General features: G+C 39.2%; 2 protein-coding genes across 3 annotated transcripts in view; one reads left to right on the forward strand and one right to left on the reverse strand.

Moving 5' to 3' along the window:
- The first annotated feature begins 30864 nt into the window (after nt 1-30864).
- Nucleotides 30865-58196, forward strand: cnga3.S (cyclic nucleotide gated channel alpha 3 S homeolog). 2 transcript variants are annotated; one of them, XM_041584228.1, is made up of 9 exons: nt 30865-31188; nt 38246-38379; nt 45099-45215; nt 48085-48264; nt 49775-49825; nt 51072-51203; nt 54341-54448; nt 54535-54641; nt 56315-58196. In XM_041584228.1, the coding sequence occupies exons 2-9, from the start codon at nt 38276-38278 to the stop codon at nt 57736-57738; spliced, it is 2223 nt and encodes a 740-aa protein (XP_041440162.1). In that variant the 5' UTR covers nt 30865-31188; nt 38246-38275; the 3' UTR covers nt 57739-58196. The 2 variants fall into 2 exon arrangements, with proteins under 2 accessions (XP_041440162.1, XP_041440163.1); XM_041584229.1 differs by lacking the exons at nt 49775-49825; nt 51072-51203.
- A 12095-nt stretch (nt 58197-70291) lies between these two features.
- The window catches only part of ube3a.S (ubiquitin protein ligase E3A (human papilloma virus E6-associated protein, Angelman syndrome) S homeolog), a 35434-nt gene continuing 33636 nt past the window's right edge, over nt 70292-72089 (reverse strand). The window contains exon 11 of the mRNA XM_041582989.1: nt 70292-72089. This exon is cut by the window's right edge and continues 934 nt beyond it. The gene's annotated coding sequence lies outside the window, so the exon portion shown is untranslated.

Consider the following 72089-nt stretch of genomic DNA (forward strand, 5'->3'; position numbering starts at 1 on the left):
GTAACGTCACTTTATAAAACCTAAATGTGGGGCCAATGTCCACTATCCAGTCAATAGACTGAAGACCCCAAAGGCCCTCTTAGGTAAAACAGTGGGTAGGAATTTACAGGTTATAATTTATATTGCGTGATGCTTGATGAAATATAGTGACCAGGTAATGGCAAGAAGTACCGTCACTCTATTGCTAAGACAAATCTAAAAAAAAAAAGGAGCAGGAGTGAACATTTAACTGTTTTTAGAAGTCATTTACAAAAGACTCGGGGAAGGAGTGCAGAGCACTAAGAGACACAAGTGTGTGACCCATGGAGGTATATAAATTAAAGGTCCGATTTTAGTGGTTTAAGAGGTTTTTGAAAGCACGACTAAACTCTAAAACCATGATTGTCACTGAAATTATTAAAAGTTCTGATTATGAAAAGTACAAAGGAAAAAAGTGCTGAACTGTCCGAAAAAAAAAAATCAGAATACCTCTAAAAATGTGAGTTTTTCAGACAATCCAGGCTGAAAAAAATCAGAAAAGCTTTAATATTCTGATTGGATGAAAAATGCTCTAATAGGATCTGCATGGCTCCCATTGACTTATATAGCACCTCAACAACTTTTTTTGCCTTAGAGGTTTTGGAGGTTTTTACCCTTAATAAATCACACATATTTAGAGCTTTTTAGAAAGGAAGACCATGAATGTAATAAAATGAAATTGTTAGTAAATGGGTCCTGTAGTAGTGCTCATTCAGCAATCACTACTTTCACTGATCTAACTGCGATCTGCACATTGTGCTGGATAAAAAAGTTTGGTGCATGGTAGAGACTGCAGTGTTGTAGGGAAAAGACTTCCACAAAATGGTACGTGTGTGCTTGTGATGGTCGTGGATTCCAAAAGGAAAAACCTACAAAGCATGGATTACAAGCATCTTAAAACTACACTGGTGGTGCAGACACTCAGTTGATTCTTTACTCCCACATTGGGCTTGGGGGGATGTCCAGTTTTATGTACCTCTCAGATATTTCAAATTTGAATTACAAAAGGGATGCCAGTGCTGTTACAGATCTATATTTTCCAGTGTTCTTGACTAAGGTTCTGGAGATGATCATGGGTAGGATATATAAGTGGTATATGAATTGTTTACCTAATTTTATATCACAATTGAATGTGTCTATAGATTGTGTGCTACATACTGTATAATCATGAAGAAAAATAAACATTATTTTAAAAATTGTATCTGCCTTTTTTTAAATTAATTGCTTTATGATGCTGTATATTTGATAACCGCTAGGCATTTGACGGGTTCCATTTTTATGACAGTATTGCCTGCTTTTTATTTCTCAGTTTTCTCTGTATTCTTCTCTGTGCCATTTCACCTCACTTTGGCTCCCACCTGTCCCTCATTTGTTAGCTTGCAAGGGACATGGTTAAAGTGATGATTTTGTTCATTAGCTACTAACCCATCATTACTGGAGTTACAAATATATTACAAATATATGTACTGAACGCAAGCTTTTTATGGAAATTTAATAAAAATACTTTTTGTTAAAATCAATAATTATTTTTTTCCCATTACTTTTTAAATGCCTGTTTTTATCATTCATAGTAGTCACTAGCTAAATGGCAAACATAAAAGTAAATCATAGAGGCTCTTCATGGATTATAAAATCCAGAATTTGCTCCTTCAGGGTTTTCATGTCTTATGGTAATAATGATGTTGTTAAAATCATAGAAAATTCAATTGGTAAAAACAATTGATATAAAATGGAAGCGTGGTGGCCTGTTTAATGGATTAATTAATTGGTCATACAAATGTTGTACAATAAAGAGATTTGGCTATGAGGGTCACCATGTCCCACCCGGTTCCTTCACTGAGATTAATATCACACAACCTAAATACTGTACCATGGTGCACTGTGCCTCACACAAAGTGCTTATTTTCAGAACAAAGTTTTTTCCTTTTGTAGTTATGTAGTTCCCATGAAAAACTGTTTGTTAAAATCATAAATGCATTTGTGCAATATATTATGATTTCCTAAAGTGATGTATGATTTAAGTAATGTAACTGAATATAGCAGATATTTTGGCTTGCATCAGTCAGCTAATTCAAAGCTCTTCATTAAATGCTTTTTCAGAAGAGGGTAGTGATTTCCAGGAGTTATCCCATGTGACTTTGAGATAATGACTAAACTGACAGTGGATACTGAATTACTGTAGCATGAAGAATAATGATTGCTCATTGCAGTGTGTAGATGCTAATTTCATGCCTATGATATGATGTGGTGTGATGTTGTGGTGCATTTCAATGTAAATCATTTTAGATGTAATTTCAACTGAGTAATCTGTTTGTTTATCTTGCATTATTTTAATTGGCTAAAATGTATTCAATCCAATATTTGTGTCATTTGCCAGGTGCCTAAATCTAGCTGTTTGGAGAGCATTATCACAGGAGAAAGGGGACAAGTAAGTTATTTAAAAATATATACAGTATAGATATATTTTTTTATGTGCTTGCGACCTGCCATTTTCTGGATAAGTGGTTGAGGCTATAAAAAATCTGCATCCGTCAAAGGAGAAGGAAAGGTATGGTATCTGATTTAGGGCTAACACTGACCCATACTCTACTCACAATCAGGGCCGCCATCAGGGGGGGGAGAGTTGCGCCGCACTTACTTGATTAGCCGGGCCCCCTACTTTCTGAGAGCTGCCGATATTGGAAGGGAGGGCGGGAGCACAGGGGGAGGTATCTTAAGTCCATTCCTTTCCCTTATTGGTCACAGAGTTTAAGTCCCAGTTGAGCTGCTCAGGGATTGGATAGCTGAGGTTTGAACTTCCCCTCCAGCTCATCCAATCGCCATGCAGCTTTACTAGGATTTACATTTCTGTGACCAATAAGGCACATTTCTTTTTATGGGGAGCCCTGACCACAAATTTTTTTCGGGGGCCCTGACCACAAATGTTTCTTTTATGGGGGCCCTGACCACAATTTTGTTTTATGGGGGGCCCTGACCACAGTTGTTTTTTATGGGGGGCCCTGACCACAAATTTTTTTTTATGGGAGGCCCTGACTACAAATTTTTTCACATTTTTAACTTTCACTTACTTCTTTAAACATGTCTACACTTTTTTTTCTTTAAGCTTTTATAAACTGATGATAATAAAATGTTATATTTATCGTATATATCTGTATTTCAAGGTCATTCCTGAACATATTGCAATTCAAAGATAAATGATTCCCACCTAGAGTTCACTAAAACGTCCTACCTTTGCAAATATATAGACTATACTGCTTACATTGACAAATGTATTTTGTTTCACAGAGATAAAGATTAGTTTTATAAAAATATCAGGTAAAAACCTCAGACAGAACAGATTTTGTAAGGTCCTTCTAAATGAACAGCCTAATTTATTACAGTGTTTTTAAAAAATCCGCATCATCTACTGTACATTCTCTTCTTTTCATAAAATGCCTTTTCTTTTGTTGCCATTATTACAGATTAGTAACTATCAATGTATGTTAATGTCATATTAATGGCGAAGTTGTATTCTAATAATGATCGGTGATTTCAATTTACAGAGTAATGAGGAGGAAAAGAAGCAGATGCCCAAAAAGATAACAAAAAAACCATTGGACTCACTGAGAGGTCAAAAAGTCATTGCAAGATTGGACATTGATGGATTTTATTATCAAGTTACCAAAGTCTTGTTTGAAGTTTTATTTTGGAACATTTACATAAATACCTACTACCATAATTACTAAAGTAACACTTGCATTTACGTGAATGCACTAGATGTTCAAGTCAGCAGGTTCTCATATATATATATATAATCGGTTTGAAAAAAGACCAAAGTCCATCAAGTTCAAACCCAGCATCCACACACACACACTGACCCCTCCATACACTCACATATATATACCGGTACCCATATCTATACAAAGTATAGATTTTAGTATCACAACAGCCTTGGATATTATGTCTCTCAAAGAAATAATCCAAGCCATTCTTAAAGGAGAAGGAAAGCTATGGAGGCTTTTTTTATTGCCAATAGATTAGCTGCAATAATGCAAGCTAGAATGCTATATTTATTCTGTAGAATGTTTTACCATACCTGAGTAAACAGCTCTAGAAGCTCTCAGTTTATTTAGGATAGCAGCGCCATATTCGCTTGGTGTGACATCACTTCCTGCCTGAGTCTCTCCTTTCTCACTCATAGCTCTGGGCTCAGATTACATCAGGGAGGGCAGAAAGGAGGGGGAGAGGAGCAAACTGAGCATGCTCAAGCCCTAGCCCTGGAGGTTTATGCTGAAAACAGGAAATTCGATACAGAAGCCCATGTGCACATAATAGAAGGAAAGAAATGCAGTGTTTCTTTTGACATGGGACTCAGAGCTGCACTTCTTTGAGGATTTACTGGTGGACATTTCTGATAACGCTTACTTAGTTTTAACCTTTCATTCTCCTTTAAAAGCATTGACAGAATCAGCACTCACAACATCACCCGGCAGTGCATTCCACAACCTCACTGTCCTCACTGTGAAGAACCACCTACATTGCTTCAAATGAAAGTTCTTTTCTTCTAGTCTGAAGGGATGGCCTCCGGTACGGTGATCCTCTTTATGGGTAAAAAGTTCCCCTGCTATTTGTTTATAATGTCCTCTAATGGACTTGTAAAGTGTAATCATGTCCCCTCGCAAGCGCCTTTTTTCCATAGAAAACAACCCCAACCTTGACAGTCTACCCTCATAATTTATGTCTTCCAACCCTCTAACCAGTTTAGTTGCACGTCCCCTCATTTATATCCCTCTTATAGGGGTTGTTCACCTTCCAAACACTTTTTTTCAGTCCAGTTGTTTTGAGATTGTACACCATAAACAAAGACTATTTTTCAATTGCTTTCCATCTTCCATTTTTTTTACGTTTAAAGTTCAATGTTCCTGTCTATAGTGTCTCTGTCTGGCAGCTCAGTTATCCAGGAGCATTCTGAACTGTTACAATTTGCTAAATTTATTTGATACCATAGGCTAATACAATTAGTTGAAACATTTCTCAGCAGTATCTGTGGAATATTGGTAACTATTGTATTAATTCCAACAGGTGCCTGTAATGAAACTCAGGGATTCTGCTCAGCAGGGCTTATGATAACAAATGTATCAACTATATTTATCAATTTAGAACAGTTAAAGAGTCAGCCAGAGCTGCTTTAGAACATGACAAATTAATATTTATACTTCAATATAAGACAAACTGTCACAAATAGAAGTCTATTTTTCTGGTAAATGGAAAAACTGACACCAACTTAACTGAAAAAGTGTTTGAAGGTGAACAACCCCTTTAAGGACTGGAGTCCAAAACTGAACTGCATACTTCAGGTGAGGCCTTACCAGGGACCTATAAAGAGGCATAATTATGTTTTCATCCCTTGAGTTAATGCCCTTTTATATGGCAGAACTTTATTTGCTTTAGTAGCCACAGAATGTCACTGCCCAGAAGGAAACTCTTAACACATTGCCTTGCATTTGCATTTATATTATTTTTTCCAGGGAGCAGGGACTATGTAGAGTAGTGGTTAGGGTTTTTTTTTTGTATTGGGGGGTTTAGTTCTCCTTTAAGGAAATATTAACTCACTAATATCCAGTGTGCTGCAATAAGACTTTTCAAAGATCTTTTCAATCGTCAACACCTTTCCCGTCCACCTAAGGGCGTCTTTCGTCACCCGTAGTCTGGGCACTGCCTGCTTGAAGTGGTGATGAAAGGCACTTTAAGGAGGACTGAGAAAGGGTGACTACTTGCATCTGAAAGATCTTCGAACAGGCTTATTGGGGTGCATTGGATATTTGTTAGTTGATATCTCCCTAACCATTTATATTTGGTAATGCATGTATATTGATGAAATTCTTATTTAACTGAAAGTGAAATACAGTACACATTTATTATGAAGGTGAACCACCCCATTAAAGAGTGAAAATAGAGCTTGCCACAGTTCACCAGAGGGAATTTTGCAATGCCCTTTTTACTTGTTGATGATTGTTATGAGCATAATTATCAAATTCTGGGATCAGTTTTCACTTTTTGATAAATATTCCTCTAAAAATCCTATACAAGCGAATAACGGTCAAGGGACATCCCTTCAGGTGACCTGTGATGAACTCCATTTCCTTTAATAATAATATGCTCCTATTACTCTGATGTACATTTAATGCTAACTTAATCTTTTGTATAGATTGCTGAATGTCTTGGGCTGACTGTGAAGATGTTTAAGCCTATGGAACTTAACATTTATGCCCCAGCTAGGGATAAGCCCTTTAATGCTAATTTATGAATAAAACACACTGAAACAGAATAGTGGGTGAAAGTCGGCCACAGCTTTATTTATACTGTATATATTTATTTAATTCCCGATCCTTGCCATTTCAAAACGTATCTCGTTAACTGTCAAGTATATGACCTTATATATCTTACCCCGAATGCCGGCCACTGTATGCAGTGGGCATGTGGTGTCGCCTTTTATACTAGGCCGAATACAGGCAAAGGATCAATAACCGCCACGCTGTGACAAGAACACTGAAATCCAACAGATATACATTAAAATGAACAACATCAGACCTCGACCCCTTTTTTTTTATTATCATTCTTTTTTTTTGTAAAACATAACAACACAACAATGGAATCATTTATCACTGGGTGGGTGGGCGGGAAGTTGTACCTGTAGCTGCTATGGGCGCCAAGAGGAAGCTCAGTGGGAGGCGCTGCCTTATAAGGCCGTTCCTGTGTACAAGCGCGAATGCGCGCTGCGCGATGACGTCACCCAAGTTCTTGCGCCTGCGCAAAGACGCCAGGCGCAAAGACGCCAGGCGCGAACACCCGGACGAATTTACGCCACTGTTTACTAAGGGAAACTCCCACTCCCAGTCAGTAGCGCTTTCGCTACTTGCTTCAGCGCTGCTCAGACTGTGAAGATGTTTAAGCCTATGGAACTTAACATTTATGCCCCAGCTAGGGATAAGCCCTTTAATGCTAATTTATGAATAAAACACACTGAAACAGAATAGTGGGTGAAAGTCGGCCACAGCTTTATTTATACTGTATATATTTATTTAATTCCCGATCCTTGCCATTTCAAAACGTATCTCGTTAACTGTCAAGTATATGACCTTATATATCTTACCCCGAATGCCGGCCACTGTGTGCAGTGGGCATGTGGTGTCGCCTTTTATACTAGGCCGAATACAGGCAAAGGATCAATAACCGCCACTAGGAGTTCGTGTAATCCTACACCGAACTCCGACCTCCACCCAGAAGAGAAATGGCTCTCCCTACGCCATCGCGCAAGCCCGACAAAAATATATCTAAACCGGCCTCATTAAGGTGAACCCCGTCAGCTAACAAGGGGGTATCCGTTACCAATTGCCGGTGCCGAACCACCACCCAGCCCTGGCTACGCACAAAACGCGAGATTCTTTGATTAAGCAGGGTGCGGGATCTATCAACTGCAGCAACATTGCGGGCACCCCTCCACGCCAACCTGGGCACCAACTCTGACCAAACTATAACCAAATCCATAAAAAATGGGGGGAAACGAACAATATCGGATTTCATGAGAGAAATAAGCTCAGCTACCCGAACTTGGCACAAATCATTACCCCCAGCGTGAATTACCAGTACCAGCGGGCCATCATAAGCTCGGCTAAAGCGAACCACCTCAGGGAGTACTTGCAGCCACCGCATGCCACTGATGCCTCGCCAAATCACACGTGTGCCGGAAAAACCAAGGTTTTTTCCCCCTGGACGAATCTCCGCACGCTGTGCCGCTTGACAGATGTATGAGTGCCCCACCAGAAGCACCACAGGAGATGATCCGTCTGTAAAGAAAATTCAGTTAGTAAGAAGCTGCGGTCGAATGTAACCAGCATAACATTTCGATTTCCATCTGCCTATGCACTTCAATTGATCCTCACTCATGCCCTGAACACTAGCCTCCGTGGCTGCCCCTATTCGAAAGGAATGAGTCCCAAACTCCTTGGAGTTGAGCCCCAACGCAGTCAAGCATTTCTTAAAAATAGTATCAAACTGATATCTAGTCAGAGGTGAACCATCCTCATGAGACAAAAAACACACACCCTGCTTCCGAACCGCCGCAAATGCGGTCGCAAGTCTTGCCGGGCAAGCTACGTCATCAATTGCTGAAAGAGTCACCCAAGTCCCCTGCCCATAGATGTCCGTTTTAGATTTACGGATTCGGAAGCGGATGAAGGAGTTACCAAGAATAACGTCTTCCGCCTGGAGGCCACCTGGTTTGACCTTACTCATGGGGACCAGCTCGCTGATGCGAAGAGCACCAAAAAATGCCAAGCTAAAAGCAGTTTGAAACAGGGAAATCTCATAAGGGGAACTAACTGCCTGCTGCAGACCCAAAATTAACTGTCGTAGCAGCGCAAAAGAGACGGGCCGGCGGCTCTCCCTTTTAACTACTTCCTTCTTCCACCCTTTAAGCGCCTGCGAAATTACAAAATGTTTCGTCACGTCATGCCAACCCGCCAACTTAAAATAAAAAGCAAGCCCCGACAGACGTCTCTGAGCCACTGTGGCAGAATAGCCATCTGCCCTCACTTGTAACAAATAATCTATTGTGAGTTGCAGCCTGTCAGCGTCACTGGCTAAGGACCTGCCATGCCCCATCTGTACCCACTCAGTCCAAGCATTACCGTAACCCTTCCATGTCGCTGCCGTAACCGATGCCTGTATCAAACTCATAAATTCGTCTCCACCAGGGGCCACAGGGAAGCTGGGCATTCCGTACCCTCCTCGTCCGCCTCGGGAGCCAGCAGTCTAAACGTTGACCACTGAAAACGAGAAAGAGCATCAGCAATGGAGTTGACCTTCCCTGGTACGTGCCTAGCACGAAACCAAATGTTATGGGCTAAGCACAAATACACCAAATGTCTCAGCAAAGCCAAAACAGGAAGGGAGGAGGAAGATAACCCGTTAATGCAATGCACCACACTCATATTGTCCGTCCAAAAACAAATCTTGCGATTGGCCAGGCCGGGAGCCCAGAGCTCAAGGGCAACTACGATGGGGAATAGTTCCAATAAAGTTAGGTTCCTGCAAAGACCAAGCTCGAGCCAGGTGGCTGGCCAAGGACCCGCACACCAGGAATTCCCAAGTACGGCTCCAAAACCAGTCAAACCAGCCGCATCAGTGTATAAGGACACCTCACTGTTTTGGACCTCCTCACCCAATAAGCAAGTATGGCCGTTGTAGATGCCTAGGAAAGAGTGCCAGACACTTAAGTCCTCTCGCAACTGTTTAGTAATGCGAATGTGGTGATAGGGTTTTTCAACACCACGAGTGGCCAGAGACAGCCTTCGGCAAAACACTCTGCCCATAGGCATAATGCGGCAGGCAAAAACCAATAGCCCTAATAATGATTGCATTTGTTGAAGTGTCACCTTTTTGCAGAGTCGAGCCACCGTGATGGCGTCCTTCAATTTTTGCAATTTGTCTTGTGGCAACCTAAAAACCATCAAATTGGAGTCTATTTCTATGCCCAAAAAAGAAAGAACTCTAGTGGGGCCTTCAGTTTTATCCAGTGCCACTGGTACCCCAAATTTCTGCATGAAAAAATGGAATGCGTTCAACAACGAACCACACACCTTGGAAGATCGGGGCCCCACAAAAAGGAAATCGTCAAGGTAGTGCAGCGCGGAATTGAACCCCGTTTCAGTACGTACTACCCATTCCAAAAATGAGCTGAAAACCTCAAAGTACCTGCAGGAGATTGCGCATCCCATAGGTAGGCACATATCATAGTAAATAGCATTGTTGAAATGACACCCCAGCAAATGAAAGCAATCATTGTGGACCGGGAGGAGCCGGAAAGCTGATTCTATGTCTGACTTAGCAAGGAGCGCCCCTGAGCCGGCTGCCCTAACCAAGGAGACAGCCCTATCAAAGGAAATATACGACACTGCTGCCGCCGCTTTGCTAATCCCATCATTCACAGATGTACCCTTTGGGTAAGACAGGTGGTGTATCAACCGGAATTTTCCGGGTTCCTTCTTGGGTACCACGCCCAAAGGAGACATCCGCAAATTGGGAAAAGGCAAATAGTCAAAAGGGCCGGCTACCCTGACAAGCTGGACTTCTTTAGCTAGTTTCAGCGCAACTACCCCCGGGTTGTCAACGGCACTTTTCAAGTTTTCAGCAAATGTAGGAAAGGGCGAGTACTGAAAAGGGATGAAAAACCCATAGGTAAAGCCAACTCTAAGTAGGGCGGCTTCCTGCTTCTTGGGATAACTGTCTAACCACGGGGACATCCTTCGTACGCTCACTGGGGTCCTCTGGCTTACCGGTGCCAATACGGGTAGTAGGTTTGAATTTCTTAAAGCATCGGAGTGCCGAATGGGCTCCTCCGCAAGTGGAACACTCGTGTTTGAACTTACAAAGGCTGTAGAACCTGCAGTGTCCCTCATTAAACAACCAGCAGGAACCGGGGCGTCTAGTGGCCGCTGCACTGGGTGCCCCAAGGGTATGTTGTGCAGCGGGATATTGAAAGGGTTGTGACCTCTGTGAGGTCATCAACCGAAGCCAAACATCAGTCGCCTTGCTATCCCAACCCAGATCCGGTTTAAGCGCTAACCGCCTCCTGAACTCCTCGTCATATCTCCACCACGCAGCGCCCCCATGTGTCCTGTAGGCCCCATAGATTAAATCCAAGTACACGAAAAGCTCAGAACATTTATTGGGAAATTTCTGGCCCACTACACAGGCCAGCACCGAAAAGGCTTGTAGCCAATTTCCAAAAGTCTTTGCTACTTTTACTTTTCTGTCGTCAGGCTTTTCAAAACGCCTCTCCCGGTCACCTGTGGGCTGATCTGGTGAAATTAAAGACCATATGTCAATATATTCATTGCGCCAAATTTTTTCCCTGATATCAGTGAAGATATGGCACCCTAATGGTGTAACACCACAAAAATAGGAGTCTTTCAAAGGACAAGTTAAAGAGGGTTGGGATGCTGCCGAAGCAGTTCCTAGTAAATTACCCATAATAGACCGTAAAGCATTAAGGACTTCTGAATTACCTCTCAGCTGATCCCAAGCACCCAAACAAGCATGCTCACCTGTATGCTGTTGTACGCTGCTTGGCAAAATGCCATCACTTCCAGCCTGAAACAATGGGTTGGGAACTGGTAGAGTAGCCATTGCTGTCTGTGGTGCAGGAACTGTAGTAGCTGCCTTCCTTTTAAGGCGAACAGAGTCTCTCTCTGAGGAGGAGGTGTCTCGTGCGCGGGAGGCGGATGAGCTGTGGTCACTGTACCCCGGACCGTAGCGCCTATGCCTGGAGGCTCCCCTATTGTCCAAAAACCTATCTGGGGACCTATCAGCGCTACAATGACGTTTACACCCGCCAGAACCTTGTGATGCAAGATCCCTAACCGCTACTGACCCTCCCATCCCATGTGATCCCCGCCTGTCTAGCCTGTACTGTCTTGAAACCCTATGTGCAGGGAGTGAGGCCGGAAGCCGGGAGCCGGGATGGTATAAGGGAGGAGGGTTGAATAGGGGCGGAGGAGATTGATGAATCACAGGTGTGAGTACAGGCTGAGGCCTAATGGCCTGTGATGGTGCCGTATCAAAATTGGGCAGCTCTCTTTCCTCAGAGCTGTATGCCATGGAATCATGAAGCTCCTCAACTAAATTAGCCCCTGGGCCCCCCATCACTGTGCGAACCCCAGTTGGTATGCCACCACATGGCCGGGGGGAGGGGGGGATCATGGAAGGCGATGGGGAACGACTTTGCATATGCCCCTGACCACAACTAACATGACCTGGGGAGTGTAAACGTGACTGCAACCCAGCTACGGTTGGTTCTGCAGATGCATGAACTTGTGCAGTCACCTGTAACTGTGGGGCTGTTACTGCCGGTGTAGAAGTTACCACCGGTACTATGGCTGGCTGAGCTCTCTTACGAGCTGTAGGGGGACTGGGGCTTAATCTAGTGGGTGGGCGAGAACGGCGAACAGGGCGAGCCCTGGTGCCTCTTACCCCTTCTCTCCCAGATCTGCCTGCTGCCTTATCTTTTTCAGTGTAGAGGAGGTTCTGCAACCACTCTGTACCCTCTTGTGCCATCCTAGCCTGGATCTGCTGCAGGAGTGCGTCCTCCATTTCAGAAGTTGTACCTGTAGCTGCTATGGGCGCCAAGAGGAAGCTCAGTGGGAGGCGCTGCCTTATAAGGCCGTTCCTGTGTACAAGCGCGCTGCGCGATGACGTCACCCCCGTTCTTGCGCCTGCGCAAAGACGCCAGGCGCAAAGACGCCAGGCGCGAACACGCTGGCGAATTTACGCCACTGTTTACTAAGGGAAACTCCCACTCCCAGTCAGTAGCGTTTTCGCTACTTGCTTCAGCGCTGCTCACTCTCTTCCAGTACATAGTCTTCTGTGTAATAAACGAATGTTTATAAAATACCTTTCCTCTCTATCATAAAAGAGTAGATAGGGGCAGATTTATAAAGCTTTACCCCTCCAGAAAAACTGCAATTAGTTTCTGGCCAGTCATTCACCAACGGAAGTTTGACGGAAATTGCCTAATACAAGACTCCAAACTTAGTTCAGTAAAAGAAATTGCAGCAACTGAAATATAAAGAATATACAAAAAAAATTGCAGCAGAAAATTGCTCCACTGAAACATGCCATGCAACTGTCTGCCTCATTAAATTTCAGCATGCAGTTGGTATATGTATTCTAGGATATCTATAGTTCTTAGGTATCTAACAGTCATAATTAAGACGTATATTTCAAAACATAAAGGAAACTAAAAAAATTTAAATTGTCTTCCACCCCCAATAATAGCAGCAAATATGCCTCCCCAAACATCCGTTTAGCTGCAGTTTTTGTATTTGTCAGTGGCTTGGCAAAAAAAGCCCACAAAATACATGGCAGAACCATACCCAAAAGAACACTTGAAAAAAATAATTCTGTTTCATTATGATTCTCCATAAGAGCTGGACACAAACTATAATATAAGAAACTGTTTATATAGTTTATATAAGATAGACGGGTCTTTATACACATTTGTATCAAATGTTGATGTTCAGAGTTGTCTTGGATACAGTATAAGCATATTTAAGAAATATTTTCTCTGTAATAGCATGTGAAGCTGATATACTTTCACAGCTTGTGGTTCAGTAAATGGAAGGGTCCTGGAAATTGCTGCATTCAAAATACAGAAAAACCTGATTTGATTATCATATTTTTACTGGACACAAACAGGCAATTTCTAGAGGATTAGTTCATCTGTCTCTATGTGTTATATTTTTTGTATATTTGTCTGCAGGTTGGAGATTTTGTGTTTACCTACCTGTGGTGGTCATAGCAACTCCAAGGACTAAAGCAATAGATAAACTGTACACTGTTCTGAAATACAACAATAGGAAAGTTAGTGGGACTTTCATCAAGCACTTGTGTCTATTATTCACTCTGAGCACAAAACATGCTGTAGCCTCTAGTACTTCATATGACAATACCTTATGCTGCTAACATATTCTCTTGCTGTAGTACAGGCTCTGCTGTCAGTGAAGGAGTTAAGGCACAGATTAGTGAGCCATTGCCTTGATGATTCATCAAGGCAATGGCTCACTAATCTGTGCCTTAACTCCTTCACTGACAGCAGAGCCTGTACTACAGCAAGAGAATATGTTAATTCCTTTAAAAGCAATCCTCTGTGCCATAGATAATTACTTTACACCTTAATGATAAATGTTCAGTTTTAGAGTTATGTGCAAATGTAATGGATATAGAAAGCAATATCTGTCTGGCTGTTTATATTCTCTGCACTTCTAGTTCTGACTCCTGAAACATTGTAGCTGACTTCTGCTGCATTGTTAAAAAATCCAGAAACCAAAAAGAGATAAATACTGCTTCTACCAGCACGTGCATCTACCAATAAATGTAAAAGCATGGACATTTATATTTATATATTGTTGGAATCTTTTCCTCCATTATGCAAAAAAATAATTTTTGGGTGGCTATTACATTTAAAAAAGGAAAAATGTTACGCATTTATAAAATATTGTTTTTTAGATATATCCTTTACAGATATTGAGGTTATTTGCTTTCACAACATTCTTGTCACTGTATTTGCAGTTTTTTTATGCATGTTTGCTTATCTCTGTTACTGTCTATGGAAAATATTGAGTTGATGTTAGCAATATCAGCAATACTTTACACATGACATTCTTGTCACTATATTTGCATTGTTATTACACATTTGTCAGACTTCTGTTAAGTAAATACTCAGTTGATGCTACCAATATCAGTATTCCTACACGCATATAACTATATTTATTTGCTGGCATGAATGAAAACGGCATTGTCTTTGGACAAGGCTCAGTTGGTGCTATCAATATGATATCAATATTTGGCAAGCATCATCAACTGTATTTTTTTTTGTTTAGGAGCATTGTTTTAGAAGTGAACTAATTAAAACCAGTCAGCCTCTGTTTACCTTTGCCTGTCGGTATATTAGAGAAGCACAAATGTAAGTATCCATGGAAGTAATTCATTTCTTGTTCACTGTGAAATAATTTATAATACTGAAATCTGTTTTATTAAAATATTGCATGCAAAGCACTTATGATAAAGATTCTTCCTATGAGATAAATTAAAACTAAACGAAAATGGTCTTTCATGCAGTTTTGTGGTGTGCATATGCCAGCAGCTTTATCATTACAGTATTATACAGAGCGAGGTATAAAATAGCTTAATTTTGTTCTCTGAGTTTTATTCATTATTGAAAGTATTTTGATATGTTCAAATACAGAAATGACTGTTTACCCCCTAAATGTGTTGCCAGTCACCGTATTGTTCCTGTTGGTATTAAAAGGCCCCATATAGGGATATACAATGACATCATTTTGCGGGTTAGTGTCAGGTGAGAGTTAAAGTGATGCTAACACTAAAAAATTTCTTTTCAAAATATTAATCTACATTAAAAGTTACCTATAGGTCATACTGATCGTTTTTCGTTGATAGTTCTGCTTTTGTAAGTAATTGTTATTTGACGTTCCTAAACCTGACTGTTTTCCCAACCTGACTGTCCCTTCTTAACCTGTCAGTGAGAGTTTCTAATGCGAACGGACTCCTGCTGCACAAATATGGCAGCCCCTCTCCTAGAGGAACAGGGTAGTTAGAAAGGTAATGTAAAAGCATCAGGAAAATACTTTTATGGCAAAATTATAAATAGCATTCAAATATAATGTCATGATAGGTAATAAAAAAGGTTATTTTCTGATGTCAGTATCTCTAAGGTTTTGCAAGTTAAGTTCAGGTGCAGGTAGGGTTGCCACCTTTAATGAAAAAAATAACAGGCCGGTGGGGGGCGGGTACAAAAAGGAGGCGGGCCATGACACAAAAAGGGGCGTGGCTAAGCAGCGTGACACAAAAGGGGCGGAGCAACATTACGGCGATGCGAAGAAGACTACAAAAAAAAGGTAAGTTCTGTAAGTTCAGGGGGCAGGCCGAGGGCTTTTTTTAAAGGATATTACAAATTACCGGCAACTGCATTTGTAATACCGGCCCCGGCCTTGGCAGGTGTTTTACCGGCCGGGTGGCAACCCTAGGTGCAGGTTGAGTTGAGTACTAGTTCTTACATTATGTACTTCGTATTACAACTTGCTTAGTTATTATAATATTGTTATTTTTATTTATGGAATAAATGAACAGATTTCTCCTTATTTCTCCATATTAATATTTTAGTAACTCTTCTTTTATGGACCCATGGTCAGTTTGGATATAATTAACCATTAAGTGGTTACTTATATTGCTGTTTGTGCCCAAAAAAAAACTCCTTAGGGGGAATAAAATTAAAATAGCAGCGTTGTTTTAAAAGGTGTAAAATATGCGAATGTTTAGTGCTGCTCTTACTGTTAAATCATTTGCTAATATTACTTTGCATATTATAGCTAAGCAGAGGTAAGAGCTAACACCTGCTCTGGAGTTTCATTAAAATATTTTGTTGCATGCGATAGTGACATTTTATTTCATAGACTGCACATGTTTGCAAAGGCCATTTGTTTGCAAACTTTGTGAGGAAGTTGCTGAGGTCTGAAATTGGTCAAATAGGAAGCAAACAATTAAAATCTTGGTTGCTAATGTTGCAATGGTCTTTTTGTGCTAACGAAACAGTGTCCATTTCCTCATTTGTCTTTTTATAAATAATTTAAACCTATTCATGGAATTTTTGTAATGAGCTTTCTCTATTTTATATCTATATTTGTTGAAATGCCTATCCCTCTCTGCTTCTGGGGTATAGCATCCTCTGTTATTTTGCCTTTCCTTCCAGCCTGCCTGGCCAAAATTACTTTGCTTCTCTTCAAAGCATTACAGGAGTTTATCTTTTTTAGCAGCACCAGGCAAAAGTGCAAAGAATTCTCTTTTCATATTGATGTGACACAGGTAACACTGTAATGTATTATCCAAGGATTAGATATTGGACACTGCCCACACACACACACATTGTGAAAATGGCAATATTATGTAATACTATGAATGTAAATACATTTATGTATTATTACAGTATAATTTCTCTATATATATATATATATATATATATATATATATATATATATATATATATATATGTAGAACAAATCAGTTCTACTGGTGGTACAGTGGGTTAGCATTGCTGTCTTGCAGCACTGGGGTTTCCAGCCAGAGAACTATTTATTAGCACTGTGCCTGTGCAGGTTTTCTTTTAGGTACTCCAAATCTAAAAACATACAGGCATGCTGATTGGCTCCACTGGTGCATGGACTGATGTGTATTTTTAAAAATGTCTGTAAGCTGCTGTGACGATTCAGTTGCAATTTGCTGAATTCCCATGTATGTAAACAGATGAGGACACTACACATTGGCACACATTCATATGTTTGATATGCTGTGTATTTGCAGTGCCTATTACTGCATTGCAATGCAAGAGTTAACTGATCCAGGCCAGTGTTATTAGCTACCCCAGGAGGTAGACAAACGCAGATAAATGCAGATACATTTTGACTGGTAGCATTCATGTTTGCTCCCATGTAGAAAAAATGCCCATGTGTAAGAGCCATAGGAGTAAACCTCTTTACTACCGCAGATCAGACTTGCCAGTTATGTAAGCTCCATTGCCTCCACCACACCCCAAGGCATGAATCTTGCAGGAACTCAGAAGCTGGGAGAAGCTACACATCAGTATATGTAGATTAAAAGGAGGCACAAAATGTGAAAATTAAAATGATGGTTCTCTGGCATCAATAAATATGTTTGGGGGAATTTATAAGTCTGCACTGATAGAGGCCTATGTATCATGCTGTGCAAAAACACAGTGACCAAATACACCCGCATCTCCATCTGATCAGCAGACATTACCATGTATAAACAGTGTATTTATCAAGCTGTGTATACATTTTCCTAAAGTTGTTAGCATAAGATTCTGGTGTATAACGTAGCAGCTGTTTAAAAATGCTGTGTAATACATAGTGACCCTCCAGGTAGAAAAAATAGCTTTTTTAAAATTGCTTTTTTTTACTGTATGCATTTAATTGCTGCTTACATTTTCCCCCACTAACTTGAATGGGTTACACTGTAAATAGTGGTGTAAAATAAATATGTAAAATCTGGCATTCAGGTGCAATAAAAAAAAAAATAGACAAATCTGCTGTTTATTTTACACAGTTTTTCCTCTGTAAATAGTTTTATACAGCATGATAATTAGGCCCATATAGCCTGTTACTGAAAAATACTTGGTGCTTTCTGCAGCCACTTAAAAACAAACATGAGCATAAACTGATTTCTTATGAACTCTTGTTGAACTGTGCTGAAAATCAGACTGACAAAATGGCAAGAGTTGCTGAGGTCCTGTATGATATCATTATGAAAATGTGCCTGACAGTTTTTGCACCCTCAGCTCCTCTAACATATTGTGCATCTGCCTGACTGCTTGTTTGAACCTGCTCCACTGAAATGTGTTAAAAGTGACATGCATTTATTGTTTAATGGATGAGTCAGCACAGGCATTTTATAAGCAATTTTGTGTTCATTACATATTCTTTTTAACATACCCAGTTTAGTGTTTGGTTTTTTACTCATTCTTGACAGAACACTCTGATTTCACATGTTTGCTGAGCATTCAGGTTATGGCTCTGTAAGCAGCATGGAGCATGCCAAGGGCAGCATCTCTTAGCAGCATTGCAATTTGCTGTGGAGGATTATTTATTAAAGGTCGGATTGTCATTGGATTTATGATAAGATCCAAATAAAAAAGTGCAATCGAGAAAAAGCAGTAAACGATGGGGTAAAAAAAATGAACACCTTGAAAATGTGAATTTTTCAGACAATCTGTAGCAGAAAAAAATCTGACAGTTTTGATTTAAAGCTGTCCAATAAGATCAGCGCAGCTCCCGTTGAATTCTATAGCACCTCCACAACTTTTACTTGGCACAGTTTGGTATTAAAGGGTTTCACTTAATAAATTTCAAATTTTTAAAGCTTTTGAGAAATCTAGGAAAACAAACTTTTTTTTCGAGATTTGTGCAGTTAAATTCATAGTAAATAGGCCCCACTGAGCTGTTTTAATACTTTCTATTTAGACAACTATGCTTCAAAGAAACCAAGCTAAATTTATCTGAGGTCCCTAACCACACAGTTTTTACATGACATAGGCAATTGCTGATGCTGTTAATCTGGGATTCACACCATGAGTAGGTTTTTTGCTGCAGAAACAAATGTTCCATCTCATGGATCACAAAAACCATTAAACAAAATTGCTTTGTGCCAATGCAGTGTAACACCCATGTTAGTAACTCATTCTTTTAAACCAGATGCTAAATTATCGTAGCCTCCTGTGAATTTTCTATATTAATAAAGTTATATTTTCTCACAAATACAGACGTAGACGGCTCAGATGCTTAATAAAGCTGCCTTTAGCTTTGGAAACACTGCCTCTTAACTGATAAAATACTATAATTGCTTTCCAACCATGTCTATGCACTGATAGTGTCTATTAATGAAAAGTGCTGCAGGCTTTCTGTAGCTACTTAAGAAATCACAGTAATTGATCACATTAGTTTTTATCCAGTGTACCTCAACCCCACGCTTCTTGCACGGTGCTGAAAATCAGACTGGCAGGACGAAAAAGCACCAAGATTACAAATCTGGTTTTAGATCCAGACAATGAAGCAATAAGCTCTGTGGCATTTTATTATGAAGATGTATTTACCAGCTATTGCTTCTTCAAACCTTTTTGTATATCTCTATTAATTGTGAGTTTAGTATGTCCCACTCAGGGCCGGAACTAGGGGAAGGCAGAAGAGGCAATGATTAGGGGGCATTGGGCAGGTTCCTCTTGAAGAGCATTCCACCTACCCCTAGTTCCTGGGCTGGACTCAGAAAATAGTTCCTCGACTGGAACTCAAAATAGGCCCTGACATTTCAAGTACACAGAGGCCCAACCAGTCTCCCACCAGTCTACTCCACAGTGACTGTCTATGACATCTTACAGAAGCCCCTCTGGCATTTGCCAGAACTCAAAGATTGCCAGTCCAGGCCTGCCTAGTTCGGACTTTTTGTCTCTGCCGGTTCTCTGCACTGCTCTGCCGCGTGCTGCCTGTGATGTCACTATGCACACACTTTCACACACACTCAAAGCTGGGGGTGAAGTGGCTGGCTAGGTCACCTAGGGAGCCCAGTTGGCTTGGCCCGCCTCTGGTCCCACTGTAAACTGGTGCAAATTACATTATATATGGAAGGGACCAGACGTGGCATTTAGAATGTGGTTCACTTTCAAAATTATTAAATTATTTCTCCACATACTAACTTTAATGTTGCTAGAATGCTACTGCAATATACATGTACTTTCAAAGGATGCAGTGTGAATTCTGCCATGTTTAGGGTATGGCTTAGTTGGTGGCATAGAGGATTAAAAATTGGCAGTATCTGACAGTGGCATCTTTTAAAATGTATAGGTGTTAATGGACAGGCAGTCAATGAATACAAATTCATCTTAAGAACAAAAATACAGACCCTATCTTATATGTAACCCGGGGACTGCCTGTATATACATTAGGGATGCATTAGTCATTTCTTAATTTGTCCCAATCAAATCGTCCAAATCAAATACAAACCTTTAAAGTTACGTATCTTTATGTCACACAGCTAAGGAGATTTCAAAATCTTTCTTCAACTAATAGGTGAGTATTTCTTTTTTAATTAAAAATGTGTATCATACAAGCTGTATCACCGTTCACAGCTAACAACTAGGTACTTACATGGCACTACATGCCATTTGAAGATATTAGCACTCATTTACATCGGCAAGTGTAGTAGACAACTTGCACTATCCCCCTCAGTGTGTTATGCCTAAAACCACTTTTATTAAAGAGACTTCATCAAAATGTGATCCTTTGACATCTATAAAGTCCCACTTTATGATGCTCTGTCCTTCCTGGTTTCTGTTTCAATTAGGCTCTGCTGTGGCAATTGGCGCATGGGAACCCTGAAGCTATCTCCGGACTAGGTGGTAGCTCCATGCTCCTTGCGTCAACAGGCACGGCACACTTGCGCCTAAAGAATCAGGCACAGGCATCACTCATACAGCGAACACCAAAAATAATGACACCAAGGCAGACTTTGAAAATATTCAGTGAAATTCTGCCTGATTTATGCTGATGCACGTGTCCATTCTGGCAAATCAGATGCAATAGTGGTAGACGCAGCAGAACTGCATCTGCAATGATGCTGGAATTCTGGGAATAAAGGCCGCATTGAGAGGTAAAAAAACATGGCTATTGTGCTCGAAATTGCATTTTGCTCACTGTATCTAGGTTAGTGAATGTACCTTAGAAAATAATACTTTCCTCCAAATAAGAATGCATTAGGCATATCATACTGGAAAAAAAGTTTGCCATACATTAAATGAATCTAATTTAGCATTTTTCCACATTGAATGTTAGATGTGGGGGTATATTTATCAGAGTGAAGTTAGAGATCTCCACAGTCCGCAGAGTGAAATACCGCTTCTTTCCATTCATTTCTATGGGTTAAACCCCTCTTAAAGCCAACAAACCCAAGAATGAAGAAAATGAGACGAAAGTAAGAAAAGCTAGAGGAATCAGATCTAAAGGAAAACCTGTGAAAGAGGAAAATGACAAAAACCTTGTCACTAAAGCTTATTCAGGTCTGTGATGTCCCAGTACCCCATCAGCGATTCATCTAGTGACAGTGCATGTAAAGTTCAATTTTATTTTAGGAAAACCTGCTCTAAATGAAATTAGTTTACAAAAAGAGGAAGAGTAAGAAAGTTTGCTCCTTCTTATGTTTTTTTTTTTTTTTTGCTTTAACTGGATGGATGATTCCACTGCACAAGGGATATATGTAGCACAAGAGGTGTACATGATGCCAGTGCCAGTCTTCTTCTCACTGTTATAGTTTCATTAAAGATCTCTTCCACCCAAAAACTGTTTTTGCACTGTGAAAGAAAATGTTATTTTAAGCAACTCCAATATACTTTACTTTGAAAATGTATTTACTATTGAAGGGCATGTAAAGGCAAAAAAATAAAATCCCATTCTTACTTTCTTTAATGAAAAAGAAACTTATCTCCAATATATTTTAATTAAAAAATGTGTACAGTTTTTATAAGAAATCTGACTGTATGCAGTGAAATTCTTCCTTCATTTACTGCTGTGGATAGGAATTGTCAGATGGTCCCTAACTGCTGAGCAGGGAAACAATCATACTTATGAACAGCAGGGGGAGCCCCCGCCTTACTTCCCAGCCATGCAGAACTCAAGCAGCATTGTTTATTACGATCCTTAAGCAGCCCAGACCACACTGAGCATGTGCAATTAGTCTTAGTCTTGCAAAGATGTTTAACAAAGTTACAAGATAGTGACCCTCTGTAGCCAACTTTGAAAGCATAAATTATTTGTTTGATTAGGCTTGTGGTGCAGTAAGTTCATGTTTATATTTAGTATACAAAATAAAGCATTTCTAGCCTTATTCTATTTTAGACTTTACATGCCCTTAAAAAGCAGTATATGTCTGACTACATCTTACTTAGTCCTACATTTTAGATGCATTCAACCTCTTCTTACAAAATAGCTTACTTAATTAGGGTATTGTTTGCCTTTAAATTGCATAGAATTTATTGTTTTAGAATGCAGACAAAAGCAGAGAGTTGGATACCTCCAAGTTATATGTGGCAAGTGGCTTGGACTTTCTAAAGAGATTTGCCTTGATAAAGCTATGGCCAAATGGTATAATTTAAAAAAGATTTTATTAAGCTACTGCAGGCATCTTATGCAGCCATGGTGATGTTAAATTGAATGTAAGTTGTCCACTTGCCACACCTAAATTGCAAGGGAAGGGACAGGATTTGGGTTATTTTATGGGCAAAATGGTAAAACTTAAGAGAACACAGTTGAATGATGGGCCTTCTTACTGTGCTACTATAGTTAAAAATCCCTTGTTGAATTATTGCACTTAAATTGTGGCTTTCTCTCTATTTGATTTCTGTTTCTATGTCTGACTGTTGTAAACTAAAACTAAACTGAATGCATAACTTTTAAATTAGTCTGCATAAAACTGTAAGTCATGTATCATATTTGTAGTAGTAGTGCCAAGTACATAAATTAGCACAATCTTTCATGCATTAAAGTGTCATTCATAAATGATTTGTGCCTATGTATTCTTGTGTCTAGTATCAATCCAAACATTGTTCCTACTACTTCATTTTAGGTGCAAGGGAACACTTTACTGTACATCTTTGAACAGGTGTTAAATACTGTACCAATGTATGCCCCTTCTTTATAAATGGAGGCCACATGTAACTAAAGTACATGTAAGAAAATGCTCATGTTCCTCATATGAATGCTGTTACCAAACTGGCGCAGTTTTGATTCTGGGTTTTAGCATTGCTTACCCCTAGGAGCTTATGCTAAATGTTGAGCATAATAAAAAAGAAATATTTGCACCAGGATGGGCCCACTCCAGCCAGCAGGTATCATTTACTGCTTGATAGCACAGCGTCTCTCCCTTCGATAGCAGCTCTCGCAGGATCCTCCGCACTTTGTTCAGGAGGTAACTATAGTACACAGATTTACCCCGTTATACGGCGCTGATCGAAGGAATCACAAGAGACGATTGTTGCTCAATATTCTTGCGGCTTTATTTGGCAAAAAGCCAACCTACGCGTTTCGTGCCTACTCTCTGAGACCCTGACGAAGTGCCAGGAGAGTAGGCACGAAACGAGTAGGTTTCCTCACCAATGCCGTATAACGGGGTAAATCTGTGTACTAGCATTTACTGGTCACCTGTTTCATACCAACAATCTGATCCTTTGCTAGACCTGGGCCAAACTGTTTTATTTTAGTGTAAATGAGAAGAAACTGATTTACCAGATTAGTTGAGAAGATTGCAGTGGCCACACCAATCATATATAATGCTCTATTTGGCTGATGACTCATAATTTATATAGATAACAAGTGCTGTGATTTCAGGAAAAAATCTTGGTCAACACATAGCATAGATTAATTAAGAAAAATTGTGTACATATTAAAAAGATAAATGTACTCTTTGAGTTCAGTATGGTGGTCATCCGCAAACATAGCATGTTTTTATTTAAAGAGCATATTTTATGCTTGGGTAATATTTATATAAGGTAACTGAGTTTTATTCTGCCAGCTCAGGTCTCTCATTTTCCTCATATATTTCATTCTTGCTCTGCCTTATGCATAAATCATTTCATTTGGATTGAATAAATCGTTGTAGGAATTATCATCATCACATACCGGCCATATGAAAGCACTCATTAAAGTCTCAGATGGTCTTCCTTCTCTCATTGCCACAGATAAATTATATCTTTTAGATTGGAAATAACAATTCTTTATTCCCATAAATATCTATTATTATAAGAAGACTTGGTCAGAGTAAAAATGCTAAGAATTCTGAAAGAAGATGTACTTGGAAAGTAATTTTATTTTCATGGAGCTTTTTCTGTAATCAGTATGGCAATATCACAATATTCTGTATTTGTTATCATCTTTTGTGTGGCTTAAATTTATAAAGAATGTATCCATAGGCATGTTAATTCTAAAAAGCAAGAACCAAGGGGTCAGTGTATTTGCAAAAACATTCAAAGGTTTTGCTTGTGAAAAAAATGTGTGTGTTTTTTGTTTTGTTTAAATCTGGATGAGCCAGCAACTAATGGGGAACTTAGATTATTATTGACCCTGGTACAGCATGTGATGTGTTGGGTATAAACTCTGATAAGCCCAATAACCTCAGCTGCTTGCAAAACCCCTCAACTACCATTTTCCAGTTCAGTTGCTACGGTATGGTTTTTACTGAAGGTGGTCACATTTTAGACACTATACGATAGGACACTATAAGATTGTGTGTTTACACAGTTTTTAATATCTTTTGCATATAATGTTTTTGACTCTGCCACATTAGGAACCCAAAAAGACTCATGTTCACCTCTAAATATAGTCCCTTCAATTCTTCATTCATCTTGGAAGGCAACACCCAGATCTTCATTCCATCTCAAGATTCTTCAGAGAGGTCTCAAAGCATGAATATTAACAAAAAAATAGAAAATCCGATCTTACAAATCACTCAGTTTCAGCAAAAACAGTGAAAAAAGCAGCAGGTAATATGATGGTATATTTGCATACTGTAGGCCATGGCATTATTGTGACGGTTTGGTGTATGTCAAGCTTTATATAGAAATATAAAATATATGTATAGATAGATGATATATAACCCCTTTGAATGCTCATATGCCATTTCTCCGATATGGCTTTTGAGGAAGCATGCACAATCTGGACATAGGTTCAATCTCAAGTTTACAAAACCCTTCATCCTTTTCATGAATATGTGGTTGTGTACCCTTTGGAGTTAATAGGTCACTACAGAACACCACTAACGAATTGCTTTCTTCATACAAATCAGTTACAAGTTTTGCTGCAATTAAAAACATCAAATTCAGAAAGATAGAGTTAAACTGACAGAATTTAACTATGACAAAATATGACTAAAAACATTTTGGGGCAAATTCACTAAGCCGCGAAGCGCCGAACGCTAGCGTTAATTCACTAGCGTTTGGCATTTTCGCTACTGCGCAAATTCACTAACGAACGCTGGCGTAGTTTCGCTAGTGTTACTTCGCAACCTTACGCCAGGCGAATTTTCGCTAGCGACGAAACTACGCAAATTCACTAACTTGCGCAGTGTACTGAACGCTACCTTTTACGCTAGACTTCCTTCGCCACCTCAGACCTGGCGAAGCGCAATAGAGTAGATAGGGATTGTTTAAAAAAAAGTCAATTTTTATTTTCTAAGTCCCAAAAAACGCTGGCGTGTTTTCTACATGATGGCTGATAGGCTGAAAAAGATCGAAAATTTTTTGGGGCTCCCCTTCCTCCCCCCTACATTTCCTGACTCATGGCAACTTACCTAGACAGTGGGCACATGTGTAGGGCAAAATAAAATTTTTATTGGCTGATTTGAAGGTTTTCTAGGCATTTGTAGTGCAGATACGTGTTCCTCCATTGAAATTTGAATTTCGCGCCGTATGCAAATTAGCCTTCGCTAGCGTAACTTCGCTTTATATAGCGAATCAACGCTAGCGCAACTTTGCAACCTTACGCTACCCCTGTGCGCAACTTCGGATTTTAGTGAATTTGCGGAGCCCTGGCGAAACTACGCCTGGTCGAAGTGCGGCGAAGTGCGGCGAAGTTGCGCCTGGCGCAACTTCGCATCTTAGTGAATTTGCCCCTTTATGTTGAAGGGAGTTTATGGGAGTTTTTATAAACTCCCATAAACTCTAAATTCAACCCTTGATTAATCTTCCCCTATGTGTCAGGAGTGCTCTTTTGCAGCAGCGTCACATTGAATTGGCACGAAGATTCTAAATAAAGGACACCAGAGACAGTGGCGATCCTAGAGGGGGGCGGGCCCTGGTGCGTGACGCGCAGCCGCATATGCCGGCATTCTCAGTGGCGAACGGACTGCCGGGGGGCCCTGAGGGGGTGCGGGCCCTGGCCTGCTCGCACCCCCTGCTCCCCCGGTAGTTCCGCCACTGACCGGAGACCTGGGTTCAATGCCTGAATATAGATTCTACTGCTGAAAGTTTCTGTGTGCACTATATTTATCATTTGACAGATTTTTTGTTCCTTATGGTTCTGCTTTGACTCCTGACTAGGCTGATTGCAGGCTGTCCCTGATTATTATTATATATAGTAAAATAGATAAACTTTACTCATGAGCAGCTTATAATTTTCCTTTATATCTTACCCCATAAAAGGAATATACTTTTCTTTTTTGTTATTTACAATAGATTATGTATATATCTATGATTTATTTTATAACAAGCACAAACTAGAACATTTTGTCCCTATTAAACTTTGCAGTCACTTATCTCTGAAATCTCTTTTCCTGATGGCCGCTGGATCACAGTTTCTCATTTAGCCTTGCCAAGACACCAGGAGATTAGTTGTTGCCCATTGTAATCCCTATCATGGTACAGAAAAGCAAATACTGTATGTCTAGAAGCAGCAAACCTGAAAACAAAAATAATCTGTATGTCTTGCAGGCCCAAAGAGGGCATGTCTTAAGTCAGTCATGTGATTACGATCATGATCATTGCATAATACCATCAAAATACGGAGCTCTTTACAAACCAATCAAACAAATGTAATACAAATAAATGCAGAATAAAAATTCAAGATTAGAGGGTCTGTTCCCAAGCACTTAAATATTAGATTTCCTACAATGCAAATTAATAACAATAGTTTCTCTGTAACTGTTGGTTTCCCTGTCATTGCTGAACTACAATACAAGCCCCAGACTCCTCCAGCGATCAATCCTGAAGCACAACAGCTGGAATGGCACACACTGTAGCTCAATTACATTGCTGAAACCTGTGGATCAACAACCTCTGAAGTATGATGATTCTCTGGGATGTAACAAGAATAATATGCAAACTAATGGTAAGCAGGTCTTAAATCCCTGATTAACAGATTGCCTAATGGATTTTGCTGGATTTTCCAAGGCTGTCTGTTGCTTCTGAAAGTGACTGTCTTTCTTGCAAAGATGAGACATCAGAAAGCTTTGATAAAGGGATGTGACCCCGAAATGTTGCACTCCGCATCAACACCCTCCTCCTCCTCATCATCAGAAAGGAATACATACCCATTCCTGCCTGATCATCAAAAAGATCCTGGGTGTCTGGGCCCAAGTCCACCTCAGGATCAAACAATAAGAGGGATGTGGTGTACCCCAGCACTGAGCTGGCAGGTGATGCCACCTCCTGCCACTCACTGGTGCCTGCTGCAGATGAGGTAGCCTGGGTAAGCCAGTCTACCACCGCCTCTGCGATGGTAGGCATGGCACATGGGCTGGACTGTTTTGGGGTAGCATGGCCAGCACCACTACCTCTTCCTCTCCCACCCCTCCCTATCCCACCCTTCCTCCCACCGCCACATAGACCTCCCATCCCACCCCTCCTCCCTCTCCCACGGCCCATCATACTTGCCGCACCTAAACTAAAAAAATAAATAAAAAAATAAGGGGGGTTTGGATATTTGGGTGAAGGAAGAAGAAAAAAATAAAACCCTAAACTAAAACCCCTCAGCAGAACACACACCCACAAGGGATACACACCAAGAAACAGACAAACAACTGTAGCCCTGACATGGGTTATTGGGTGGTAAACAGGCAAGCAGAAGAGGGAAAACAGTAAACTGAAATCCACAATTTACACTTACACTGACTCAGACAGCTAGCTCCACAAACTCCTACTCAAACTAAATAACACAGAAAACGCTCATATCTCTAATCTATCCACTACCAAAAATGCACACCGTTTAGAATCTAACTACACCTAGATTTCAGACTTTTCCTGACCATGACTGTTTTACCCATATATCTGAAGAGAAACACAGTCTGCGACATATTAATGCACCTGCCCTCCTGCAGGGAAAAGCAGTGTAGGGAAGGGGAGGAGGGTGGACGGAAGCATCAGTACAGATAGCTATTAGACAACTCTGATGAATTGCTGCTTTTTTGTACAGAAATATGTTAGTAGTTTGGATGTCTATTTTTAGTGGTAATAGCTCATGATGACTTGTCAGAGCATTATTGATTTCAGTGAGGTAAGTCACACAAGCCGTAAATCTGGTAAGCTCACAACTGAAGGTGGAAAATGTTTAAGAAGTCACTATTGTATTTCACTATTAAGAATTACCATTTAAACCCTGCACATTCGATTTTGGTATGCAAAGAAAACTGTCTTGGATTGGCAAGTTCAAAGCGGAGTATTCACAGAGTGCACAATTTTCCTTGTGAGAAGCATATTCACACAGAGGGAACGAACATTATTGGGCTACAATACAAACCAGAGGGCAGGATCTGGTGAGAGCTATCCATTGCTTTGGGGCACGTGTGCTAAAAAGAGGGTGGTGGGGGACGCCCTATATATACAATTTTGCCCTTTAAATATCTACATATGTCCTTTGTGCATAATTATATATAAACTCTGCTTGATAGGAATATAATTTTCATTTTATTCCAATGAAATTTAACTTTGGAGACGTTTTTGTTGGAGATCTATAACACACACCAAAACCTTGGTAGGCTAAATTCCAGTTTGGAAAATAGGAGTTTCATATAGAGAGGAATATACTTAGGGAACAGTGATTGGTTTTTATCTAGTAATTCATTTTTTTTTTACAATTAATTATGTATATGAATTTGTATTGATTGATTGGGGTCCTGGCCGGCCAGATTTTAAAGTGATTCTTATCAACTTGGTCTTAATTACACCTTTAAATTATTTATTTATTCTATTTACTGGTTTCCTCAAAGGGACCTTGGGGATTAAAGGTGTATTAGAGACAGGTTGGAGAGAGAGTACTTTCCCTTTAATGCCACATTACCTTATATGTTTTTCTTGCAAAGAAAACTGTGCCATCTATTGGAGATGGTGCCTAAATAGTTATTTAACCCTCCAGCAGACAGCTGTGACAGAAACTCGGAGCCTGGGAGCTGAAAGCCTGTTATTAGCAGCCGAATAATATTTCCACGTCATATAAAATCAGAAAAATAATGTACAATGCAAAAGTCCTAAGATGAGTACTCTGACCAGTTTTACATCAAAAGCAACTATAACATTCAGGGCCGCCATCAGAGGGGCACAGGAGGTACTATTGTACCGGACCTGGGTCTAAAAGGGGGTCCGGCTGTGCTCCACTTTTTGCAATAGCCGGGCCCCCCTTGATAGCGGCGAAGTCGATCCGAACCACTGAAGTGACGAATAACTGAAGTCCAGAATAGCCAAAGTCCCAAAGAACCATAGTCCCGAAAAGCCAAAGTCCCGAAGTGATGAAGACCCGAAGCTGCAAACGGCACCAAAGCTGCGAAAAGACCTGAAGTTGAAGTCCTAAAGCCCCAAAAAGACCGAAGCCATGAAAGGAGCCAAAATTGAAGTTCTGAAGCCATGGAAAGACCAGAAGCTGCGAAAAAGATCCGAAGCCATGAAAGGAGCCGAAGTTGAAGTCCTGAAGCCATGAAAAGACCCAAAGCTGCGAAAAGACCCAAAACCACTTAAAGGAGCCACAGTTGAAGTCCTGAAGCCATGAAGTTGAGAAAAGACCTGAAGCCACGAAAGGAGCCGCAGTTGAAGTCCCAAAGCTGCGAAAAAATCTGAAGCCACAAAAGGAGCCACAGTTGACGTCCTGAAGCCATGTAAAAACTGCAGCTGCGGAAAGACACAAAGCCACGAAAGGAGCCAAAGCCATGAGTTCTGTTCTACTGAACACCAATGTGTTTTTTTTATTTTATTAAACACCTATAGGCCCCTGCCACCAATGCTTTTTAAAAAAAATATTCTCTGGGGCCCCAATGTTTCTTTTTAACTTGTAAGGGGGGGCCATGGCCACCAATGTTTTTTTAAAAACCTGTTTGCGGGGCCCTGACCATTAGTTGCTTTTTATAACTTGTGTATGGGGGGGTTTACCTTTTTAACGCTGATGTCTGTGAAACCTTTTTACTGTGGTGTGGGCAGATCTGGGGTGGGGCTTGGGGTGGAGGGGGCCCAGGAAATATTATTGTATGGTGCCCCATGATTTCTAATGGTGGCCCTTATCACATCAGCCTAGCCATCTGGTTGGGAGAAACAATAGTATTTCTTCAAGAAAGTCCCTCTCTCAAGTACTGGGAGGAAGCTCCAGGTATAGGTGGCTATGTTAAGGCACATACATGCCCATAAATTCAAGAAAATCCCTCTCGCAAATACTGAGAGGAAGCTCCAGGTATAGATGGCTATGTTGAGGCACATACATGCCCAAAAATTAGTGTCATAGCTCGCTTACTATGAGCATACGTGAGCATGCTCAGGCAGCACAGTGCTGTCATATTTAAGTAGAGAATTGATTTCTGGGGACCACTGTGCTACTAGTGCCTCTTAATGAAGAAAATATACATTTGGGGGTGTCAGAGACCCCTGGTTTCAACACCTTTGGCTCAGTGAGGACCTTTCTGGTCCTTTTACTACCTGTGACTATGCGGCCATCAATTAAAATATGTGTGCAATCTGATTATTTATTATGAAGGGTATGTGTTTGGAATAATAATTATAATAATAGCCCCCATACCAGTCAGCCACACTCTATTATCTCCCACGATGCTGAACGTATGGATTTTCCTGGCACTGAGCTGTCCACACATACACGGTGCTGAAATCCCAACACAAGCCTTAGCTGCACTGCTCGCTCCCACCCCCTGAATAAAATGTATCCATTCACATTCCCAGTTACTGGAAGAAATAATTCCTTGGGCGGCCGAGGAGGGAGCTATGTGTCTCCTTTTCGAAGGAGAGGGGATGAGAGGGCTGCCTAATGATCGTTTCTGGAACACAGACTGAAAGCAGTAGATGAGAAGAAAAGGATGAACAACAAAAGACCAAGAGCTGATCACAGAAGAAAGGGATATAGGAAAGAACCATCTGCTGCTGTCATACTCTCATTATAAGGGCTGTTTTTACATGAAAATGCTGCTTGATTTGTTCTACAATGTCCCAAGGAGTTGACTCGCACAGTTGATCTCCTATACCTGTGGAAATAGCAAACTTCCCTTTTTCTGGAGCATGTGGCTAACAAGCTCATTAACCAGGTAACTATATGTTCTGTAAGTTTGTTTTATCCTAAAATGTCACACAGTCCTTTTACATATGTTCAAATGTAAATAATCCTTGTTTTCATAGTGATGGTAATTACCAAAGCACTTAACAAGATAGCAATCAGATATACTCAGAATGTAGGATGGGCTGAGCTGTCACATAAGTCTAAGTGCATGTCCCTTAGTTGATTAATACTAATAGAAACTGTATTCAAGTTTCCAGCAAAAAAAAAAAAGATTTATACAAATGAAAATGAGCATTTATAATCTGTGAGGAAGCTACAGGGAGAAAGATAATGTGGGAGAAATAAATAAATATCCTTATGGCTGGCAGTAAGCGTTTTATATTTAACAACATCAACTTTTTATACAACATGGCCTGTTCCCTTTTATGAAGAAAAAAAAGAACCATTATTGTAGACCTTTTTACTTTATGCAGCCATGCTTTACGATGTTACTGCTCTCCAGTTGCTAGGATCCCACCATGCCTAGATCTCAGGCAGTGTGTTGAATAACAGACTTGAACATAAATAGTAGAGAGCCTAAATAGAAAAATAAAGAATACAAAAACGTAGCCTCAAAGACATTGAATGGGAAGATCAGTTGAAGTTTTTTTCAGACAATCAGTCTACAGCATTGTAAAAGCAAATTCTAAGATGAGCTTCCATTATAAGGGTGTCTGTGAGAATTGTATCAGCCACATATAGTAGATTTGTTGAGGAGGGTGCCATAGTTAGCCCACTATTGTTTGTTGTATGTGATGTTTTCACTGTAAAGCCAGAGCTTTGCTGTGAATTGGCAGTCTCTGCTGAACTCTGTCCCTTCTAACAACAGGTTTGCTGAACTGAAAAAAACACCTCTCTAATTTAAATGTCCCTAGACAGGTGGATTGAGAAAGTCACAGCATTTAGATATGACATGACATTTTGTTTTGGTTGCACAAACAAGCAAAAAATTGCCTGAATGTGATCTGAATGTTCATTTAGCAGTTACTTTATATTCATCTTTGACCTCCATGTAAGTAAAAGCAAACAGGCAGGCCGACTGGCAGGGCACCATCTCCCTTGCTCAATAAATACGCAAGACAGTTCTTAACCTCAATTGTAATGTTTAGGGTTTGTTTGCAGTATTATTCCTGTAAGCAGTTTAGCTGGATGACTGTATCTCATTAGATGTCAATCAATGGCTTCATATTAGTGACAACCATCTGGAGATTCCTACTTTCTCATTTTCTAGATTTGTGTTTGAAACTACCTGATATGAGCTTCATGGCAACTTAAATAGAAGTTCTTTATATATAAATCATGTCAGGCTAAATGCCTTACTTCAGAAGCCAGCAACCTGTAACCACTGGTGACTTGCATAAGGCTGTCAGATTAGAACACAACACGTGCTTCTTAAAAGATCACAAATGCTGCCCTAGAATCTCAGCAGGAAATTGATTCCCTCTGCTGCATAGATCATAATTCATATTATCGTGGCTGTAATAACTTAATAGTTCAAGGGGAGTATTTTGGCATAGATAGACTTGTTTGTTTGTATTCTTTGATATTTCAAGTTGTATACACCTTGTAGTTTCTACCCTTTTTATTGATACTTTTCACTGATCCTGGTTGTTTCTGCTTTGGAACTCATAAGGGGTCAATGTTCCTCTGCAATAGAGGACTCTATTAGTCCTGCATCTTAAATTCTAACCTAAACCTCTTTGCTAAATATTAAACAGCGGCTAAGGCATTCCATGCCATAAGAACCAGTTCAATGAAGAATAATGTTCATGTCCACCACTGAATTGAAGATCCCACAGATTCAGGGATCTGATAGGCCCAATTCCACAATCAAAGTGGAATTGAAATCATAGCTCTACCTGGAATAGACACAAGAGACTTGTGTAAGCTCTTGGTGTTTAAAAAATATTTTTTGTCCACTGTATTGTTTGTATTACTGAAAGTAATATGCATCTAAACCCATTAGTTGCTGGTCTCTCTCCCATCTTGTGCATTGTATAAGTTGCTGGTCTGTCTATGATTAGCATGCACATGGCCCATCTCTTGAATTTACTGTTGGTTTGTGCTGTGTGCGTGCGCAAAGCCCTTCATTTTATATAGTTTTATTTTGTTTATTATTTTTTATTTTACCATTTTATGAGGTTGTAGGAATACAGCTCAGTTTTTGCTCTGGATTGTTCCATACACAGTATTTACTGTGTTTTTGGGTCACTTGGGAGGTAGTAGGAACATAGCAAATCTATTTTTCAGTATTATTGATAAATCTGGGATTTGCTATCCGCATACACTCTTACACTGCATTTTGATTTTGCTTCATATTGCACGTGTATCTGGGGCCATATGTACACAATACATTCTCAGGAGTAAAACACAAGCAGTCAGTCCTTGTGTGCTGTATCAGTTTCTTGATAGAGCAATGTTGATTCCTTCAGATGTTACTGTTTGTTATTAAAAGGATAATAAAGGTAAATCATGTCGAATCAACTATAAATTATTTAAATTATTAGGGATTTTGGAAGAGGATTCCCTGCCGTAATTTCAAAGAGCAAGAAAGGATCCAATTTGAGCTGTATCAAAATATTACATGGATATAAATCCACCCGGCCCCCTGTAGATATAATTACAAGCCATATCTTAAGATAAGCTGAAAACACTATTCTACCAAGTCAGATCAGGATCAGAAAGTATGGATTATATAGGTCAATCATATCTTATGAAATACTGACATTAATATATTAATAAAAGTGGTAGCTAGGGATCTTCACATCTTATTTTACCAAATGAAATCAATGAATAAATAAAATAATTTCCATGGATCTGGTCCTATGATTCCTGGATATATTCTGCACAAGCCTTATCTCAACCACATCCGGAGACCCTTGATCAGCCATCTTTGTGGAAAGAGAAGAGTAGCAGAGGGTCTTTTATACAAGCTAGGTAAAGCTACTATGAGCAACGAGTTTGGATAACGGCAGTTTTATAACCAGAACTTGAAGAAATTTCACTGCCAAAAATTAATTCCTGTGCTTTTGGTAAATTGGCAAATATTCACTGGATAAATTGCACCTGAAATTGCACGTAAATATGTAAATGTTCACCAATGCAAAGTCGACTTGCTGAAACTTGTCTCTTCTGGCAATTAAGGTTAAGATACACTACTTCATGCTAAACCTTGAATGCTTGGTATGCAGTCTTATCTATGTTTCAGTATAAACATTTTTTTAAGGCTAAAAGAGAGAGGTTAACATCGGTGGATGGTAATTTTTTTGTTTGGGGATGCTAAAAAGTGTCAAGTATACGACTGCAATGACCGTTAGCATCCTAGACTTACCAAAACATTTTTTTGTCACACACATGTTGATAAGTCTATTATGTTAAAGCAAAGATTCTGTTAGTAGCAGTAGGGTAACATAAATACCCAATTTTTTAAGTGATGTTTTTATACTACACTCCTTCTCCTCCTCTCTACACGAGTTTCCCTGCTCAGTGATTCCTCCATGTAGTCCCTCCCCTTGCAGGGTGGTTCTAAACCTACACTGGGAAGGAAGTAACCAACGAGAATTAAAAAAAAGATTATTTGCATAATTCACCATATAATAGGGCTCATCTACCTCTTCACTCCCAGTATAACACCAAAAAATTAATGTAACACCAAAAAATAAAAATGAAAGTGTAATGAAAATATGTACCAAAAAATGAAAGTAGCACCAAAAAATTAAAATGTAATGAATATATCATGTACTGCTGCCCTGCAATGGTACAACTAGTGTGTTTGCTTCAGAAACACTACTATAGTTCATATTAACAAGCTGCTGTGTAGCAATGGTAAAAAAAAAAGGCTATATGGCACAGGTTCAATAGTGGATAACCGATAATACCATTAAGTCCTACAGAGCTTATCTGCTGTCTGCTGTGTAACCTGTGCTGTTTCTCCTTTGCTTGGCTGCCCCCATTGCTACACAGCAGCTTATATATATATATATATATATATATATATATATATATATATATATATATATATATATATATATAAACAATAGTAGTGTTTCTGAAGCAAACACAGCAGTTTTACCAGTGCAGGGCAACACTGCATTATATTTGTATTACTTTAAAACACTTTAATTTTTTGATATTGCTGTTCTTTTAAATAATGGTTGAAAGACAGCTAAAAGTATATGCTATAAATATAAATGTGCCCTGCAGTGCACATAACGTTTCTCCTTGTCTTATATTTTTGAAAAGACTAAGAATAAACTCGATAAACTTGGCTTAGCGAAGGCCAACTTGCAACCTCTGAATTATACATCATAGGGCTGAATAACACCCAGAATTTTGTGTGCAAACTTCAATATTATGATACAATTTGTTATTTTTTTACCCACAATGCAGCATTTCAACTGCAGAATGTGTGTGATAATACCTGAGAGGCCTCCTCTCCCATGCAGCCTCTTCTTCTGACGTGCAACAGGTTTGACGTGCGCTGCATTTGATGTCATTGCACATGGCACAAATTTCAAATATTTAAAGGCAGCACATGTGTTGTGCCTGTACTGTGACACCTCTCCAAAGAGCCCGGGAAACGTCAGAACCTAAACAGGTCTGGGAGTCTAGGTCTCCCTTGGAGGGGGGGGGGGTAATGCGATTATACCTGGGAAATAGCAGGGACTGCCGCAGCCTTCCCCGGCACCCCACCTCACATCTGTTTCCATTGTGGTTGGCATGAATTTCAAATATTTAAAGGCACCACGTCCCCATTCACAATGCCCAACGAAGGTCTATTTTATGAGTTCCTGGGTGTGATTCAAATCTAATTATCTGTTCCTAACCATTCTTTTAGATCCTGATTTTATACTGCTTTCCTGTTGGTCTTGACTCCAACCTGTGACCTTGACTACATCCCTCTTGCAACCTTTGTGAATAGCTTGGTTGTGCAACCCAATAACAAGTAATAGCTGCTGGTTACATCCATGTTCTAGAAAAATAAGGAAAAATAAGGAACGCAAGATACCACTGGATGCACTTTGCAATGGCTTTTTGTGTTAAAAATTCTAATTGGATTTTTTTGTAAATCCTGCTCACACTAAACGTATTAAAACATCAGAATAATCTGATTTCAAATACATGTATTTTGGCTTGGAATAAAATCTGCTAAAATCTGCAATTTCTTTCACTTAAAAAGTAAGAATTAAAACTGCTTGCTATTTTTGCTTATACAGGACGCTTTTACTTTTTTGTCTTGTTTGACTATTTCATGAGACTTCTTTGGTGGGATTACCATAGGAAAGGTCAGCCCTTGCCATGCCACATTATCCCTTTTAAGCACTAATTTTATTATCCACTGAATTCAGACAGCTGAACAGCTTGGCTTGCTTAGCAGATGGTCCGTACAATTAGCCTAGTGTGTATCGTGTTTACTTTTGCAGAGCATCACACTTTTCTTTTTTTAGCAGCTTCAAAATGGTAATGCAGTGAGTAAACTTCAAGTGTTAATATCAACACAATTTCCCAATATTTGTTGCCCGAATCACTTTTTTTCAGCTGAAAAACAAAAGAAATTTATGTAGTCAGATGTCTTTTCATGATTCATATGAAGTGCACCGGAAAGCTTTACAGAGAAGCTGTGACTCTTTGACTCTTCTGACTGAGGAGGCATTTACAGAGCTGTACATTTGCCATAAGACTTACATAGTCAGCATATAAAACATGTCAGTCCTGTTGCTGGTCCCAAGTGGTATCAGTTATTACACTGCTGTAGATGGACACATTTCAAACACATTACTAGCCAATACTACCCCTTGAATTGAGATCTTACTATTTACCTTTGATTTGATTTTATTGTCACCTCCCTGTTTTGGTTGCATTAGCTAATGGTATCTCCCTGACCACTGCATTGATTACTTTTTTATGGTAATAGTTACTATTATATAAGTGAACTGGTTAACATAAATAATTCAATAATGTATTAATTTAAAAAGGACACTGCGACTGCTACTTTCAGATAAAAGTTTGTCCCTATAGAATAAATCTACCAAAATTTAAAAATGCAACGGAAGAGGCAACTCAAGTATGCAGTAGTCATGCTTGCCTGACTTTTGAGTGCATCTTCAACTTTATGCCATTACCTTTAAAATGAATAAAGGGCGGTTATTAGTGTTGGCTTCCACCTGCTTAGCATAAAGTACCTTTATCCCCTGATCCTTTTGGTGGGTTTTAAGTGGCATTAAAGGAACAGTTACACCAAAAATAAAAGTGCTATAAAGGAATGACAATATGTCCTGCTGCTATGCACTGATAAAAATTGGTGTGTTGGCTTCAGAAACACAACTATTTGTGGCAGCCATTCAAGCACAGTATACACAGTATAAATTCTAAATAATCCCATTGTATACTACAGAGTTTATCTGTTGTGTATCCTGTACCTTTTATCTTTTTTAAGATTTGAATCGCTGCCCCATGGCCACACAGCACCTTGTTTATATAAACTATAGTAGAGTTTCTGAAGCAAATACACCAGTTGTAATAGTGCAGGACAATAGTACATTAAGTTTTCATTACTTTAAAACACTTTCCTTTTTTGGTGTAACTTTAAAAAGGCATATTACAAGGCTGTGAAATCAACTGCTGCCTGTGGGCTTTCTATGACTTTTATTTTATAAATAGTACTTTATATCAATATGGCAGGTATGGCACATTTTATTAACTAAACATAACAAACTCCCATCACTTCTTACAGAATAAATACTCAACTAGACCTCTGACCTTCCAAGAACTCTGGGAAAAGTTTCCAATATAGCACATTCATGTTGGACCTAGACTTACTAAAACATACTAAACATCTGTATGGGATGTTAATGATATTCACATTGCAGTTTGTTAATACTGCTTGTGGCTGTTTGATTCATTCAATTTTGAATGTGGTTACCATTGTATTATTCTTATTTTTTAACATTTTACAGGTTACAGGAGACCCATTTTGCATTTATGATTCAGAACACTTTTTTAAACTGCACAATTTATATAAGTAATAACTGTACTTTTCGGAACAGGTAACCTTTGAACCGTGAAACTGAGTCAAGATGGCGAGCCTTGTCTGCAGCCAAAGTTCCTATCCACTGCCGCACAGGCTGTCTGTCAGGACCATTGATGAAGAAATAGAGAGAATAGGAAACGGTACAAGCCGGTAAGTCACTACATGATGGTCAGCACTAAAAGCTCAATATAAAGAAAACAGAATATTCGATTTTCTGCCTACAGAAAATACTTCTTACAGGAATATACAGTACAGAGATAATACTTAAAGATAACTGTAAGTTAATTTCACCCTCAATGATGTACAGGGTTAAACTAACAGAAGGGCAGGGAAATTATCTATCTTATATGTCTGTGGCAGGTAAGGGAATGTAGTTCTAATAATACCTTTATATACTTAGAGTGGATGAGAAGCTGGGGATGATAGAGGTCTACCAATAGGCATATGTACACATGCATTGTCCAGTGCAGAGCATTCATGTGTCTGAAGCTGTGAGGAATGTGCAGGGAGAACATGCTTAGGTATAAAAAATATTGTTATCTCCGTCCAACTTGTATTAATTCACTCTGAGACAATGTGTTTTGTAGGTATTGCTGTGTGTAAACCTAGAAAATCTATACATGTTTGGTGAGAATTGTTAATGGGACTTTTGCAATAAATCACCACATAACAAACTTCATGAATATATTTTGCAAAAATAAAAATACATATATATGTTTTGAACAGGTAGAGTATTTGTGGGAGCAGCATAGGCTTGATAGATGATAGCTAGTGAGGCCTAGCCACGAGATGTAGTATTGTATCCTTTCATTGGTGAGAAGCTAGAATTGACTTATATTTCAAAGTATAATTAATTAATGATGATTTGGGTTCATCATTTAGTGACGTAACTACTAAGCTATAGAAGTACTATATATATATATATATATATATGCCAGGTGTGCAAAAGATTGTATTAGTGTAAGTGTAATCTTCAGCCTATAAACCCCAATATATAATTAAAGGCTAGATTGGCCATGTGCAATAATCCAATTGTACAAGCCAGATGGCAATTTTCTATATAGCATTATCCAATGGCACATACCACTAGAAAAGTATATATTTATGAAAATGGTTTATTTAGATGAAGTATTTTACGTATGAGCATTTTATGCAATATATATCACATCATGAATCGATGAAGGGTTTTGGACTATTTAGTATGAGTGCTGTCTGTTTGGTGTATAATTTTAAGTTTGCATTTAGGAGCAGCAAGGGTGTGTAGGGTCTTTCTCTGTAACTGCTAATGTTTGCTCTCAGTCTTTATATAAAGTGGTTTGATTGCAGCTTTTTTTCAAGTGACATAACTCTTCATTATTTTTCAAGGATCTAATGGCTTTTAGTATGCCTTCCTCTATGAAGTGCTTGTAGTTGTTCTGGTAGCTAATGAGATCTTCATCTTACCTAGAAAAACATTATTTCACTGTTAGCAGGTGGCGCTATGGATGAGTCAGTTGGCAAGCATGGCTGCTACCCTTATTATTATGGTAGCAATTCTACTTTTTTTCCATTTAAAGGGGACCTGTCACCTGAAAAAATGATTTCAAATTCTATTTGATCATGTTAGTCAAGCAAAATAAACTTTAATTACACTATATAGATTAGTTGAAACTTGTTTCCTTCGGTCTGGGAATCCATAATTATAGCAAGAAGGCAGGAGCCATTTTGTGGACAGTTATTAATTCAAGCCTTGCATCATCTCATAATTTTGTTTCTGCACCAGAATGGGGAACCTGATATCCATTCCTATGCCCTGATTACACAATTAAATGGTAAAGAGAGAGGGATGCGGGGAGTGTAGTGACGTCTAGTAAGTGCTGAATGGAAAGTGAAAGCAATTGCCTAGCTTTTTAGTTTGTATGAAAGTAATGTTACACCCTGTAAAATGTGGTTGAGTGAGTAAGTACTGATTTCACAAAGGTTTCTATTAGCAGTTTATCTCTGTAGATCTTTGTGAAAGCAAAGCCTAGATTGTCTTGTTGTTGTTGACCAACATATAATACATTTTCAGTTTCATGGTGGGATTTATTCTCTGTATTCCTTTGTTATAGTTGTTCTAGTTTATATGTTCAGTATATTTTTTATCCACATACTCCATATAGTTGACAGCAAAAATGAGCTACAATAAGATTAAAACTAGTCTTCAGCAAGGAACAAGACCATTCATACACTTCGTTACTGAGACTCCTCCTCTTATTAAAAGCATTACTCAAAGCATTAAAAAGCCAATAAACGTCTCTATATTTGAGAGATGGCAAAGGGAGGTAAATCCTGTTAGCAAAGGTTAATAAGTAAGGAGTTAAGTTGACAAAGTAGATACAGTATGTGTTTATCTACAGTTCGAGTTGTGGTTCATTTATTGTTCATTGTATTTCCCATTGAGTTAGTGTCAGGTTTGTACAGCTATTGGATCCGTTATTTGAAAACCCTTTAACCAGAATGCTCGAATTATGGAAATGCCATCTCCCATAGACTCAATTTTATCCAAATATTTAAAAATTATTTCCTTTTTCTCTTTTTTAATAAAACAGTACCTTGTATGTTATCCAAACTAAGATATAATTAATCCTTATCAGGCACAGATTTGTGGCAAGGCCTATGTTTTAACCTGCAGAGGTTTCATTCGACCTGGGGTTTTATGCAATAGTCATGTACTCTTTGACCCAGCTATTACCTTCCTATCGCTCCCTGTATCCCAGTGAGTGCTGATATTGGGTTGTCCACAGAAAATCAGATCATTTTATCATATTTACTGTGATTTTCCCAACCTCAATAACTCATCAGCAGGATTATATGCTGAAAGCTTGCCATCAATACACTGGAAACGGTGAGGGCATGGCCTTTTAAAGTTTTCTTCTGTTGAGAGCATATAGGGCAGAAGTAACTTAGTGAATGTTGATATGGAGTTGTTCAGGAAAGGAAAGTATGTACAAAGTTTTCATTTATTACACCACACAAGAGTAAATAGAATGTAATATATCTGTGAATGTACTGTATATAGACCACCTTACTGGATTTTGATTCAGCCATGTTGGCAGTTGTTGATGCCTTATTCTTTCCAAGTCATATAGCGAACAAAGGCCATCAATTAAGACTTCATTGTGCTCCATGCTAATTTATATCAATTCCTTTCTTCTAGTCCCTTTGATCTTCTATCTGACACCTAAGAAAAGGCAAATTAATATTCCACGCAATCTGCCAGATACATGAAATCCAGAATAAAGTAAGGTGGAGATGAAGGCAAAACCTCACTTCTAAATACCATATAATATATTATCATTCACTGGCTGGACTGGGTGTTAGACCTGTGTGGGCGTCAAGTGAAGGCTTCTTCATCCAGACAGCTAATGCTGCGCAGTTTGCCCTTACAAACATACAACTGATTATTTTACTCTATTTGTCACAGGGAAATCCGATCATATTAGGCAATATATTAATTGTAATACCAATGCTATTGTATATTTAATTACGTGCATTAAATGTGACATACAATGCGTGGGTCATATTTCATGCAGTTTAAAGACGGTTTCAACAACCTACTATATTTCTGATATTTGGATAAAGAAGGAGACCAAAGTTTCCAGACATTTTCTGTCATGTATTTTGGGTGATCTAATAGTGATTCATAATGATTGAAAAGACTGAAGGATAATTACTCATAAGATCACCTACACATATGAACTCTTTGATGTATGCTGTTCATATTATCAATCCACGATTCTACAGCCATTGTATACTTGTTGCTTTAATCACAGCCCTATCAATTGTATAGCAGTTACCTTCCATGTTTGACTCATTAATCATTCATGAATTTGTGCAAAAAATTGTATTCCTATGGATATGTGAATGGTTGGCCATACAGTATTACTTTTTATTGTATCATTTGTACTGTACTATGCATTTTTATCATTTAAATATGGCTTTTTTAACTTTAAATTTACTTTGGGGCCGATTCACTAAGCTCGAGTGAAGGATTCGAATGAAAAAAATTCGAATTTCGAAGTATTTTTTGGGTACTTCGACCATCGAATTGGTTAAATTCGTTCGAATACGAACGAAATCTAACGAATCTAACGAAAAATCGTTCGACTATTCGACCATTCGATAGTCGAAGTACTTTCCCTTTAAAAAAAACTTCGACCCCCTACTTCGGCAGATGAAACCTACCGAAGTCAATGTTAGCCTATGGGGAAGGTCCCCATAGGTTTGCTAACCTTTTTTTGATCGAAGGATTTTCCTTCGATCGTTGGATTAAAATCCTTCGAATCGTTCGATTCGAAGGATTTAATCGTTCGATCGAACGAAAAATCCTTCGATCGATCGAACGAACGTTTAGCGCTAAATCCTTCGACTTCGATATTCGAAGTCGAAGGATTTCAATTCGAGGGTCGAATTTCGAAGTATTTTTAACTTCGAAATTCGACCCTTAATGAATCTGCCCCTTTATGTATATATTGGGTACATGGTTCCTTTAAAATTTTGCATATTGATTTTCCCTTTTTCTTTTTTCTGTTGTTGTTGTTATTCTTTTCTATTGGTGTTTTTCCTTTAAATTCTTGCATCGTGTTGTACACATTCAAGCCTAAGTGCTAATTGAATACCATGGGGCACATTTATCAAGGGTCGAATTTCGAGGGTTAATAAACCCTCAACTTCGACCCTCGAAGTTAAATCCTTCTAATTCGAATATTGAATTCGAAGGATTTAGCGCAAATGCTTTGATGGAACGATCAAAGTAAAAATCGAACGGTAAAATCCTTAGAATCGAACGATTCGAACGATTCGAATGATTTTAAGCAACCGATCAAAGGACTTTGATTCGATCAAAAAAATTTTAGAAAAGTGCTGGGGAAGGTCCCCATAGGCTAACATTACACCTCGGTAGGTTTAAAGTGGCGAGGTATGAAGTCAAAATATTTTTAAAATTTTTTTTTTACGTCAAATAGTTCGAATCGTCCGAATTTGATCTAATTTGACCTTTTCGATGGTCGAAGTATCCAAAAAAATACTTCGAAATTCGAATTTTAAAACATTCGAATTCTTCACTCGAGCTTAGTAAATCTGCCCCCAAATGCATAAAACTTTAGAGATGATGGTATATATAAAGATTTTTCTTTTTTTTAACTACTTTTTGCTGGCCTATCTGTGGACCCTTTGATTATATCGCTGCTGGTTTACACCCTAAATTAGATTGTTATTAGTTAATATAAGGAAGAATTATTACACAGTGTAGTTCTATGTAATCTGCATCTTTCACAAAGTACATTTTTGTTCCAAGGTACCTTGCAGAGGTTGGGAAAGAACAGCAAATTAACTCTTTGTGCTGCCCTAAAATATTCCAGGGTGCATGTGATATTTCTTGTAAGAGCCCCATAGCATTCATGGCACTGATCAGAAATTACATAAATGAAACATTCTTGGGTTGCTGGCATGCTCTAACCGTAAATACAGAAGATTTATTAATGAACCATGCTTGTCTTTGTTTTGGCTGTTTATGACAGAGTTAATGAATTTTCTAATGTACGCTGTTTAAAACCAGTACTGCTATGTTTGTTTTAGCAATTTATTTTCTAACCAAATGCAACAGAAGTGAATGCAAGTTCATTAGATATTGCCTGGCAGTATACTGGCATTGACACGCACACTCATCTGCCCAGGGAAAGAGGCTGCTTCATCAGGAAGGATTGTCTACTCTGATTCTCTCATTCCTCACACAGTTGAGGAGCAGGAAGCTTCTCATAGAGGGAAGAGGCGGAGCTAAATGGGACTGCTGATCTGAGCAATAGAATAGGCATTGGGATGGTCCATTATTTAAAGGGGTGCTGATCACAAGATGTAAGCTTTTAATAAGCTTCTTGCATGTTCTTAATGGTCATTTAAAGAAATATATCCATATTAAAAAAGAATAAAACACTATATACTACATATGGCAAGAGAATATCCTTTATTATGAAGTAAAAGTCCACTGAGGGGCATTTGCCCCCTCCCTTTGCCCCTATCTACAGACACCCATGCTTAGCAGGTGGAGGATAAAATAGGACTTTTGCATTGTATTGTATGTTTTGTCTGATAATAACAATAATAATATGAATTCAATATAAAATATACACAGTCATCAGAGAATGTGACTTCATATGTGCCAAAATGGAAGCTACAACTGGTATGATATCTAGTAAAGGGGTGGTCCACCTTTGATTTAACTTTTAGTATGTTATAGAATGGCCAATTCTAAGCACCCTTTCAACTGGTCTTCATTATTTATTTTATATAGTTTTTTTTAATTATTTGCCTTCTTCTTCTGACTCTTCTGACAAAAACAAATGCTCTGTAAAGCAACAAATGTATTGTTAGTGCTTTTTTTTATTACTCATCTTTCAATTCAGCAATTTCCTGCTCATATTCCAGTCTCTTATTTGAATCAGCGCGTGGTTGCTAGGGGTAATTTGGGCCATAGCAACCAGATTTCTGAAAAGGCAAACTGGAGATCTGCTGAATAAAAAGCTAAATAACTGAAAAAACAAAAAAAAAACAATTAATAAAAAATAAAAACCCATTGCAAATTGTCTCAAAATATAACTCTCTACATCATACTAAAAGTTAACCCAAAGGTGAACAACCCTTTAATGATTGTAACCCACAACATATTTATTTGCTTTACTGCTTACTTTGCTGCACACTGCGACTCCCTATTTATTATTCAGACAAATCAAAAAAAGAAATAGACAATAGATTTGTTTTACACCAACCCCCTATTTGCATACAGTATATTAGATAATTGCTTGTTTGCCAGGAGGAGACTTGCTGATAAATGTGATTGTGTTATGTTGCAGGAACCATTCTTTATGTGAAGACACTTCATCAGAGCTCCAGAGTGTGATTGCCTTGGACCCTAGGGGTCTGGCGGAGTCCGGCAGGAGCTCTTTCATTGGAAGGGGAGGCATGGCTAGGTAATGTTTGCTTTACATTTAATATAAACAGTCAAGTTCAATCATATTCCTTAGAGCAGCCTGAGGTTACATACCTATCCTTAATGCAAACTGCAAAATTGTGTTATTCTTCATAATAGACTAGAAGCCACAGTTTGTGGCTCATTTACTTACACTGGTCATGTTTCCACTGGTGAGGTCACCAATAGTACCCAATCAGATATTTGCTTCCATTGTTTTACCTTAATAATAGATAATTGCTGATTGGTTGCTACCCTGGTGCAAAAGGACTCAGTATCAGTAAATGAGCCCTATTAACTGTTATATACAAAGTTATGTTCCAAATAACCTTGGACAATAAATATTATTCAGAAGCAATGAGGACAAAAGCACAAAAATGTGCAACATGTTTTTCAACTATACATTCAAGTCCATAAGAGTTTTTTCACTGTGAAATGCAGTGAAATATTTTACTCATCCCTAAGTATGACATAAGCTTCATAAGGCCCCTGTGTGTTGAATTTACTTACACTCCACAGTCAGCCATCTGCAAACAATGTCAGTCTACTAATGTGATCCTCAGCAGTGGAACCTTTTACCTCCTGAGGCTCTAGCTTGGCAGGGAACAAGATGGACTCGTTCTCTACAGATCTCTCTTCTACATCTACACAACAAGAAAAAGCAATCCTGGATAGTCTCACACACACATAGGTTCTGGCTGGATGCTGCAGAAATGGAGCTTTTATAACCTGTGCCAGTCCATCCTGTGCATTTTGCTTCAAACCCAGGCTCTTCCTGGATCCTCCTCTTTTTCCCAGACGTCTTCTGGGGCTTCCAGACAATCGGTCACTTCTCTGCCTATAACTGGGCTTGATGATATCACAGGCAGAACAGGTGGAAGGGTTGTCTGATCCCCTTCATGTAAATACCAAGAAAGCCTTTCATGCCAAACTTCACCAAGTAAAAGTTGTCGAGGTTCTGTAGAAGTCAACGGGAGGTGTTCTGATTCTATTGGACCATTTTCAAACCAGATCAGAATTTTAGAGATTTTTGGATTTTTTTTTGCTACGAATGGTCCAAAAATCACGGATATTAAAACGTTTTCGGGGTATTCACATTTTTTTCGGTTCGTTCAATGTACTTTTTATTTTCAGCTCTTTTAATAAATTAAATGACAATTGTGGTTTAAGAGTTCATGAGTTTAGTCGTGATTTCAAAAACCTCTAAACCCTGACCTTTAATAGGTAAGCTTACACTTGTGCTAATGCCCCTCTACCTTGGAGGCTGTAGCTGAACCCAGATGGACTGCAAATGTGCCATGTGTATATCACTGGTTAAAAGTGACAATACACATACTACAGTTCACAATATCCCCTTCACACTCTTTGACCACCACTTAATCTCATTCTCAATTTCTCATGACATGGCTCCTACTTCTACCACTAAAAGAGTATTGTGGAGAAGGCTGCACCCAACATATTGCTATCCTTTGCATCCACACCCAGTCTTTAACTCTCCTCTCACACCTTCTCCCCTGACCTTGACTATCTTGTCTAAAAATACACCACCACACTGGCTTTCTCCCTGGATCTTAATGCATCCTTGCTACTGTAATTATCTGAATGACTTTAGAGAAGATCCCATGCACTTACTTTCTTCACTACAAGTTTCTTGTCTCTTACTCACTGCTCAATTTCAGGCTAAACAATCCAAGTAGCTGTATTCAACTGGTATATTCCCATTCACCTTCAAGCATACCCATTTCACACCAGTACCCAAGAGGCTTTCCTCTGATCTAACTTCCCATGATATAAAGTATAAGCCTAGCTCGCTCCTGTTCTTCCCCTCCAAGCTCCTACAACTGATTGTCTAAACCATCTTCCTTTCAGTCAAATTTTCACAAAGATCACTCTATTAAAACAGCTTTAATAGTGTTGGCATATATATTCATAGATTTAGGCTTAGATACTTCTTGATCTGCATCATTTGATACAGTTGACCATTCTCTCCTTTTAAAATAACTAAAAATGTTTGGTATCAGTGGTTCTGCATTATCGTGCTTGTCATCATTTCTCTCTATGCACACTCTCGGCATAACAGTTTCTATCAGGACCTTTTAACCTATTAATCTCTCTATTGGTGTGCACCAAAGATATGCCTTAGGGCCTCTTCTCTTTTTACATTATCTCTTTTGGCAACCTCAGTCCTCATCACATCCTTCAGTCCCTTTTATCACTGCTATAGCTCTACAATTCTGGGAAAAATCACACAATGCCTTACTGCTGTAGCATCTTGGATGGCTGCTTGCCACCTGAAACTCAACATGTCCAAGGTTGAAATGCTGCTATTCCCATCTAAATTTGGCACCCTCCTCTATTTAACATTATGGTTGACAATTTCACCCTATATCCAGTCTACCAAGGAAGGTTCATCACCAGAACATGCTTTATATTTCCAAGTAACATCACAAAGGTCATCCATCTACTAAAATTCAGGTCCAGGGGTCAACTCTCAATACACCTCCCTCTAATGTGCTGTTCTCAACTCAGGACAATCTCATGACCATTTTCCAACAAAACAACTCATAAAACCTTTTTACTGATTGCACCTGCCTCTAGAAAGCTCTACTACCCACTGTGTACTGAAATGCTGAGCATTTAGCGGAGATTTCATTTTTTTCACGTATAATATTATAACTATACCCCTGTTTGTGTTTACTCCTTGTAAAGCACTTGTTACAATTGTGGTGCTATATAAATAAATACATACATACATATATACAAATCATGGTAGTAAATGATGAAGAAAGGGTAATACCATATTATTAAGAAAAGCACCCACTTATGATATTCGATTTATTAGACATAGTAACTTGTATTATGGTCTTCAGGTTATCGAGACTTCTAATTACTCTGAGAAATTGGGCCATGAGGCACCTTACAAAGGAAGACCAACGCCCCGATTCGTTTCTGGAACGTTTTCGGGGGCCTGATCTCAAAGAAGTGTCCAGCAGAGAAAGCAACCTCCAGTCACTCCAGGGAAACCAAGAGAGGTTGGAAAGAGCAAATAGGTAGGTAAATTGTTTATTAGCAAAGCTTATTATCTCATTTGGCCAGTAGCATTTGACACAGTTTTTCATAGTTTGTTTCATTTATCTAATCTACTTTGAGGAGAACTCTGGTAGGTTAAAGTTACTATGGCCCTAATAGTTTCCTAGTTCTATTAGCTACTTAATTCATATACCAAATTTAATGCCATAGTCACTAAACCCTGCAACTGTCATTGGGGTGAGCAATGGTAGATATTAAGATATCATTTACTGAACTGTGTTTGACATATTGGTCCTGGTAATATGAATGAACGTTTCTGATTTCATACCTGCAGTACACACAAAATATATATTTATATATAAATAACTTCCTTAAATGTACTTATAACAATGATAAGAAATAACATGGAATAATACATGGAAATGCAGAATTATTCTAAAACGGGAATGTAAGGGCAAAAAAAATAAAATCCCATTTTCACTTTCTTTAATGAAAAAGAAACCTATCTCCGATATACTTTAATTAAAAAATGTGTACCGTTTTTATAAGAAACCTGACTGTATGCCGTGAAATTCACCCTTCGTTTTACTTGCTCTGACAGCTGCAGTTAGGAAACTTCAGACGGTCCCTAACTGCTGTGCAGGGAAAGATCATACTTTCAAACGACAGGGGGGAGCCCCCCCACATTACTTCCCAGAACTCAAGCAGCTATGTATGTTTCCCTGTAACAACTGTGTAGATTTGTATCCACAGACCCAATGCAGTCTGTATATTCTGATTATTTATCAGTCTTGCTGTATTGGCTTCTGGCAGATATTATTTGACCTGTGCTGTTTTGATCATTTATGACGATCCCTAAGCTTAACCTCCCAACTGAAGCCCAGACCACACTGAGCATGTGCGAGTCTTGATATTGCAGAAATGTCTAACAAAGTTACAAGATGACAGTCCCTTGCGCCAACTTTAAAAGCATAAATTATTTGTTCTGCTGCAGTAAGTTCATGTTTATATTTAGTATACAAAATACAGCATTTCTAACATTATACTATTTTAGACTTTAGTTGCTCTTTAAACTACTTTCTCCTAAAATTCAGGGATGAAATGAATTAAAAAATATAATGTTGTGCAGGAGTTAAAGCAGCTCAATGCATACTAAGTGTTTATGGTTTGAAGGAGAGCAGTTATACCTTAAAAAATACCTCCTGACGTGTTTCACGCTATTAGGCTATGTTGGCCTTTATTTAATTGACAAAAGAGTTTATATCAAAAGATATAGGTCCCAAGGCTTTCAAATAGTTAAAACAAAAATATTTATTTAAGTTACATTAAAAAAAGATACATACTGACCCCACATGGTCCACCTTACGCGTTTATTTAATTGAGCCTTTTATGATATTTAAGCAAAATAAAACTCTGATTTTTTGCACAATTCCAGCATATATCCAAAGTGTATACTTTACTTCTTGTTTTTATTACATTACTGGGTATCTAGGGCATCATACCATATCTGTTTTTCTTACATTGCCACAGTCACTGGGTTCTTGCCAGTTTCAATGCCAACAACAGCAACAACACAGAAGAGTAAGTCATTATGTGAAGTATTTTGACAGTAGGAATAAAATCCTGTAAAATCAAACTCCTATGTCCTGTATGTAAGTTGGGCTTATATCCTATTTATATATGATTGAATGGCACATTTATATGTGTGTTGCCTGTTATGAATATTTACTTTATATAAATGTATGGGGCTACCCCGTTGCTTACTTGGTGCAGTTGTTTCACTGATCAGTAGATAATAACTGAACCAAAGCAAGCAACTTGGCGGTTTATAAATGGGGGATTAAGCCTGCTTATAAAACTGGCATATTATCCATTTAGGTATAATAGCATAGTGACTTCATGTCCATAGTTCTAACCTGTGTCTCTCCTGTAGAATATACACCCAAGAACTTTCCTTATAGCTAATTTCTTGTCTTCCTTTGTACCTTATGCAAACAGTATGAATTGTGGCCATTAACAGAGATAAATCAAATTTGGATAATCTGCAGATTTGCTTAACATTTAGCATTTAGCAACTATTTATTTTGTCACAGCTTTTTTTTTCAAGAAACACAAGGCAACAAGAATTGCACCAACAATTGTGTCCAAGACCTTAATGCCCTATTATACAGTATTTTATTTTTAGTTTGTTAAAAAAAAAAATCCTACCTCAATAGTATTTTTAATGAAATTGTCAAAGTAAACATACCATTTCATTAAAAAAAATATATAAATATAAAAAAAGTTCTAGATAAACCTAGAAATGGTTTAGTTCAAGAACAATATTGCCAAAAAAGAATACTTTGATTATGTCTCTGGGGTTCTCTCTTGTGCAGGGAGTTTAATGTTGCATTTGCATGTACCTTGTGCTCTCCTGAGACAGAGATTAGTTTCAAACTTTAGGCAGTGCAACTTGATTGTGCTTTATTATTGCACCTATCCTGTTGTTATTACCATGTAAAAACAGATGGAAGGGGAACTGGAGAGAAGCGGACTGCCTTCAGCTTCTGCTCATATAGGCATTTAACGTTTTGTAACCTAACAGGAAACTGCAACAATACAGCTAACACAGCTATGGTATATACCAGCAACCTTACCTGTTGTAATAACCAAAAGAAATCTGAATTATGTAAGGTTCAGACTTCAAATGATCTCTTGAAAAATATGGCCACATATTCTAACTCACTGAAAGGCATCCTAGCCCTGTAGCTGTAGTGTACCCGTATCTTCCCTGCTGAAAATAAAGTGCCTTGTCACCACTCTTGTGGCAATGCATTGCCCTTAACAGCACAAAGAATGACACGAAACCTGCAAATGAAAGCAAAGACCAAAAGCAAGAAGAGAAGAAAGAAGAAAAGAAGGATGACAAAAAGGATGATAAAAAGGATGATAAAAAAGATGATAAAAAAAAGGAAGAGGAGTAAGTATTGAACAACTGGGTAACATGTTTAATGAATAATGAAAAAAATAAACAAAGGGGATGGTGCTACCATGTGTACGTTTCTTCACAAACATTTAAAAAGGAACCAAACCTGTTGATTAAGAAAAAAGTGCCCTCAAATTCAGTACTGGGGCTAAAATTAATTGTATATTGGTGTCGTATGCAGCTAGGCTTAGGGCAGTGGTTATTTTTAAGTATTTATAAAAGGTAGTCAGTGAAAGTGATGAACTTCGGTAAGAGTCTGTAGCCAGTCAGTATGTGCTTGCAGCCAAGATTTGTACTCCCAACTGGCTAGCCTGTAAATTGAAGAATCCCTGCAGCACTAAAATCCATGTGCTTGGACAAGCTTTAAAGTGAATACACTTTGTCCTTTCTAAACCTATTTACTGTAAGCTACATATCTGCAGGATTTACAAATAATGTTTATATACAAGCTGCAGTGGCTACGAATGATCTGATCTGAGTATTATCCAAGAGTATTTTCCACCTTTGTTTAAAACCAGTTATGACAATTAGTCAGTAAACAATTTCTCCGTAACGTCACTGCAAATTGCCATGTTTATTTACCCAATATGAGTCATTTTTCCCACAATTCCACTTGCATGCATCAACCTTCGAGGTTGCCCTGTGTCTGATACAACGGTGGTCAATGTATTTAAATATGAACAATGGTGTATGCAAAAATTGTGATAAAAATTTAAAAAAAAAATGATTATTCAAAAAAATTCACGCCCTAAACATAATTGTTGATATAGCTGACATGGCAAACATATGTTAGACTCATTACCATGAAAACAAAAAAAAGTAGAGATTCTGCTATTTTTCATTTTTCGTCTGTCTACACAAATGTGGAACCGGCTAAAGATTGTTTCCTTGTTAAAAGTCCCAATTCTTGTAATACAACAGATGATGCATGGTTCGCGCAAGAGGAAATTCAAAAGAGACTAGAACATGTAAAGATAAACAAAGGTTGGGAACTGGATGGTATTCATCCCAGGGTACTAAATGAGCTTAACTGTGATTGCCAAACCCCTGAATTTTTCAGAATTAATTGAGGTTTGCCATGGTGCAGCCTCAGAACTTTAGGCCAGTTAGTCTGATGTCAGTGGTAGGAAAACTTTTTGGAGGGGTATTAAGGGATAAGATACTTGACTTCATTGCAAATAATAATACTATCAGTTTGTGCCAGCATGGTTTTATACATAATAGCTTTTGCCTGACTAATTTAATTTATTTTTATCAGAAGGTGAGCAGGGACCTCAATTCTGGGATGGCAGTGGATGTGATTTACTTAGACTTTGCTAAAGCATTTGATACAGTGCCACACAGAAGGTTACTGGTTAAATTAAGGAATGTTGGCCTGGAACATAGTATTTGTACCTGGATAGCGAACTGGCTAAAAGATAGACTACAAAGAGTGGTGGTAAATGGAACATTTTCTAATTGGACCAGTGTTGTTAGTGGAGTACCGCAGGGCTCTGTACTAGGTCCCTTGCTTTTCAACTTGTTTATTAATGACCTGGAGGTGGGCATTGAAAGTACTGTTTCTATTTTTGCAGATGATACTAAATTGTGCAGAACTATAGGTTCCAAGCAGGATGCTGCCACTTTGCAGAGTGATTTGTCTAAGTTGGAAAACTGGGCAGCAAACTGGAAAATGAGGTTCAATTTTGATAAATGTAAGGTTATGCAAAAATAATATAAATGCAAGTTATACACTAAATGGCAGTGTGTTGCAAGTTTCCTTAACCAAGAAAGATCTAGGTGTTTTTGTAGATAACAAGTTGTCTAATTCTAGGCAGTGTCATTCTGTGCCCACTAAAGAAAAAAAAGTTCTGCCTTGCATTAAAAGGGTATAAAACATAATTATGCCTCTTTATAGGTCCCTGGTAGGGTCTCACCTGGAGTATGCAGTGCAGTTTTGGGCTCTAGTATTTAAGACGGATATAAATGAGCTGGAGAGAGTGCAGAGACATTCTAACTGGTTTAAAATTGGTATGTGCAGTTCCTATGAGTGTATAAAGGGTTGGAATGAGTGTGTTGAACATTGGGTTTCATTTGGAGGGGTTGAACTTGATGGACTTTGGTCTTTTTCAACCCAATTTAACTATGTAACTATGTTACTAGTCAAGTTTTCTATCTGTCTGGCTTAGTAGAAGTCATATGCAAATGTAGTTGATTTCGAACAGCTTCAGGTACCTTACTTTCAATTTAATTGGGAATAAGTTACAACCAGAAAGAAAGCCCAGGGGGAAGGATAGGGCTTCCTTTGCACATGTGGCTGCTTGCAGATTAGAGAGCAAGGTTGTGAACCGAGGTGACGTGTTCAGACATGGTGGCTGCTAACTAGGGTTGCATTTGGGCTTAGTCCAGATGGGGTGCGGGACATTGACATGTTTGGGAGGGCAATGACACAGTTGGGTGTTGGTGATATTTTGGGATGGGCCAAGGGCCATCAGGAGGTGAGGCTACAGCACGGCAATTGGTGATTGGCTGTTCCCACATCATTTACTAATTTAGAAATCTGCACAAGCAATTTTCAGCCAGACAACCTTATGAAAACTAGGCTGTGTATGTCGATATTTGAATGTTTGTGTATTTTAAATGGCATTTAAGGAAAAAGGTCTGAGTAAAATATGCATTCTCAAATATACTTTCTATGGATCAACTAAAATAATAAACACTATTTACAGCGCCACCTTGTGACCGTTTCAGTATAGCACACAAAGTTTAAGCATGAAACACACTTTTTTGCTTCATCTATTCTGTTCTGATACTTGGGGGGTTAAGATTTATTTAAAACTCACTGCCGACTTACAAATACACTTAAAGTGTCCGGGTGGTTAACATTAAAGTTTTCTTCAATGGAGGGGCAATGTGTTGCCCATGTACTGTGACTGAGCTGTAAATTGCACAGATGATAAGATACTGGTTGTTGTCCCATGTGACATTCATTGGCCTAAAAAAAAAAAAAACAACTACTTTACATATTGCAGGCAAAAGTGTCAGGCAGGTGGTGTATAGATGGTGCTGCCATTCATTAAGAGGAGTCAGTATTAGGTTTTTGCATTGAAAACACAGTGAGTAATGTACCGTATTCCAATCTTTATTTACAGAAAGAAGAAAGAAATATTTGTAATTGACCCTTCAAGCAATCTCTACTACAGATGGCTATCGATTATCTCTGTCCCAGTGTTTTATAACTGGTGTTTTCTAGTATGCAGGTAGGTTTGCACAGAGCAATAAACACATATACCGAGATGTACGAATTAGCACAATAACCTTATTTCTGCTCTTTGTATTTTTATAGAGCTTGTTTTGATGAACTCCAACGGAACTCTGTTGTCTTGTGGCTGGTTCTGGATTCCATGGCAGATGTTATATACATCGCTGACACACTAGTAAGATTCAGAACAGGTAAGTGCAAATAAGTGGCGTAACTAGAAATTACTGGGCCCCACAGCAAATTCATTTTCAGGCCGCCAAAATGTCTAGAGATTGATCTGTTTTACCATTATTTATTGAAATTGTATATGAATTAGGACCTCATGGGCCCCTATTTTTTCTGGGCCCCCCTGCAGCCGCAGGGTCTGCTTCCTCTGTAATCACGCCCACTGCAAATTACTGCAAAGTACTATTCTTCAAACCAGTGTGGTATGCGATCATTTGGTAGATCTTCATCAATAGATAACAAGCTTGAAAAATACATGTTGTCCATTTAAATAAATGATATAAACAAAATAGTTACACAGTGCCTATTAAAAGTATTAATTCCCCTGGAAGTTGGTATATTTTTTTTTTTTTGTATTTAAAATTTTCATTTTCAAATATCAGCTTATAGCAAGAATAGGCACATAGCAAAACTCAGAGTCTGCAGGCACTGGACAATCCCCAGGCTGCAGCAGTTTTATAGCACATGGGAAAGTTGGTATATTTTATTGTCATAGAACATTGAATAATTTGTGTCACAAGAACATAGTTTCATAGGAGAACCCTTTCATCAGAAAGATGTTGCATTACATACAGCAACAAACATATTTTATAGTCACTAGGGTAGCACTGGCCCCACTCATCCTATTAAACAGGAAGCAGTTGATATTACAGTCAGGAATGTGAATAGAATGATAAATGTAATAATCATTCTTTCTGGGATTCCCTACACATTTGTAAAGTTCAGGGTACAGAGGCACAATGTAAAGACAAAAGGGCTCATTTATGACCACAAGCGCAGTGGGCTTTGTGCACTTTTCCTGCAGTGAGTGGTGTGTAAACCCACTTTTGTTAAAGGTACTTATGTCAAAATGCACTGGTTACACTTCTGTATAGTTCTGTTCAGCCCTGCTCAATCCTACATAACTTCTGTTCCGAATAAGGCGCTGCTGATTAGCGATAGGCAAATAAATTGGCCTGGCGCGAATTTGTGGCAAATTTTTGTATTTTGCTGCCGGGCTAAAAAATTCGCAAAACTCAACACTATTTGGGCGTCAACACTATCCGGACGCCCATTGACTTTAACGTCATGGTCAAAATTGACTCGAGTGACTTTTTGGACATGCACTCAAAATTGACACAAGCGTAAATTTTCCAGTTTCACAGTTTTTTGGCAAATTTTTAGCCATTTCACTGGAAATTTGTGAATTTTTCGGCGAGACAATCACTACTGCAGATCCTGACGCAGGGGAAATCTGCCTAGGTAGTATCTCCAGGGTTCCCACAGCACCCTGTGTCAATCGCTGCAGCGCAGTTAATAGGGTGCACACATCGCTCCCATACCGAATACCAGAAATGTGCTCAATCTGCAAGAAGCACACAATTGCATTCATTTGGGCAAACTGGCCACCATTGCGCCAGCCACAGAGTAATTGCATTAGATTCAGCCCCCTTTTGTGCCCGCAATGATGCTGGAATTCTAGGGAAAATGCTGCATTGTGTGGAAAAAACATGGCAATTGCCCTGAAAATTGCATTTTGCTCACTGCACTTGCAAACATAAATGCGCACTAAATTATTCTCTGCTAAGGAACTACTATTATTACGATGTCAAATTATATGTTTCATTAATTTCATTGGTTTATTCTGTTCCCTAACCAGGTTTCCTTGAACAAGGATTACTTGTCAAAGATGCTAAGAAATTAAAAGTGAATTTCTCAAAGACCTTACAGTTTAAGCTTGACGTATTGTCTTTACTGCCAACAGATCTAGCTTATCTTAAATTAGGACTTAACTATCCGGAGCTGAGATTTAACCGGCTGCTTAGGTTTGGTAGGATGTTTGAATTTTTTGATCGCACTGAGACAAGAACCAATTATCCAAATATTTTTCGCATTGGGAATCTCGTCTTGTACATTCTAATCATTATACACTGGAATGCCTGCATCTATTTTGCAATATCTAAAGCTATTGGCTTTGGAACAGATACATGGGTTTACCCAAATATATCCCACCCGGAATATGGACGACTTGCAAGAAAATACATTTATAGTCTTTACTGGTCAACTTTAACGCTTACCACTATAGGGGAAACTCCACCACCAGTTAAGGATATTGAGTTTATTTTTGTTGTATTTGACTTTCTCATTGGTGTGCTGATCTTTGCAACCATTGTAGGTAATGTTGGGGCCATGATTTCAAATATGAATGCATCCAAGGCAGAGTTTCAGTCTAAGATTGATTCAATAAAACAATATATGCAGTTTCGAAAGGTAAGCAAGGATCTGGAGGCAAGGGTCATAAAATGGTTTGACTACCTCTGGACAAACAAAAAAACCATGGATGAGAAGGAGGTATTAAAGAGCTTGCCAGACAAATTAAAGGCTGAAATTGCAATTAATGTACATTTAGACACTTTAAAAAAGGTTAGGATCTTTCAAGACTGCGAGGCTGGATTGCTTATAGAACTGGTACTGAAACTAAGGCCCCAAGTCTTTAGCCCTGGTGACTACATTTGCCGAAAAGGAGATATTGGAAGGGAAATGTACATCATCAAAGAGGGGAAACTAGCTGTAGTAGCTGATGATGGCATCACTCAGTTTGTGGTCCTCAGTGATGGCAGTTATTTTGGCGAAATTAGCATCTTAAACATCAAAGGAAGCAAGTCAGGCAACCGGAGGACAGCCAACATCAGAAGTATTGGCTATTCCGACCTGTTTTGTTTATCAAAGGATGATTTGATGGAGGCACTTACTGAATATCCTGATGCTAAAACAGTCTTAGAAGAAAAAGGGCGACAGATCCTCATGAAAGATGGTTTAATAGATGAAGAAGCAGCCAAAGCAGGTGCAGACCCGAAGGATATAGAGGAAAAGGTGGAGAAGATGGGAATTGTAATGGATAGCTTACAGACTCGATTTGCCAGGCTAATGGCCGATTACAACTCAACTCAGTTAAAACTTAAACAAAGAATAACAAGGTTAGAAAGTAGAATAAAGAAATCCAATGGTGACACTGTATCTGAAGGTGGAGACAGTGCTGCGGAAGAAGACCCTCAAAGGACACAAGAAAAGGAAAATAAATAACCACATATTTCTCTATTTCAAGCACAGATTCAAGTAGACACAAGACATTGTATTTGTTCTGACAATCCTAACAATCTTTGATTAAATATGCTTTATATCTTATTCATATATTTTATATGCAATAAATTTGTAGAATTTTTTAATTGACTAGCCTATAAATCCAACAAGCATAAAATGACTTTAAAAAGGTTCTAGATAAAGAACATAGCTTGTAGATTTATGTTACTGTTAGAAAGAGCAGCTGATGTTGAATATTAGCCCTATACAGTATTGCTGAACTATACATTATACACTTGCTATGCTCTTTATAAAGCTGATTTTTTTAAAACAACATTTTATATGTTGGAAGGGGCTTGAATAGCTTCATAACACAAACTTTTTACAATTTTATTACAGTATTTTAACTATATTATCTGTTGCAGTAGTTAAACCTTGAATAATAAAAATCCTACATACTATTTATACTGTTTGGGCATTCTTAATGTTTATTTGTTTTTTTTATAATGGCAAATGTCCCTTATTTTAAAACAAGGGGCAGTAAAACATCACATATAGATGTAAAACTCATCAATAAGGTGGTCTAGGTGTTCCATACCCAGACTCTCAGAGAATAGAATATGGTAGTGCAAGAAAAAATCGGTGTTAGGTACTCTGGAAAACTATAACAAACAAGGGAAACTTGTTCTCACCATTAATTTTTAAACCATTAAGCTGGGTGCAATGAGGCTGTGGCCACAAAATTCATATAGACAAATACAAGAGTCCTCTGCACTCAACCCAATAACAAGATATTTAAGACATTGAGACATTTTTTGCCTTAAGCTACAAAAAAATGCCTTACCCTTTAAACAAAACAGGGATTGTTTGTCCATATTTTGCAACATATTTAAGATGGCCAACTACGTCAAAGTCATCCCATATCTGGCCAGTCCTACACTCAACTTTCATCTGATTCATTAAGAATTCTATTGCTTCATTATACATTTTACACAGGGACTAAGTTTTACCTGCAACTTGCTGCTTTCAAAGTAAAACTCCCAAACTACCATACTCAGATCACTGCGTTAAAAAGTTGCTAGAGTTTATTCTCCTTCACCCCCAGGCACAAGTTATATGTGCTGGTGATTTCAACTCAACAATTAATCCACATTTTGATAGGGTCAGCAGAGGTCATGGTAGCTCAGTTTCTCCCCTTACTAACTTGCTGGCTTTAACAACTGAAATAGGCCTTACAGAAGGCTGGAGACATTTACATCCCCTAGATTTACAGTACTCATGCTTCTCTACTCCCCATCTCTCCTTTTCCCGTATTTATTTTATTTTTGTGTCTAACTCTCTTCTGGTCAGCCTAACCTCCTCAGAATACCTACCAAAGGGTATTTCCGATCACGCTCCTTTACTCTCTAAATGGGATAGTCCAGACTCCCCTAAGCTTACTCACTGGTCCTTGAATCCGGCTTGGTTGGAAATTTTAAACATTGATGACTTGATAGCTGCTAGGGCATCTGAATTTTTTTCTGATAACGAAGGTACCACCAGTCCTCTGGTAGTTTGGGATACCTTCAAGGCTTATATACGCGGCATCCTTAATTCAGAAATTATAGCAGTAAAACGTAACTCGGCTTGGGAAGAAAGGGATCTGGCTAAATAGGTGCAGGATGCCGAATTTGTAGCCACACTAGCCCCAAGTCACTCAAACTAAAGCAAACTTCAAGAGGCGCAGCAAAATTATGCTAAGTATCAACACACTTAGGCTAGTAGGAAATTGCTTTTTTCCCAAAGTTGCATATTTTGAACATGGGGAGCGTGCAGGGAAACTTCTGGCTTACATTGCCAGGTCTCACTCTTCCCCCCCTGTGATCTCAGTAATCATCGACTCAGCAGGGACTCGTCACACGAACCCTAAAAACATTAAGGCCAGTTTGACAGAATATTATACCCAAATATATCAATCGAAACTTAGGGCCTCTGATGAGGAGATAGCTGGGTTCCTAAGGTCTTTGAATCTACCAACCCTCCCACAAGTATAAAAGTCACAGTTAGACACTGATATCACCTTACAAGAGGTCTTGGAAGCCATTGATTCATTTCCCACTAAAAAAACACCTGGTCCCGATCGTCTCCCAATTGATTTTTATAAGCGTTTTAAAGTAGTATTAGCTCCTCATTTCCTTAAGACTTTATGACAAGCTCAGAAGGAGGGGATTCTCCCATCCTCTATGTACGAAGCATCTTTAATTCTGCTTCATAAGCCAGGAAAGAACCCGTTACAGATGGATGCCTTACCGCCCCATCTCACTGCTTTCTGCAGATATAAAAATTTTAGCTAAGATTCTCTCAACCAGAATCCACTGCTTTAAACCTTAGGCGGCTGTTCCTAAACTTGGCTACTTCTCATGATAACAAAGGGCAGAGGTCAGTTGCTGCTCTTGACATATCTAAAGCGTTTGACACAGTAGAATGCCCATATATCTGGGCTGTTCTCAAACAATTTAACTTTGGTGCTTCATTCGCAAACTGGATTTAGCTGCTATATATTGCACCTAGGGCATCCCTAATAGTGAACAGAGCCCAATCCGCCCCCTTCTTTTTGAAACGTGGCACACGCCAGGGATGCCCCCTTTCCCTGCTCCTCTTTGCCTTGGCTATGGAGCCCTTTGCACAGGTTATTAGATCAAGTCCCTTGATTAATGGGTGGCGGATTGGGCAACGTGAATAACGCATACAGCTCTATGCTGATGACACTCTAATATACTTGGGTGACTGGGTTCTATCTCCACAAGCCATGTTCGCCCTGACTACCAACTTTGCCCGAGTCCAGCTAAGTCAGTGATTTTCCCAGTGGACCCGCTCCCCACTCAGGGCTGCCCCGCTGCCTTCCCTTTTCCTGTAGTTCATCAGTTCACATATCTTGGGGTGATAATTAAACTGCCTTTGACAGATTTTTATATAACCAATGTATTTCCCTTGTGCGATACAATTCTAGCTAAAATCAAAGCGTGGGAATCCCTGTTGCTGGGCCCAATGGGTAGCATTCAACTGCTGAAGATGATTCTCCTTCCCAAATTGCTATACATACTTCTCCAGGCTCCCCTGATGATTCCTCAGAGCCCCTTATTAGGCAGCTGATCTGGGCCTCCTCCAGACCGAGAGTTAGCCTTTCAAACCTAACTAGGAGTAAAGACAAAGGAGGTGTTGCTCTTCCAGATATATATTTGTATTATCTTGCGGCTCAGCTGAGCCATTTGGCCACCTGGGTCGAAGCTGCGCATAACCAAACTCTGTTTAAATTGCAGCATCAATTATTGGGTACCTCCCTTACCCCTTTGCAATGGCTACTTGTTAAGAAACCCCCTAAACTGCCATACCACAACACTGTCCTTCAACATACCCGCCAAATCTGTCTTAAAGCAACCCAGATTTTTCAATTTACTGGCTATCCTCCTCAGACCCCACTCTGGTGCAATCACTGGTTTCCGGGTATAGTACAACTGGGGAAGAATCTGGTATGGGGACATTGTAACATTCTCACGATTGGTGACATTTGGTGACAAGGTGAAATGGCTAGCTTTCCCTGTCTCAGGCGTGAATTCTCTATTCCCAATAGTCAATGGCTCCAATACAGGCAGATACATAGATCCCTGTCTACACAACACAACAGAACCGCTATTCACCTGTCACAGCACTCAATGTTAGACGGTATAATGCTCGGCTCCTCCAAGGGCCTAATTACCAAGTTATATTCTGCACTACATGACAAGATATTTAATAAACCTCTGGACAAACTGAGGGACAAATGGGATAAGGAGCTTGGGCCCTTAGATGATGATGACTGGGATGAACTTCTAGAATCCCCCCTCTTATGCTTCCCTCAATTATAGGGATAGGATGTTACAATTATTTTTTATACACATGGCATACTATACACCTGCCAAGCTACACAGAATCTTCCCGCGGTCCTCATCTGAATGTCTCAGATGTCATGTTGGTAATGCCTCCCTGCTGCACATGGTATGGGATTTCCCCGCTTTAACATTGTATTGGTCCAAAATTCTTGACAAATTAGACTCTGTCCTGGAGGGTGACATTCCTCGTACACCTCGAGCTTGTCTGTTATATGTCGGTCTAAAAGAGCAATAAACTCATTATCAACGAATACTAGTAAGTGAATGCTTATTTATTGGGAGGAAATTAGTGACCAGGAAATGGAAGGATCAGTTACCCCCTACCTATGGGCAATGGCTTTCTGCGGTGAATCAATTATATACAATAGAAAAACTAATATACAAGTCAAGAGGCTCATCTAAAAATTCCAAAAAATTTGGGACCAATGGTTGGAATAACTGGATGCCCCCTAGCTTTGCTATGCTGTGTTACTAAGGGGAATACAGGAAATGTTTGACTTTGTCTGAGTACTACAGGATTTCAAAACATGTTAATTATGTTTGGAGATGGCCTTCTACACTGTATATCTACTCTGTTTGTTCCTTGGTAAATCGTGGTTTAAACACTGTATATGATGTGCTTACTTATTGACTTCTATGTGCTGATTTCTCAATAAACTTGCCTGAGTTAAAAAAAAAAACTCCCAAACTAGGTTGCCCTTTTATTGGCTACCACTGGGATCAGCTGACTGTAGGGTTGCCACCTGGCTGGCATTTTACTGGCCTGGCCAGTAAAAATGATGTTTGATGCCAATGATATTAATTGGAAAAAAGAAGGGGTTGGATGTTTTTTTAGCAAGTGAAGGAATACAGGATTATGGAAGATAGCTCATAGTACAAGTTGATCCAGGGACTAGTCCGATTGCCATCTTGGATTCAGGAAGGAATTTTTCCCTCTAGCCCCCCCCCCCAATTAGAGAGGCTTGGTTTTTTTTTTTAACTTTCTCAGGATCAGCTAGCAGGCTGAACTAGGTGGATGTGTGTCTTTTTTTAACCTATGTCAACAACTAGTATTAATGTTAGTATATATAGTTTATGTGAGTGTATGGAGGGTGGATGTGTGGTATGTATGGATGCTGGGTTTCATTTGGAAGGGTTGACCTTGATGGACTTTTTTTTCAAACCAATTTAAAAAATTTTACTGACTAGGTAACTATGCTCTATGTAACATAAATCAATGACAGAATACGTATTAAATACAATTAAAACAATTCTGTTGTATTGTGACTTTATAATCAAAATGTGACTGATTCACGCATGTCAGCCTGGATCTAAAGGGATCTGAGTGCAGCTGGTCATGCTCACATTGATCCCAAGAATGCCCCTGGGCCACCCAGGCTACACTCCCTGCCCTAACTGCTTCTGAGGAGTTAAGGGGCAACGGTATGTTTTTTAATGGCTAGGTAAGTAAAGGATTCCAATGCAAATTACTGACATTGGATGATTGAGATTCCCAATAATTCCAGGTGAGTTGACATGTCTGCTGATTTTGTCTGTACCAATACAAAGTAATGACTGAAAAATATGAAAGTAAATAAAGTCCTGCAAAAGGCTTCCATTATAAAAGTGATGCCATAGAAAATGTAGCGCTACTCGCTTTAAAGGAGAACCAAACCCTATATATTAAAATCCCCTACCCTACATAGACCCCCCTTCTTGCTCCCCCCCAGCCTAGGTGTTACCCCTGGTAAATGCCCCAAACTCTTTATTTACCACTTGTTGCAGATTCAGCGCATCAGAGTTCACGGGTGCCATCTTCTTTTCTTCGGTAATCTTCGGGTCTTCTTTCAGCGCTTCGGCAATTTCCGTGACTTTCGGCTCATACTCCAACTGCGCATGCGCCGATACAGCGCTTACTTCATGAAGATTACTGAAGATTCCCTGTGGTTCCCAAGGGAATTATATACAATAATATTAAACATTTAAGGGCAGACCAAGGGTGTTCTTGGGGGCAGAGTGGACATGGTCTGGTGTTTCCCTGCACCAATAGGCACAATTCAGAACATGTAACTGAATGAACTAGCAGTTGTAAATGACCCACAGGGTCTGTGGCTATATAGAAATAGCCAGGGCTGCAATCATGTCAATCATAAATCATAAATCCTTCTTGGAACCATTTTCCCTGTATCAAAAAGCCCTCACCAATCTGTACTATTGATCCTTCATATGCCCACTGTGCCTGTGTCCTTTAGTATTCCATAGCATAGATAACCACTCCATCATAATACTCATAATACTATGAGTTTGTGCCAGCATGGTTTTATGCGTAATAGATCTTGCCAGACTAACTTAATTTATTTTTATGAGAAGGTAAGTAGAGACCTCAATTCTGGGATGGCAGTGGATGTGATTTACTGAGACTTTGCTAAAGCATTTGATACAGTGCCACACAAAAGGTTACTGGTTAAATTAAGGAATGTTGGCCTGGAGCATAGTATTTGTACCTGGATAGAGAACTGGCTAAAACATAGACTACAAAGAGTGGTGGTAAATGGAACATTTTCTAATTGGACCAGTGTTGTTAGTGGAGTACCGCAGGGCTCTGTACTAGGTCCCTTGCTTTTCAACTTGTTTATTAATGACCTGGAGGTGGGCATTGAAAGTACTGTTTCTATTTTTGCAGATGATACTAAATTGTGCAGAACTATAGGTTCCATGCAGGATGCTGCCACTTTGCAGAGTGATTTGTCTAAGTTGGAAAACTGGGCAGCAAACTGGAAAATGAGGTTCAATGTTGATAAATGCAAGGTTATGCACTTTGGCAAAAATAATATAAATGCAAGTTATGCACTAAATGGCAGTGTGTTGCGAGTTTCCTTAACCAAGAAAGATCTAGGGGTTATTGTAGATAACAAGTTGTCTAATTCTGGGCAGTGTCATTCTGTGGCTACTAAAGCAAATAAAGTTCTGTCTTGCATAAAAAAGGGCATTAACTCAAGAGATGAAAACATAATTATGCCTCTTTATAGGTCCCTGGTGAGGCCTCATCTGGAGTATGCAGTTCAGTTTTGGACTCCAGTCCTTAAGAGGGATATAAATGAGCTGGAGAGAGTGCAGAGATGTGCAACTAAATTGGTTAGAGGGACGGAAGACTTAAATTATGAGGGTAGACTGTCAAGGTTGGGGTTGTTTTCTCTGGAAAAAAGGCGATTGCGAGGGGACATGATTACACTTTACAAGTACATTAGAGGACATTATAGACAAATGGCAGGGGACCTTTTTACCCATAAAGTGGATCACCGTACCAGAGGCCACCCCTTTAGACTAGAAGAAAAGAACTTTCATTTGAAGCAACGTAGGTGGTTTCTTCACAGTGAGGACAGTGAGGTTGTGGAATGCACTGCCGGGTGATGTTGTGATGGCTGATTCAGTTAATGCCTTTAAGAATGGCTTGGATGATTTTTTGGACAGACATAATATCAAAGGCTATTGTGATACTAAGCTCTATAGTTAGTATAGGTATGGGTATATAGAATTTAATTAAAAGTAGGGAGGGGTGTGTGTATGGATGCTGGGTTTTCATTTGGAGGAGTTGAACTTGATGGACTTTGTCTTTTTTCAACCCAATTTAACTATGTAACTATGTAACTATCTTTGCTCCCCACATCCTACCCTTGTGCCTAAACTACAGCGTGCAACCTCTCCAAGATGGATCACACGTGAGCTAGCGTCCCACAGCAGGATGCAACAGGAATGAGCCATATTTGCCATTTGCCAGAGTGAGAATTCGCCTGGAGTTAGAGTGCGAAGTAGCGCTAGAGTCTATCTCCTTCGCTAGAGAATTTATGCCAGCGGTCGTTAGTAAATCGGCTAAGTCCCGAAATGACGTCACTCTGGTGAATTTTTGCCAGCGTTAATCACTTCGCCCTTTAGTAAATTTGCCCCTTTGTTTTGGGCTTCTGTACCAGCCCAAGGCAACCATAGTCCTTTAGCACGGAAGATCTGTGCCTCCAAAGATGCCCCAGTAGCTCCCCATCTTCTTTTCTGCTGATTAACTGCACATGCTCTGTGCTACTGTCACTTACTGAGCTTAGGGACCCACTCAATATACAGTACGAATAGAATATAAATGTCACAATATAAGGCTGATTAGTAATTAATACAGACGGCTACAACAAGGCAGCACAGAAACCAGTGCAATTAGCACCACAATTTAATAATCAGCCCTGTAGCATCAGTTTATATTACAGACCAACCTCATTTTGTGCTTGATAATTTGTGACGAGCCCTAAGCTTAGCTTCTCAACAGCTGCTCAGAGCCCACTGAGCATGTGAGTGTCGCAGACACTTTCCAAGATGGTGACCCCCTGTGACAAGATTGAAGTCCTGGATCATTGCTGCTATTGAGAAACTGGAACTTAAGACTGGTGCAATAAGTTCATTATATAAAAGCCATATTCATTTTTAGGGTTTAGTTCTCCTTTAAAAAATGTCATAGGGACTGTAAGCTTGCGAGATCCACAACAGACAGCTTCTTCACATTTAGGCACTTTATTCAGACGCAGGGGTGACCATATCAGCATACAAAACATAAATCATAAAAATAAATCCAGCCCAGAGGGCACTACTTTCGCACATTTCAAGGAGTTCTCTGACTAAACTGGGCCCCTTGTGGACTACCAGAAAAAACACATAAATGGCGTCACCCCTGTACTCGCAACACTTCTTTGGGGGATTGCTTAGCCTCCTGGCTTTCTCAGTCACAGACTCTCAAGTCACTTGCTCACAGCTCCTTCCAGTCACAAGCAGCACCCCCAGCCCCTTTGGGAAATCCTCACACAGGCTGTGTTGCCTTCCCTGCTCTGTGCTCTACTAAGAGAGACCTACCTAGTCTGACTAGTGTTAAATACTTTTCCACAGGACAGTGAGCTCCAATATGCAAGCTGGACTAATGGATCAGATTGTCTGGCTTACCTGTTCCTTCCAGAACACCATAGGTTGCAGCAGGGCCGCCATCAGGGGGGCACAGGGAGTACAAGTGTACCGGGCCTGAAGGGGGGCCCGGCAGTGCTGCACTTTTCGATAAAGCCGGGTCCCCCTTGACAACGCAGAAGCCTTGCTGCTCTTCTCGAACAGCTGAAATGTGGACGTGCCGAGCGGAAGTACCTAAAAAATTATTCTCTGGGGCCCCAATTTTTTTAACTTGTAAGAAGGGCCCTGGTGCCAATGTTTTTTAAAAAATATTCTTTGGGGCCCCAAATTTTCTTTTTACTTGTAAGGGGGGGCCCTCGCGCCAGTGTTTTTTTTTTAAAAAACATATACTTTGGGGCCCCAATTTTTTTTTTACTTGTAAGGGGGGACCTGGCACCAATGTTTTTTTTTAAAAAATATTCTCTGGGGCCCCAATTTATTTTTAACTTGTAAGAAGGGCCTTGGCACCAATGTTTTTTTTAAAAAAATATTCTCCATGGCCCCAATTTTATTTTAACTTGTAAGAAGGGCCCTGGCGCCAATGTTTTTTTTTTAAAAAATATTCTTTTTGCACTATACAGTTGCACAATGTATACTTGTAGAATTCTCTTATTGCCCCCACTGTACTTACCGTATATATTCGTGTATAAGCCGAGTTTTTCAGCACCCAAAATGTGCTGAAAAAATTGACCTCGGCTTATACGCGGGTAAGTATGGTACAATGTCAGGAGGGGCTCCTGCCTAAGGTGACACTTCCCTCCCCGGGGCTCGACGTGTCCGCGCTGCCTGCAGGGGGCTCCCTCTGTCCGTAGCACCCGCCCAGCACCGGGAGGGGACGGGATCCGGAAAGAGCAGGCGCAAAGGGAGGAAGAACTGGCTGTGAGCCGGGGGTCTGTGTTGGGCGCGGCGGTGTCGGTAACGGGGCGAGTAAGGAATTAGCGATCCCTGGGCACAAACGGTTCCTCTAACCGGAACTGACCGGCCGCCTCCCCTCTCTCTGCTCCGAGCCGTATCCGCGCAGTCCCCGGGCAGCACCTCTGTGTGTCTCTCGCGCTCTCTCCGCTTCCCCCGGGAGCGTCTGTGTCTCTCCGCGGCTCTTCCCTCGTCTCCAGCTGCTGCCGCCGCGTCTCACCTTCCGGCCAATGGGGGAGGAGGAGCCGGAGAGAGCGACCTCAGCAGCCCCAGCGCGGAACTGGCAGTCTGTGTCGACACAAACAGAGAACTACCGGTATTAGAAACTTTCTCAGCACAAGGGGGAGAGAGGAGGCGCCGCCATGAGCATGCTGGGAAATAAAGCAACATGGGGGGCGCCGCTTGACTTCCATGATACCACGGAGTGTGAAAGTCTGAGGTAACCCCTCTCCCTGCTGTCCGTCCCTCCCTCAGCCTGCGTCAACATCGCTGCCGCCTCCCAGGGACAAGGTAAGGGGCTGGCAGGAGGCGAGAAATGTGTGTGTGATTATTTTGTGGGAAGAGTGTGTGTGTAAAGTATATGTGTGTCTATGTGTGTATAATTGCTAGTGGAAAGTATATTTTGTTTCAGCTGAAAAATATCTGTAATATAAATCCACTGGGGGGGGGACAAATTTTCAGTGATTTAGTTTGCGCTGTAGTGATTGTAGCATAAAGGGTCTTAGTTGTGTCTAGGCTTATACGCAGTTTTTGTAGGTAAAATTAGGTACCTCGGCTTATACACGGGTCGGCTTATACACGAGTATATACGGTAATATTTGCATCCAAAAAAAAAAAAAATAGCAATTGATACAAAAGTACAGGAAGATATAACAGGGGAATTAAATGTTTCTTTTTTATAAACTGCAGAGATAAAGGAGAGATTGTGGGGGTTATAAAAAATCGGAATTTCTCCGATTATATATATATATATATAAAAAAAGTCTGACGAAATTAGAATCCACAATTTCACCTTATTTATTATTAAAAAAAGCACGATTTAGTCCGATCTGGGAAAACGTTATAAAATCGAGTGAAAACCGAAATCACGCTATTTTTTCTGGCTTTTTTCCCCGAAAGGCCAGAATTTTTTGGATTTTTGCCCGAAAGTCAGATTTTTGGGTTAATTTCATCAGAAACCTCCAAATAAGATAGGGGCTTCTCCCATTGACTTATATACAACCTCAGCAGGTCTGAGATGCCAGATTTTCAGATTCTGAATTTTTGCAGCCTCGGGGTATAATAAATCTTCAAGTTTTTTTCCACTAAGAATTCCAATCTTATAGTAAAAAAAGTGTAAGTGTAAGACTTAGAGGTAGCAGAAACAATTCTGATGCTTTCACTCCTTTAGAGGCAGGGTGAGCTTTTTAGCCCTTTCAGGCCTGGCTATTTATATGGGATTCAGAGCAGTCCTACATCATGGAAGTGCTATACATGTACAGACAAAAAAAGAAAACATAGTTATGTAAGCGCTCAGACATGAGGGTACAAATATGAAGACAAAAAGCAGTACAATGGGCATCTTTTTCTCAGCATCATAAAAGCAATGTGCCTGTAGTCTCTATGGACTCCTATTCATTAGCCAAGTTCTAATCATTTACTTTGCACTAATGTAGCCTGCTAAATCCTGCATCCTTTACCAGTCAGCATTGCCTGGATCCCTCGTTTTTGTGCATGTTTCAAGTGTAAAAATTGAATGTAATTTAAAGAGAAAAATCTAAGAAAAACACTTGCTACCTACTGTCAAATTAGGTGGAGGTTCCATCATGCTGTGGGGCTGTGTGACTAGTTCAGGGACTGGGGCCCTTGTTAAAGTCGAGGGTCGGATGAATTCAACCCAATATCACAAATTCTTCAGGATAAAGTTCAAGAACTAGTAAGAAAATTGAAGTTACGCAAAGGTTGGATACTCCAAGACAATGACCCTAAACACACAGAGATTTTGTATGGACGAATGGTCAAAAATACTACCATCCAGACACTCATCAAAGGAGGCGTCTAGAGGCTGTTACATTTGCAAAAGGAGGCTTAACTAAGTATTGATGTAATATCTCTGTTGGGGTGGCCAAATGTATTCACCTGTCTAATTTTGTTATGATGCATATTTTCTGTTAATCCAATAAACTTTATGTCACTGCTGAAATACTACTGTTTCCATAAGGCATGTTATATATTAAAAGGAAGTTGCTACATTGAAAGCTCAGCCAATAATAAACTAAACTCCAAAGAATTAAGAGGGGTTCCCAAACTTTTCATATGACTGTACATAGAGGATAACACAGCTCCACTGTGTAGTTGGCCAACACTTTATAAGGGCTTCTGTACTACTTTCTATCAGCCAGAATAAGTCAGAGGCAACTGGACATGTAATCAGGGAACAGTGAAACCATATCTTTTAATTCAGTTTATGAATCAAAAAAACTAAGAGCCAAACAATGGCCGTGTCCCCCATAAGTGAAGCTAGGGAGCCCATTGGTTAAAAAACCTCAATGCCTTCCCAGCAAATGAAACGTCCGAAATGCATTTCGCAAATTCTATAACTTTGTTATAGGCAGGAGGAGAATTATGTAGTTTATCTTTAAAACTAAAATATCTTTGATGGACTTTAGCCGACTAATGGCAAATTTCACATGAACAATCAAAGGGTCTAGGCCTTAAGAAGTTTATTGAGCAGTTTATCAAAGCATCATATTAGTCTTGAACATCCGCAACTATTTTACTGAAAGATACCCCAATTCTATCCTCCGTTAAAAATGAATAATTCCTTTATTTTATACTGCAAAATGAGAAGTTAACATTACACACGCAGAAGTTGAGGAAAGGTAAACAAGTACATTTGAATATCATTTATTAATGGTGTGCATCTTTTACCATACATTTAAAGGGGCATTTTTACTAAAATGCTAAATATTTCAACATTTACAGAGATATATAAGTATAAGTTTCCATATCTAGGTAAAATTTGGTAAATGTGAAATCTTGTTTTTCTGTTGGAGGGTGCATTTTCCTTTGTAAAAGGTCTTTATAAGGTTACTTCACCTTCAACTTAAATTTAGTCTTCAATTTAGTTTTTAAATCCTTTTTTTCGACCACTCAGGACAAAATCAGCCCCTTCTCTGGTATCATTCTTCTCATGTGACTGCACCTGGAACCACACCATCAATCTGGGTGCAGGCAACCTGGGTGCAGGCACACAATTTGAATTTCAGGGCTGAAATGTGCGAGTATGGATTTTGCTGCCAAAATCTGTGCTGTGTGCCTTTCCCGGGGAACTGATAAAGTGGCTCCAGGGTGCAGTCACAGGATAAGGCTGATGCCAGCGGAGGGGCTGATTCTCAGGCTGCAATTATCCAAAGGACAAGAATTAGCCCTGTTTGGCATTAGATTTAGAAACTAGGCTGCAATTTTGAAGTTAGAATAAAAGATCAATAGGAAAAGAGGGAGAAGCAATTAGAAGAAAACCTCTCACTTTTTAAAGCCGGATCATGAAATCTGCTTTTGGGCGACAGGGTGAGTAAAACAGGCAAAATAGGAAAGATAATTATTCCAAAACAATACAAAATACACTATGAAGAATCTGCTTTAATTAGGTGTATCTAGGACATACTTAAATTACTATAAAGGTGAACAACCCCATTAAACTTGTTGTATTATAGTAAGAGAATGTGGTTGTGTAAGCAAGTTAAACTGCTTTCCTTAACCGGACAAATTCTGAATGATTAATGCAAAAAAATAAAATAAATAAAAAGATGAAGAAGAATGTGCCAGGTCTAATAACCCATAGCAACCAAATGCCCATTTACCCAGCAATGTGCCAATTGGTGTTTAAAGGTTGAAATCATAGCATAGCACCGTTTATTACTATATCCGCATAAGGTTCTTAAACCAGTCTGTGACACCCCAACACCATGTGAATTTGTGGGTATCTTCCCAGCAAAGCATAATGCTAAGTAGATGGATTAGCTATAGTGAAAGGACCACCTTTGTCTCAGATTGAGCAGCTGCCCAGTTCCCAAACCTAACCCTGAGGAACGATTTATCGACTTACTATAGATCAAGACACAAAGGAGAAATAGAGATGTGGAAATTTTACAGTATCCTCTGAAAATGTAGCAACATGCATTTTAGCGCTATCCCTTCAAATACAGGCAACGGTATTCCTTTCATTTAATAAGATGGCCAGAAGAAATGTTGGCTTATGCATGAGAATGTTAGTTTGAACACAATTGTCTGTTATTTACCTCTCTAATTGGGAGTTAAATGTAAAGAAGCAGTAACAACCCTTATTAATTACACAGCAGCACCGATTATGTGCCTTGGATGTGGTTAAAAAAAACAAAAAAAAACCCATAAAATCAAAGTATATTGACATAATATGTAGGGAAGACTTTGGATTGTCTATTTAAAATGTTAACTCAATTTGCAGTAAATATTCTTCATTAAGTGCACTTCCACAAGCTCCTTGTTGAGGATATAGCAAGCAATCGTTTGTTTCCTGACAACCCACCATCTACCACAGAAAATCTGGCTGAAAAATGTATTTCT

Source organism: Xenopus laevis, chromosome 2S (genome assembly GCF_017654675.1).
Source record: "Xenopus laevis strain J_2021 chromosome 2S, Xenopus_laevis_v10.1, whole genome shotgun sequence".
In the NCBI taxonomy this organism is placed as follows: domain Eukaryota; kingdom Metazoa; phylum Chordata; class Amphibia; order Anura; family Pipidae; genus Xenopus; species Xenopus laevis.

Excerpts from the sequence above, each read along its gene's own strand:
- cnga3.S (XM_041584228.1), top strand. The coding sequence starts at position 38,276 with ATGGCGAGCCTTGTCTGCAGCCAAAGTTCCTATCCACTGCCGCACAGG. Across the intron at positions 38,380-45,098 it reads ATAGGAAACGGTACAAGCCG|GAACCATTCTTTATGTGAAG; the intron begins GTAAGTCACTAC and ends GTTATGTTGCAG. Across the intron at positions 54,449-54,534 it reads TGGTGTTTTCTAGTATGCAG|AGCTTGTTTTGATGAACTCC; the intron begins GTAGGTTTGCAC and ends GTATTTTTATAG.